The sequence below is a fragment of the Ictidomys tridecemlineatus genome, chromosome X, assembly GCF_052094955.1.
Source record: "Ictidomys tridecemlineatus isolate mIctTri1 chromosome X, mIctTri1.hap1, whole genome shotgun sequence".
Lineage (NCBI taxonomy): Eukaryota > Metazoa > Chordata > Mammalia > Rodentia > Sciuridae > Ictidomys > Ictidomys tridecemlineatus.
In genome coordinates, this window is record NC_135493.1 from 27,572,682 (window position 1) to 27,644,770 (window position 72,089).

Here is a 72,089-nt window from a genome sequence, read left to right on the forward strand (position 1 = left end):
CAGAGCAATTAGACAGACAAAAGAAATTAAAGGCATAAAAATAGGAAAAGAAGAAATTAAATTATCGCTATTTGCAGATGACATGATAATTTACTTAACAGACCCAAAAGGATCTACAAAGAAGCTGCTAGAGTTAATAAATGAATTCAGCAAAGTGGCAGGATATAAAATCAACACGCACAAATCAAAGGCATTCCTGTATATCAGCAACAAAACCTCTGAAATGGAAATAAGGAAAACCACTCCATTCACAATATCCTCAAAGAAAATAAGATACTTGGGAATCAACCTAACAAAAGAGGTGAAAGATTTATACAATGAAAACTACAGAACCTTAAAGAGAGAGATAGAAGAAGATCTCAGAAGATGGAAAAATGTACCCTGTTCATGGATAGGCAGAACTAACATCATCAAAATGGCGATACTACCCAAAGTTCTCTACAGGTTTAATGCGATGCCAATCAGAATCCCAAAGACATTTCTTGTAGAAATAGATAAAGCAATCATGAAATTCATATGGAAAAACAAAAGACCCAGAATAGCAAAAGCAATTCTAAGCAGGAAGTGTGAATCTGGAGGTATAGCGATACCAGAGCTCAAACTGTACTATAAAGCAATAGTAACAAAAACAGCATGGTACTGGTACCAAAACAGGCAGGTGGACCAATGGTACAGAATAGAGGACACAGAGACTAATCCACAAAGTTACAACTATCTTATATTTGATAAAGGGGCTAAAAACATGCAATGGAGGAAGGATAGCATCTTCAATAAATGGTGTTGGGAAAATTGGAAATCCATATGCAACAAAATGAAATTGAATCCCTTTCTCTCGCCAGCCACAAAAGTTAACTCAAAATGGATCAAGGAGCTAGATATAAAAACAGAGACACTGCGTCTGATAGAAGGAAAAGTTGGCTATGATCTACATATTGTGGGGTCGGGCTCCAAATTCCTTAATAGAACGCCCGTAGCCCAAGAGTTAATAACAAGAATAAACAAATGGGACCTACTTAAACTAAAAAGTTTTTTCTCAGCAAGAGAAACAGTAAAAGAGGTAAATAGAGAGCCTACATCCTGGGAACAAATTTTTACCCCTCACACCTCAGATAGAGCCCTAATATCCAGAATGTACAAAGAACTCAAAAAATTAAACAATAAGATAACAAATAATCCAATCAACAAATGGGCCAAGGACCTGAACAGACACTTCTCAGAGGAGGACATACAATCAATCCACAAGCACATGAGAAAATGCTCACCTTCTCTAGCAATCAGAGAAATGCAAATCAAAACCACCCTAAGATACCATTTCACTCCTGTAAGATTGGCAGCCATTATGAAGTCAAACAACAATAAGTGTTGGCGAGGATGTGGGGAAAAGGGCACACTTGTTCACTGCTGGTGGGACTGCAAAATGGTGAGGCCAATTTGGAAAGCAGTATGGAGATTCCTGGGAAAGCTGGGAATGGATCCACCATTTGACCCAGCTATTGCCCTTCTTGGACTATTCCCTGAGGACCTTAAAAGAGCACACTATACGGATACGGCCACATCAATGATTATAGCAGCACAATTCACAATAGCTAGACTGTGGAACCAACCTAGATGCCCTTCAATAGACGAGTGGATAAAAAAATTGTGGCAGCTATACACAATGGAGTATTATGCAGCACTAAGAAACGACAAAATCATAGAATTTGCAGGGAAATGGATGGCATTAGAGCAGATTATGCTAAGTGAAGCTAGCCAAGCCCTAAAAAACAAATGTCAAATGTCTTCTTTGATATAAAGAGAGCCACTAAGAATAGAACAGGAAGGAAGAGCATGAGGAAAAGACTACCAGTAAACTAAGACGAATGGGGGGAGAGAAAGGAAGAGAGAAGGGAAAACATATGGAAATGGTAGGAGACCTTCAGTGATACACAAAATTATAAGAGGTTATGAGGGGAAAGGGGGTGGGGGGAAAAAAGGGGAGAGAACTGAACAACAGCAGAGGAGGTAGAGAGGGAAGATGGGAGGGGAGGGGAGGGGAGGGGGGATAGTAGGGGATAGGAAAGGTAGCAGAATACAACAGTCACTAATATGCCATTATGTAAAAACGTGAGTATGTAACAGAAGTGAGTCTGTATTATGTATTTGGGGAGTTCAAATCTCAATTGAGTCGAATGTATGAAAGATGATATGTCTTGAGCTCTGTAATGTTTTGAACAATCAATAAAAAAAAAAAAATTAAAAAATAAAACATAAAAAAAAATAAAAAAAAAAAAAAAAATAAAAAAAAAAAAAAAAATATAAGCCCACAAGTTTTCAGGGCCCATGGAAGGTACATAATTAAGCTGGAAATAAGTCAATAATTATTTTTAAAAAACTTTATGCAGTACTTGCTGTGTATTGGGCATTATTCTAAATGCTTTGTAAGTTTTAAGTCATTTAATTCTCAACAGGACTCTCCTATTACTGTCTGTATTTTAAAGAAAAGAAAACCAAGACTCAGGGAGAGTAATTCATTTTTCCAAGGTCACATGCCTAGAAAGTGCTAGATTTTCAATTTCAATTCAAGTGCTCAGAATTCTAGAATATCTATTCTTTATTATTGTATAATAACTGTACTTCCAAAAGGGAATAGTGTGTGCAGTAACAAACTGGAAAGCATAGTATATGGGTAAGTTTATTTAAAAGAAAATTATAAACCAAAAAAGCATGCCTGTCAGAGTTCTAACAGTTTCAATTCCTGGTTTGAGTTCAACAATGACAGAATATTTTTTACTTCTCTGTCCTTAGTTATACCATATATATTCCAGGACAGCAAGGATCCCATTACATCCCTTTTACTTTGACTTCTATCACGTGTCCATTATGGAAATTTCCAAACAAAAGGAAATACCATTGTTCACTGTCATCATTTTATATGTTTAGGATTGCAGATTCAACTTGCAAAAGATTGATGGACCTTTGAAAGGAGCTAATGGCTCCCCTGCATTTGCTCCCATAGCACTTTGTTTAAACCTTTACCAAGGTATTTATCAAATGTCAATTTTATATTTATAATGAAGTTTTTACTATTATTAGGGCAAAAATTTTCTCTCCAGACAATTACATATAGATCTTAGCAGCTTCTAAGTTGTTCACTTTACTTTCTGAAGCAGAACTTCCTAATCTATAATGACTCTAGATATAAGATATTACTAGTCTCAAACTTTAAAAAATAACACATTAATCTGCATCTTTGAAAATGTTGATAGTTTTATTTTAATATTTGTTTTGTTGAGGTTCAAAGAAATAAATGCAAATATGCAATGAACTTGGAAAATTCTAGAAACTTTAAAGAAAGAGAGTAAGTAGACAATTTTACAGTTACAAATTCAGATGAACAAGAGCACCATGTTATTTATTTTCCTATAACTGAACTTCATCTAGCTTATTAACCTGTGTCTCAACTATCTTCAGTAAATTTAGTCTTAAATATCATACATCTTTAGTACTTATAGTTTTAAAATTAGTTCCTTATGATTCTCTTCATTCAGTTCTTCCTCCTCCCTTCTTCTGGGTGTACTAATTTTCTTCTATACCTTTTGACTTCCACTGAGGTGTATGCTCACATACACCTATATTTATATTTATGTATTTATCTAGCCTAGTGTTGGGTATCATCTTGTCTGCATTCAGTGCTGATGCTCCTACTTGCATAACATTCTTGGTATGGGCAATCCATAGTCATGATTTGGAGGTAGGGTAAATGGATAAGTGAAAGGATGGGAAGCCTGGTAGTAAACTTACACTGATAGAATCTCCCCCTTGTTTAGCTCATATAGATAAATGAGTTGCTGTAAACCTCAATCAAGTTTAACAGTATTAGGCTTTAGTGGTCTGATTTGCATCTTCTATTTAGTTCCCATTCCTGTGCTATGTTGACATCTTGGCAGTCATGCAATTTCTCTCTTTTCTTTTTTTTCATTTTTGGTACCAGGGATTGGACTCAGGGGGTGCTTACCCACTGAGCAATATCCTCGGCCCTGTTGTATTTTTTAAGACAGGATCTCACTAAGTTGCTCAGGGCCTTGCTAAATCCTGAGGCTGGCTTTGAACTTGTGATCCTCCTGCCTCAGCCTTCCAAGCCACTGAAATTACACGTGTGCACCACCACACCCAGTACAATTTCTTAATTCTCATTTTCCTTACTCCATTCATATCCCTGGAAAGTTTTAAGACTTCCTGAGATTTAGGGAAAATTGATGATATATTAATCCCTCTCTGCCTAAATATGCTACATTGCTGTTTAGTGGTAATCCAAGACAATCTTAGAGTCTCCTTTCTCCAAACAATACAACTGGAAAGTGGGGCACTTTTAGAATTCTCAATCTATTTGAATTTTTTTCTATCTTCCCTTTCATTTCATTTGTTTTTGACCTGGAGAGAGAATCAGGAATCATAGTTTCCCACTAACATCTGAAGTTTTCCTTTCTCTCTAAAGCCTCTCCAGACTTCTTCCCCAGTACAGAAAAGATCTTTCTGTCCTCTTTTTTTTTATAGCTGAAAACTGTCCCTGTATTATAAATTCTTCCCTACTAGATAGTTCAGGATGTAAACCTTGGGACTATCAGTCTTTGATCTTGATATGAAAAAGCAGGTTTTTAGAATTCTGAAGTACTCTTCTTCTCTTAAGTGCCTCACTCTAGCAAACCAAAGTTTCTTTGGCTTTTATACTCTCCTAACCAAGGACTTCACAATATTATTGTTAAACTCAAATGTAATAAAATTTGATTCTTTGTTATTGCTGGGTTATTGTTTTTCCTACCTTCCCAGGGGCAATAAGCTTCAGTGTCAGAGTCTAATTTTTAAATATATTTTTATTTTTAATCAACACATAGTAATTGAGCATATTTAGAGGGAAAAATGTGATGTTTCAATAAATGTATACAAAATAGAGTGATTAGATCAGAGTAATTAGTGTATCTATCACCTTATACATTTATCATTTCTTTCTCAACTAACCCTTCTCTACTAGATTATTTTCTCCCCAATTCTATCTACTATTTACTTTGAAACAATCAAGTATTTGTTGTTAATTATAATTATCCTACTGTGATACAGAGCATTAGAAATTATGCCTTCGATCCAAATGTACCTTTGTACTCATTAACCATTTTCTCTCTATACTATCCTCTGCTGTTTCCTTGTCAGGTTCTGGTAATAACTATTCTATTCTACCTGATTGAGAAAAAACCTTTAGTTTCTACAGATAAATGAAAACATGAGGCACTTGTGTTTTGTGCCTGACTTATTTTACTTAAAATAATAAATACCAGTTCCATCAATGTTACTGAAAATGACAGAATTTCATTTGTTTTATGGTTGAATAATATTGTATTGTATACACACACACACACACACACACATCACATTTTCTTTATCTGTCCATGGGCACTTGGGTTGATTTAATGTCTTGGCTATTGTGAATAGTGGTATAATAATTATGTGAGTGCAGGTGTCTTTTGACACATTGATTTCAATTCATTTGGGTATATACCCAGTAATTAGATTGCTGGGTCATATGTACTTCTATTTCTAGTTTGTCAAGGACCTCAATACTGTTTACTATAATGGCTATAATAATTTACATTCCCATGAACTATGTATGAGAGTTCCTCTTTCTCCACAAATTTACAAGCATTTGTTATTTTCTATCTTCTATAATAATAGCCATACTGACTAGGGTGAGATGTTATCTCATTGTGGGTTTGATTTTCATTTCCTAGGTTCTAATTTTGATTGTGTAATGTATTATAGGACAAAAAGAATTACCAAGAAGGAAAAAAAACATCAATAAATATTTTAAAAGATTATCATGTTGCATAAGGGAATAAATATCAACTATAATTCCAAATCCCAAGAAAACATTGATAATATTTCAGGGCATCTCCTTTATTTTTTGATGCATACATATATGCGTAAAAATTTTGGTAAACATATTTATGTACATGTGTACTCTAGGATAGATTACTTATTATTTGTTACCTATATGATAAATCTTTACATATTCTCTTAGAGGAGGAGATGAAGGGCAAATTTTCTGGATGAGTTATTACCTCTTTAGCATATCTCCTCTAACATTCATAGACATTACTTGTTATTCTGTGGAAATAGAATGCTTATTCCCCTCCTTCTGCAAGTTATCTTATGACCTTCACAAATAGACATCACAGAAAGGAGTTCAAGCTGCTTTATACTCAAGTTCCTAGGTGATAAATCTAAACTGTAGAGTCATGGTGGAAGACAGTACATTTAAAGTTGTTTGGTGAGCCCTTAATTTTTCTCTCTTTTTCTGTCTCCTTATTGAAAGTACATTAGTTTTTCTAGTTCTATGAGTAATATCCTTGGGTTTTTAATAGGAATTGCATTAAATCTGCATAATGCTTTTAGTAGTATGGCTATTTTGACAATAGTAATTCGGCCTATCCAGGAGCATGGGAAGACTTTCCATCTTCTAAAGTCTACTTAAATTTATTTCTTTAGTGTTCTGCAAGGTAGGTGGAACTGCGACCACCAACAGAACAGGCCAGACCTGCAACCGACAGACAGAACAGGCCCAGCGACCCACGGAGGGGCAGAGCCGCGCGCCTGCAAAGTAGGCAGAAATGCGACCACCGACAGTACAGGCCCAGTGGCCTGCAGAGGGCCATAGCCGCCGCCCGCACCTGCAAGGTAGGCTGACCTGCTACTGACCGTCAGAACAGGCCCAGCGGCCAGCTGGTGTGGTAGGCACATTGCCCCAGTTGGAGGAGGAACAGAGCCGCCACCCATGCCTGTGCGGGAGACTTTGCAACTATACAAGAGCAATACAGATATATAGGGGGAAAATTCAATAACACAACAGTTTCACCAAGCAGAAAGAAACACGAACAGTATGAAGAGACAAGGAAAGAAAGGACCACAAGCAATGCAGGTCAACTCAACGTTAGAAGAGGTAATATCTGCAGCAGATAGAATGTCAGATAAAGAATTCAGGATATACATGCTTCAGATGATCTGGAGTCTCAAGGAAGACATTAGACAGCAAAATCAGACAATGAAAGATCACTTCAACAATGAATTACATAAACAAATCCAGGAAGCAAAAGATCAACTATACAGGGAGATAGAGGTTATAAAAAAAAAAAAAACATAAATCCTAGAAATGCAGGAAGCAATAAACCAACTTTAAAACTCAATTGAGAATACTACCAGCAGAGTAGAACACTTAGAAGACAGAACATCAGACAATGAAGACAAAGTATTTCAACTTGAAAAGAACATAGACAGCTCAGCAAGACTGTTAAGAAACCATGAGCAGAACATCCAAGAAATATGGGATAACATAAAGAGACCAAACTTAAGAGTCATTGGGATACAGGAAGATATAGAGGTCCAAACCAAAGGAGAGCAATCTATTCAATGAAATAATATGAGAAAACTTCCCAGACTTGAAGAATGAGACAGAATCCCAAATCCTAGAAGCCTACAGGACGCCAAATGTGCAAAATCATAAGAGATCCACACCTAAACACATTATAATGAAGATGCCCAACATACAGAATAAGGAGAGAATTTTAAAAGCTACAAGAGAAAGGAAGCAGATTACATTTAGGGGTAAACCAATCAGAATAACAGCTGATCTCTCAACACAGACTCTGAAAGCTAGAAGATCCTGGAATAACATATTTCAAACACTGAAAGAAAATGGGTTCCAACCAAGAATTGTGTATCCAGCAAAACTTCAGGATGGAAGATGAAATTAAAACCTTCCAGGATAAACAAAAGTTAAAAGAATTTGCAACTAGAAAACCATCTCTCCAAAAAATCCTCGGCAAAACATTACAGGAAGAGGAAATGGAAAATAACAATGAAAACCAACAGTGAGAGGTAGGACAGTAAAGGGGGGAAATAATCAAAGAGGAAAACAAACCATGTTTAGTAACATAAATAAGCAAATATGGCTGGAAGAACAACCCATATCTCAATAATAACCCTAAATGTTAATGGCTTAAACTCACCAATTAAGAGACACAGGCTAATATAATGGATCACAAAACAAGACCCAACAATATGCTGCCTACAAGAGATGCATTTGATAGGAAAAGACATACATAGACTGAAGGTGAAACGTTGGGAAAAATCATATCACTCATATGGACTGCGGAAACAACCAGGAGTGTCCATACTCATATCTAATAAAATAGATTTCAAGCCAAAGTTAATCAAAAGGGATAAAGAGGGACACTGCATACTGCTCAAGGGAACCATACACCAACAAGACATAACAATCATAAATATATATGCCCCCAAACAATGGTGAAGCTATGTTCATCAAGCAAACTCTTCTCAAGTTCAAGAGTCTAATAGACCACCATACAATAATCATGGGAGACTTCAACACACCTCTCTCACCACTGGACAGATCTTCCAAACAAAAGTTGAATAAGGAAACTATAGAACTCAATAACACAATTAACAACCTAGACTTAATTGACATATATAGAATATACCACCCAACATCAAGCAGCTACACTTTTTTCTCAGCAGCACATGGATCCTTCTCAAAAATAGATCATATATTATGTCACAGGGCAACTCTTAGACAATATAAAGGAGCGGAGATAATACCATGCATCTTATCTGATCATAATGGAATGAAACTAAAAATCAATGATAAAAGAAGCAAGGAAAAATCATGCATCACTTGGAGAATGAACAATAGGTTACTGAATGATCAATGGGTTATAGAAGACATCAAGGAGGAAATTAAAAAATTCTTAGAGATAAATGAAAACACAGACACAACATATCGGAATCTATGGGACACATTGAAAGCAGTTCTAAGAGGAAAATTCATTGCTTGGAGTTCATTCCTTAAAAAAAGAAAAAACCAACAAATAAATGATCTCATACTTCATCTCAAAATCCTAGAAAAAGAAGAGCAAAACAACAGCAAAAGAAGTAGAAGGCAAGAAATAGTTAAAATCAGAGCTGAAATTAATGAAATCAAAACAAAAGAAACAATTGAAAAAAATTGATAAAACTAAAAGTTGGTTCTTTGAAAAAATAAATAAGATCAATAGACCCTTAGCCATGCTAATGAAGAGAAGAAGAGAGAGAACTCAAATTACTAGCATACAGGATGAAAAATACAATATCACAACAGACACTTCAGAAATACAGAAGATAATCAGAAATTATTTTGAATCCTTATACTCCAATAAAATAGAAGATAGTGAAGGCATCGATAAATTTCTTAAGTTATATGATCTGCCCAGATTGAGTCAGGAGGATATAGACAACCTAAACAGACCAATATCAATGGAGGAAATAGAAGAAACCATCAAAAGACTACCAACTAAGAAAAGCCCAGGACCGGATGGGTATACAACAGAGTTTTACAAAACCTTTAAAGAGGAACTAATACCAATACATTTCTATTTCAGGAAATAGAAAAAGAGGGAGAACTTCCAAATTCATTCTACGAGGCCAACATCACCCTGATTCCTAAACCAGACAAAGACACTTCAAAGAAGGAAAACTACAGACCAATATCTCTAATGAACCTAGATGCAAAAATCCTCAATAAAATTCTGGTGAATCGGATACAAAAACATATCAAAAAAATTGTGCACCATGATCAAGTAGGATTCATCCCTGGGATGCAAGGCTGGTTCAATATACAGAAATCAATAAATGTTATTCACCACATCAATAGACTTAAAAATAAGAACCATGTGATCATCTCAATAGATGAAGAAAAAGCATTCGACAAAGTATAGCATCCCTTTATGTTCAAAACTGTAGAAAAACTAAGGATAACAGGAACATACCTCAATATTATAAAAGCAATCTATGCTAAGCCTCAGGCTAGCATCATTCTGAATGGAGAAAAATTGGAGGCATTCCCTCTAAAATCTGGAACAAGACAGGGATGCCCTCTCTCACCACTTCTGTTCAACATAGTTCTCAAAATATTGGCCAGAGCAATTAGACAGACGAAAGAAATCAAAGGCATAAAAATAGGAAAAGAAGAACTTATCACTATTTGCAGTTGACATGATTCTATACCTAGAAGACCCAAAAGGGTCTACAAAGAAACTATTAGAGCTAATAAATGAATTCTGCAAAGTGGTAGGATATAAAATCAACACGCATAAATCAAAGGCATTCTTGTATATCAGCGACAAATCCTCTGAAATGGAAATGAGGACAACCATTCCATTCACAATATACTCAAAAAAAATAAAATACTTGGGAATCAACCTAACAAAAGAGGTGAAAGACTTATACAATGAAAACTACAGAACCCTAAATAGAGAAATAGAATAAGATCTTAGAAGATGGAAAAATATACCCTGTTCATGGATAGGCAGAACTAACATCATCAAAATGGCGATATTACCAAAAGTTCTCTATAGGTTTAATGCAATGCCAATCAAAATCCCAATGGCATTTCTTGTAGAAATAGATAAAGCAATTATGAAATTCATATGGAAAAATAAAAGACCCAGAATAGCGAAAACAACTCTAAGCAGAAAGTGTGAATCAGGCAGTATAGCGATACCAGACTTCAAACTATACTACAGAGCAATAGTAACAAAAACATCATGGTACTGTTACCAAATCAGGCAGGTGGACCAATGGTACAGAATAGAGGACACAGAAACCAACCCACAAAACTACAACTTTCTTATATTTGATAAAGTGACCAAAAGCATGCAATGGAGGAATGATAGCATCTTCAACAAATGGTGCTGAGAAAACTGGAAATCCATATGCAACAAAATGAAACTGAATCCCTTTATCTCGCCATGCACAAAAGTCAACTCAAAATGAATCAAGGAGCTTGATATCAAATCAGAGACACGGCATCTGATACAAGAAAAAGTTGGCTAAGATCTACATACTGTGGGGTCGGGCTCCAAATTTCTCAATAGGACACCCATAGCGCAAGAGTTAATAACTAGAATCAACAAAATGGGACTTACTCAAACTAAAAAGTTTTTTCTCAGCAAAAGAAACAATAAGAGAGGTAAATAGGGAGCCTATATCCTGGGAACAAATCTTACTCCTCACACTTCAGATAGAGCCCTAATATCCAGAGTATACAAAGAACTCAAAATTAAACTATAAGAAAACGAATAACCCAATCAACAAATGGGCCAAGGACCTGAACAGACACTTCACAGAGGAGGACATACAATCAATCAATAAGTACATGAAAAAATGCTCATCATCTCTAGCAGTCAGAGAAATGCAAATCAAAACCACCCTAAGATACCATCTCACTCCAGTAAGATTGGCAGCCATTATGAAGTCAAACAACAACAAGTGCTGGCAAGATGTGCGGAAAAGGGTACACTTGCACATTGCTGGTGGGACTGCAAATTGGTGCAGCCAATTTGGAAAAAAGTATGGAGATTTCTTGGAAAGCTGGGAATGGAACCACCATTTGACCCAGCTATCCCCCTTCTTGGTCTATTCCCTAAAGACCTAAAAAGAGCATGCTACAGGGACACTGCTACATCGATGTTCATAGCAGCACAATTCACAATAGCAAGACTGTGGAACCAACCTAGATGCCCTTCAATAGACAAATGGATAAAAAAAATGTGGCAGTTATACACAATGGAGTATTACTCTGCATTAAAAAATGACAAAATCATAGAACTTGCAGGGAAATGGATGGCATTAGAACAGATTATGCTAAGTGAAGCTAGCCAATCCCAAATAAACAAATGCCAAATGTTTTCTTTGATATAAGGAGAGTAACTAAGAACAGAGTTGGAAGGAAGAGCATGAGAAGATTAACATTAAACAGGGGTGAGAGGTGGGAGGGAAAAGGAAAGAGAAGGGAAGTTGCATGGAAATGGAAGGAGACCCTCATGGTTATACAAAATTACATACAAGAGGAAGTGAGGGGAAAGGGGGGGAAAAACAAGGGAGAGAAATGAATTACAGTAGATGAGGTATAGAGAGACGATTGGAGGGGAGGGGATGGGGGATAGTAGAGGATAGGAAAGGCAGCAGAATACAACAGACACTAGTACAGCAATATGTAAAACAGTGGATGTGTAACAGATGTGATGCTGCAATTTGTATACGGGGTAAAAATGGGAGTTCATAACCCACTTGAATCAAAGTGTGATATATGATATATCAAGAACTATGTTATGTTTTGAAAAACCAACAATAAAAATTTAAAAATAAAGAAAAAAAAAAGATTATCAAAAAAAGATTTATAGTAACCAAGAGAAACAGAAAGCATGTGTAAAATAATAGCTTTTTTTGTTCCACCTTATAGCTTATGGAATGTACAATGAATTGTTCACATAATAAAAAGTACTGTTTCTCTTTGAAAAAAATTAAAAAAACATTTTTAAATATCAAAATGTTATTTCATCATGTCTATTACCACAAAGTATTTATTTAGCTATTTATAGTTTAATATTTAGGTTGTGTCTCTATTTGGGTATTATAAATACATAAAGATCATCTGATATATCAAATTTGTGCCCATTTCTAATTAATTCCCTAAGATTGTGCCCTTAGAAGTAGAATTTAAGGCCAAATAATAAAAATTGTATTTATTGAAATATTTTAAATTACAAATTAATTGTTACTCAAATTATAAAATTAATACAAATCTGATACAAAAAATAAAAATGAATAAAATAGAATTTATGTCACTTTTGTCATGTCATTCCTTAGACATTATCATTTTTATCAGGTTAATGTCTATTTTTAGTATGAACAATATTAATGTTCTTTTTAATATTATCAATTCCTATTCACAAAGGTCATCCACTTTAAAATCCCACTAGTGGTTGATAAAAATGGTGCTCTCACTGAATAAGCATTAACCTTATGGAGTATTGTTCATTAATATTGTTCAACATTGATTAATAGATTTTGAGGGTGAATTTTTAATTTAACAATGCTGATTATATGTGTAATCATCATTTATATATATGTATTACAAATTTTATATTTTTACGTGGTGACATTTATCAGCTTTTATCTTTGTGATTTGTGATTTGTTTTCACTTTATAAATATGTTTTGTAGTTCAATGAGAAATTTTGTAAAAATACAAATTTCATTTTCTTTAATGTATAAAAATATGAGTAGAACCAAAAATATGTAAAAGTTATCACATTTGTTTACATTGCTAATTTCTTTTTATTCCTTATTTATCCACTTACTTTTGAGTCAGGGTCTTCTATATTGCCCATTTGGTCTCAAGTTCCTGGAGCAGCTAGAACTAGAGATGTGTGTCATCATGGCTGGCTAAATTTATTATTCAAAAAATAAAAAGTAGGTGGCAGTTTAGGGATCAGGAAAGAGAGACACCCCCCCCAAATTGTACATTTTTACTTCTACACTGTGTATAGCTTTGTTCACAGATGGTTTCTTTTACTTCTACATTGTGCAGGAATTAAGTTTTAGATAGAATTGAACCTGCTCAACAGCTGAGGGAGACTAGAAATAATGGGTCCATATCCTATTACACTGTCATATAGCTCAAAAAATGGTGTAGCTGCCACTTTGTAAATTGTAGAAAGTATAAACCAATCTTCCTCTGGAAGCTGAACCAGAAAAAACTTCTCATGATCCTTCGCTTTGTAATATGTGTGGAAATATAAGGAGTCTAAGGAGGTTCAAAATTTGATCTCTATCAATTACCAATACAGTCACTGATGGCCCAGGACTCCATCTTGATGACATAGCACGTCTGTCATTAAGTGTTTTAGTCCTTCAACTTCATCTTCTCCTAAGTTGAGCTGATTACCAGGTAATTTGAAGAAATTTATGTTCCCAGCTATAGCACTAGCACATGGGGTAGCTGATGCTTCTCTACAATCAGAACTTCTTCTGTGATCCTCTTTATTCCAATTTTATCAAAATTTCCCCTCATATTCTGAAACCTGGCTACAATGAAACTAATCCCCAAGAGGAGCTCTTTTGTTTCAAAGGTATGACTGGTAAAAGGGTAAAGGTTGGTAGTGTGCTCCAAGGTAAGGAGTCTGATTGGTTGGATGGATATATTTGTTGTTGAATTGGTAGATCTCCTGGGGCCAGTCAGTCAGCCAGAGAGTATTTAGGCCAGATTGCTGGTGAGCTCCTCTGGCATTGGCAGTGAGCTAAAAGTGGGAAGCAAGGGAGACTTTCCCTGTGTGGGCAGTGGTTACCTGAATCCTGTTCAGCAGCTGGAGGCATCTATTAACATAAGAACACAAGAGGAGGCATCTGGCCCACACTAAGTAGCAATGTACATATCAAGTTGCTATATGCTTTAATTTGAATCTTAAATGTTCCAGAAAGGCCCATGTGTGAAGAGCTTAAACTCCATGCCAGGCATTGTGGCATACACCTATAATCCCAACAACTCAGGGGGCTGAAGCAGGAAGATGACAAGTTCAAAGCCAGCCTCAGCAATTTAATGAATCTGTAAGCAACTTAGTGAGCCCCTAAGCAACTTAGCAAGACCCTGTCTCAAAATAAAACATAAAAAAGGGGCTGGGGTTGTAGCTCAGTGGTTAAGCATACCTGGATTCATTTCCTAGTACCAAAAAACAAAACAAAAAAAACCAAAATGTGTTTAATCTTCAGCCCATGTTGATTTTGGGATGCAGTAGAATCTTTGAATGGTGGCCTAGTAGGAAGTATTCAGGTCATTGAGGATATGTCCTGAAAATGATTATGAGACCCCAGCATCTTCCTCCTTGCTTCCTCAACAAGAAGTAAATGGTTTTGATTCACCATGTGCTCCCTACTTTTGCCATATAGCAACTACACTGGGGTCTAAAAGAAATGACTCCACCTGATCTTGGAGTAGAAACTCTAAAACCATGAGTCAAACTATAACTATTCTCTTTATAAACTGATTGTCTCAAGTATTTGTATAGTATGTTAACTTTCATCATTGTGACAAAATATCTGAGAATAACAAATTAAAGGAGGAAAGATTTGATTTGGCTCATGGTTTCAGAGGGTTACATCAATGCTATGGGTCTGTGATGAGGTACAGCATCATGACAGAGAATGCATGGTAGAATAAACTGTTAACACAAGGGCCTTGAGGAACATTTGAGATCCAAATTATAGTATATGTAACTTGATTTATAACAAAAGTAGCATTACTACTCAGTGTGGGCCAGATGCCTCCTCTTGTGCTCTCATGTTAATGGATGACTGCAGCTGCATAGTGGAACAGAGCTGCTACCTCATGGTGAGAGAGAGAGGGAGGGAAGGAGGGAGGGAGGAGAGAGAGAGAGAGAGAGAGAGAGAGAGAGAGAGAGAGAGAGAGAGAGAGAGAGAGAGAACACAAGAGAAGAGAGGGGTGCATGTGTGAGTGAGCATGAGGAAGAACAAGATATATCCAATGGCATGCTCCCAAACACCCATTCCCTTCAACTATGTTTTTCAATCTAAAGTTTCTACCTCTTCCCAGTAGTCCCTTCAGCCATGAATCCATCAATTGATTAATCAATTGATGGGATTAGAGATCTCATGATTCAATTACTTACCAAAAGCTCCATGTGGGGAAGGCCCAAGACGTCTATATTTAGATTCCCACATCAAGACTTCTAGGTAGTTATGTTTTAATATATAGTCAAGGTCATAAACACCCTGATTCAGAATATGTAGTCAAGGTCATAAATATCTGCTTGTGAGCATGTGCTCACTATGTAACCTATTGGCACCGTGCCTTCTTTGTTTGGCCTGCACATAGAAAAGTCCTATGGAACATTCAGGGAACTACTGCTGCCTTCAAATAAAGCATGTCTACTATCTCAACTAGGTTTGTAACTTTTTCCAACTGCCAGAATCCCAAATCTTCTTCCTAGGGTCTGAGCCCCTCCAGGACACTCTCACTTCCTCTGAATATTGATACACTGGGGACTAAGCCTTCAACCCATGAGCTTTTGAGGGACATTCCAGATTCAAACCATAACACACATCATAAAAATATCTTTTTCTAGTCTTTCTGTTCTCTCCCAATGTTTTGGTTTTCCCTGACCCAGCTAGCACTGTGTTAATTACTGTTTTATGATGAATCTTTATCTCTGGTAAGGCAAATTTTATTTCATTATTATTCCTTGATGTTTTCTTGATTTTATGCATTTGTTGTTTCCAAGTGAGTTTTAGGATCAAGTTGTCCTCTATTAATATCCATTTGGAACTTATATTGGAATTCCCTTGAATTTGTTGGTCAACTTGGGAACAATTGTGAACTTTAAAATATTTTCTGCATATTAACAAGCATGGTACAAGTTTATATAGGTTTCTTTGATAGCATAATCAACTGTTAATGATAGCAATTCTGATTCTTCATATTTAATCCATAGACCTTTATCTTTTCCTTTTTTATATCAACTAGTATCTACACTATGTGCTTAACAGAAACAGCAACAGAAGTAATTCTTGTTATTTTCCTAACTTTATAAGGAATATTGTATTTCAAATATTTTATTATTAACGTGTCCACTATTGGTTTGGAGTTGATAGCTTTATATTAAGGAGGATTCAATGCATTCATGGTTTTCTAAAAATGGTTGTTTCATTCATAAGTGGGCATTGGATTTTCTTTTTTTTAATGTTTTTTAGATGTTGATGGACCTTTATTTCATTCATTTATTTAGATGTGGTGCTGAGAATTGAACCCATAGCCTCACACATGCTAGGCAAGTACTCTACCACTAAGCCACAACTCCAGCCCCATGGGCATTGGATTTTCAAAAACAATTTTCTGTATCCACATTATCATTTCATACTTCCCTTTTAATCTTAAAATTATTATTTATAGAAACAGATTTTCTAATATTGAAAGATCTTTGCATTCCTGGATTAAGCTACATGTGGTCATCATGTGTTTTAAAATACATGTTTGATTTGGTTTGCTAATATTTTACTTATAAACAGTATATCTGTATTATAAATAAGATTGATTTGGTTTTTTAATATTAGTAGTTATGATTTTGAATATTTTGTTTCCAGTATATCACAAGTTATATCTTCATTCCATGTATTATTAACTTGCCTTCTCTTTTCTCTTTCATGATCACAATTAATATGTGGTTTCCATATGTTACTAATCTTTTCAAAGACTGGATCCAATACTAGTTTGTTGATCCTTTGTATTATTAATCCTCTGCATTGCTTCATTTTTAATTTAACTAATTTTCTTTATATAACATATATATTATTTTGGTCTTTATAATTTCCTTGTGTTTTCTCATTGTCTTAACTACTTGAGATTTTGAAACTTAGACTTTTTAAATGCCAGCATATCAAGTAAGCACTTATTGATATATTGCTATTTTAGCTGAATTCCCTGAGTTATGATTCATAGCTCTTTCATTATTTTCACTCTTTTTTTTCAAATTTCTATTACAATGTTTTGTTTGGCCCATGTATTGGACATTTTATATTTTCAGATGCATAAAATGATCCATTCACATTTAATATTTACAAAAAATTTATAAATATATTTATATATGTAATTTCATATATTATTTTCAAATCATGAATGACAATTGGGCCTTTTTCTTTAAAGTTAATTTTTCTGATATACAAATAATTGATCCAGCTTTGATTTTATAGGTCTTATGTTTTTATTACTTTTTATTAATTTTTAAAGAAATAAATGACAGCAGAATATATTACAATTCTTATTACACATATATAGCACAACTTTTCCTATCTCTGGCTGTATATAAAGTATGTTGACACCAATTTGAGTCTACATACATGTGCTTTGGATAATGATGTCCATCACATTCCACCATCCTTGCTAATCCTCTGCCCCCTTATTTTCCCTCCCACCCCTCTGTTCCATCTAGAATTCATGTTCATCATCGCTAGCAATAGAGAAATGCAAATCAAAACTACTCTAAGATATCATCTCACTCCAGTCAGAATGGCAGCTATTAAGAATATAAACAACAATAAGTGTTGGCGAGGATGTGGGGGAAAAGGTACACTCATACACTGCTGGTGGGACTGCAAATTGGTGCAGCCAATATGGAAAGCAGTGTTGGGGATTCCTTGGAAAATTGGGACTGGAACCATCATTTGACCCAGCTATCCCTCTCCTTGGTCTAGATTCCAAAAGACTTAAAAAAAGCATACTACAGGGACACAGCCACATCAATGTTTAATGCAGCACAATTCACAAAAGCTAAACTGTGAAGCCAACCTAGATGCTCTTCATTGTATGAATGGATAAAAAAATGTGGCATAAATACACAAAGGAATTTTACTCAGCAATAAAAGAGAATAAAAATCATGGCATTTGCAAATAAATGGATGGCATTGGAAAAGATAATGCTAAGTGAAGTTAGCCAATCCCCCCTGAAAAAAATTGCTGAATGTTTTCTCTGATATAAGAAGGCTGCCTTATAGTGGGGTAAGGATGGGGAGCATGAGAGGAATAGATGAACTATGGGTCTTATGTTTTTATTCATCATTTTGCTTTAAGCCATTTTATTGCCAATGGATTCTTTGAAAAGAGTATTGATTTTTTAATTCCTTTTTGTGAATATCTGGCTTTCAACCTGATAGCTTAATCAATATATATTTATTGTATTTACTAAACACTCAAATTTACTTTGTCATCTTATTTTATCCTTTCCACCTACCATTCTTTTTTTTATTTGCTCTTTACTTTCTTGTACTCTATTAGATTATTTAAATTTTCTTTATTTGTAGGGGCTTTTGGAGAATTAGCTTATAAGTCTACTACCTACTGTTCTTTTTTTCTGTTACATGTTCTGTTCTCTTTCATGAGAGGTAAGCCAGGCATCTAAAAACTATTATTTTATTTTGTTCATGAAATTAGTGCATCATTTACTAGAAGTCTGTAATTCATGTTTTTAATCCAACTAGAATTTATCTTGGAGGATGGCATAAAGCAAAATACTTATTCTTGCTAAATTTCCAAATTGCCAATGAACTATTGCAGCATCATAATTGAAGAATTCTTTCTTTTTGCATTGATTTACAATGGTACCTAATAATGTACTCATTCTTGTACAGATTAGGATCTATTTTTCAAGACATTTAGAATTTCACATAGATATGTATGTTTATTATTATTCTAATGATTGTAACTTTATAATTAATTTTTGTACCAAATAACATCCTACCCTCCTCATTCTCCTTTGTTGTGTAACATTTTACTAATTCATATAGTTATTGTTCTGGATAAAAAAAAAAAAACTTTTGTCAAGTTCAATGTCAAGATCATTGTATTGTCTTGAGCAACTATTAAAAAAAAAGAAAGAGGAAAAAAAATGGTTCAAGGGGCCAGGGTTGTAGCTCAGTCATAAAGTGCTTGCCTAGCATGCGTGAGGAACTGGGTTTGATTTCCAGCACCACATAAAAATAAAAACAAATAAAGTAAAGGTATTGTGTTCACCTACAACTAAAAAATAAATAAAAATAAAATATACTTCAAGTTTTCCTTTTTAACTCATCAGATGTGAGTGTTATTTTAGGTACATCAGTAAAGTCATATATGTTATTCATATATATTCTCTACTCTTATTTATTGATAAATATCTTGGGCTACTATTTTCTAGATTAAAAATATATAATGTGAGAGATCCACTCACACCGGCCTCTATAGGGCCTGGGCATACAGCAGGCCGGGTGCACCCCTTTCCTGGTAGGGCAGACACTCACCAGAGCCTAGCCTCTGGTGCATGACCATCCCTTCTGGCCAATGCAGTACTGCCGGAGCTAAGATCAAGCCCAGATGGCTCACAACAGCCCATGAGGGATCCAGGATTTCAGTAGGCCAAGTTCACCCCTCCCCTGGTGGGTAGATACTGCCAGAGCCTAGCCTTTGGAGCAGGACTTCCCCTTCCTACTAGCAGACTACCGCAGGAGGGACCCACCCACTCCAACTTGCTCAGGTCCCAGACACAGATTGCAGTAGCATCCATTGAGGGACACCAGCAGGGTCGGAAAGCCCAACATCAAGGTGCTGTACAGACAATCTGCACAGGTACTACAAGAATATAGGGTAGAAACTGTAATATCTCAGATCCACACTGCAATAAAGGAAAACACATAGACAACATGAAGAAAACAAGGGAGGAAAGTGCCCCAAACAAATCAGGACACCATAACAACAGAACTATGGACAGTGAAGTTGATGAAATGTCAGAGAAGGAGTTCAGAAGGTTCATAATTAAAATGACCTGTGAATTAAAGAATAACCTAAATGAGCAAATACAGGCAAAAATTGATCACTCCAACAATGAGATAAAAGAGCAAATACAGGTAGCAAAATATTACTTCAAGAGAGAGGTAGAGACCCTGAAAAACAAAACAGTCAGAAATCCTTGAAATGAAGGATACAATAAATCAAATAAAAAATTCAGTAGAAAGAATAACCAACAGACTAGATCACTTGGAAGAAAGAACATCAGATAATGAAGACAAAGTATAAAATCTGGAAAATAAAGTTGATCACACAGGGACGAAAGATAGAAACCATGAACAGAACATCTAAGAATTATGGGACAGCATCAAAAGACCAAATCTAAAAGTATTTGGGATGGAGGAAGGCACAGAGTTTCAAACCAAAGAAATGCACAATCTCTTCAATGAGATAATATCAGAAAATTTCCCAAGCATAAAGAACTAATTGGAAACCAAATACAAGAGGCTTACAGGACACCAAATGTACAAAATTACAACAGATCTACACCAAGGCACATTTTAATGAAAATGCCTAGCATACAGAATAAAGACAGAATCTTAAAAGCTGCAAGAGAGAGGAATCTGATTGCATATAGGGGGAGACCAATTTGTATCTCAGCAGATTTTTCAACCCAGAGCCTCAAAGTCAAGAGATTGTGGAACAACATATAGCAAGCTCTGAAAGAAAATGGATGCCAACCAACAATCTTATATCCAGCAAAACTAAGTTTTAGATTTGATGATGAAATAAAAACCTTCCATTATAAACAAAAGTTAAAAGAATTTCCAATGAGTAAACCTGCACTAGAGAACATCCTCAGCAAAATATTCTAAGAAGAAGAAATGAAAAACAATGATGAAAATCAACAGAGGGAGGGATTACACTAAAGAAAAATCTAATCAGAGGAGAAACCAATTCATGTTAAATACCAAAAATAAACAAAAATGGCTGGGAATACAAATCATGTCCAATAATAGCTCTGAATGTTAATGGCCTAAACTCACCAATCAAAAGACATAGACTAGCAGATTAGATCAAAAAAAAAAAAAGACCCAACAATATGCTGCCTTCAATAGACACATCTCATAGAAAAAGACATTCACAGACTGAAGGTTAAGGGTTTGAAAAAAATCACAGTCCCTTGGACTGCAGAAGCAAGCAGGGGTTTCCATCCTCATATCAGATAAAGTAGACTTCAAACTAAAGTCAATCAAAAAGGATAAAGAAGGACACTACATACTGCTCAAGGGAACCATACACCAACAAGACTTAACAATTATAAATATATATGCCCCAAACAATGGAGCAGCTGTGTTCATCAAACAAACTCTTCTCAAGTTCAAGAATCAAATAGACCACAACACAATAATTTTGGGTGACTTTAACACATCTCTTTCATCAGAAGATAGATCTTCCAAACAAAAACTGAAAAAAGAAACTCTAGAACTCAATAGTACAATCAATAACAGGCATAACTGACATATAGAGAATATTCAAACATTTAATGAGAGAACATACTTTCTTCTCAGCAGCACATAGATCCTTCTCTAAAATAGACAATATCCTATGCCACAAAGCAACTCTTAGCAAATATAAAAAATTTAGAGATACTACCCTGCATTCTATCAGAGCATAATGGAATGAAATTATAAATCAATGATAAAATAAGAAATAAAATCCACTCTAACACCTGGAGACTAAATAGTATGCTACTGAATGAACAATGTGTTACAGAGGACATCAAGGAGGAGACTAAAAAGTTTTTAGAGGTGAATGAGAACACAGACACAACATATCAAAATATCTGGGACACTATGAAAGGAGTTCTAAAAGAAAGTTCATGCATGGAGTATATTCCTTAAAAGAAGAAAAAGTCAACAAATAAAAGACTTAACACTACATCTCAAAGCCCCAGAAAAAGAAGAACAAATCTACATCAAAAGCAGCAGAAGACAGAAAATAATGAAAATCAGAGCTGTAATCAATGAAATTGAAACAAAAGAAACAATTGAAAAAATTGACAGAACAAAAAGTTGGTCCTTTGAAAAATATAAATAAAATTGACAGACACTTAGCCATGCTAATGAAGAGGAGACAGAAAAATCACTATCATATATGATGAAAAAGGAAATATCACAACAGACACTACAGAAATAAAGAAGATAATTAGAAATTATTTTGAATACCTGTACTCCAATAAAATAGAAAATATTAAAGGCATTGACAAATTTCTAGTCATATAATTTGCTCAAATTAAGTCAGGATGAGATACACAATTTAAACAGATCAATTTCAAGTGACGAGATAGCAGACACCATCAAAAGTCTACCAACCAAGAAAAGTCCAGGACAGGATGGATACACAGAAAAGTTCTACAAGACCTTTAAAGAAGAACTAATACCAATACTCTTCAATTTATTTTAGGAAATAGAAAAAGAGGCAGCACTTTCAAACTCATTCTATGAGGCCAACATCACTCTGATTCCAAAACCAGACAAAGACATATCAAAAAAAAAAAAGAAAATATCAGACCAATATCTCTAATGAACATAGATGCAAAAATTCTCAATAAAATTCTGGCAAATCAAATACAAAACATATCAAAAAGATCTTGCACCATGATCTAGTGGGATTCATCCCAGGGATACAAGTTTGTTTTAACATATGGAAATCAATAAATGTAATTCATCACATCAATAGATTTAAAGATAAGAATCATATGATCATCTCAATAGATGCAGGAAAAGCATTTGACAAATCATAGCACCACTTAATGTTCAAAACACTAGAAAAATTAGGGATAACAGTAACCTATCTCAACATCATAAAGGCTATCTATGCTAATCCCCAGGCCAACATCATTCTAAATGGAGAAAAATTGAATGCATTCCCTCTAAAAACTGGAACAAGACAGGTATGCTCTTTTTCACCACTTCTATTTAACATAGTTCTTGAAACGCTGGCCAGAGCAATTAGACAGATAAAAGAAATTAAAGGGATACACATAGGAAAAGAATACCTCAAATTGGCATTATTTGCTGATGATATGATTCTATACCTGGAATACCATAAAAGTTCCACCAGAAAACTCCTAGAACAAGTAAATGAATTCAACAAAGTACAAGATATAAAATCAACACCCATAAATCAAAGGCATTTCTGTATATCAGTGACAAATCCTCTGAGAGGGAAATGAGGAAAACTACCCCATTTACAATAGCCTCAAAAAAAAAATAACTTGGGAATCAACTTAACAAAAGAGGTGAAATACCTGTACAATGAAAACTACAGAACACTAAAGAAAGAAATCAAAGACCTTAGAAGATGGAAAGATATACCTTGATCTTGGATAGACAGAATTAATATTATCAAAATGACCATACTTCCAAAAGCACTCTAGAGATTTGATGCAATTCTAATCAAAATCCCAATGGCATTCCTCATAGAAATAGAAAAAGTAATCATGAAATTCATCTGGAAAAATAAGAGACCCAGAATAGCTAAAGCAATCCTTAGCAGGAAGAGTGAAGCAGGTGGCATCACTATACCAGACCTTAAACTATACTACAGAGCAATAGTAACAAAACCAGCATGGTATTGGCACCAAAACAGACTGGTAGACCAGTGGTACAGAATAGAGGACTCAGAGATTAACCCACAAAACTACAACTACCTTATATTAGACAAAATTGCCAAGAACATGCATTGGAGAAAAGATAGCATCTTCAACAAATGTTTCTGGGAAAACTGGAAATCCATATGCAACAAAATGAAATCAAACTCCTATATCTCACCATGCACAAAACTCAAAGTAGATCAAGGACTTAGGTATTATACCAGAGACCCTGCATCTAATAGAAGAAAAATTAGTACCCAGTCTTCATCATGTGGAATTAGGCCCCAACTTCCTTAATAAGACTCCTGTGGCACAAGAATTAAAACCAATAATCAATAAATGGAATGGGCTTAAACTACAAAGTTTCTTCTCTGCAAAATAAACAATCTTTGAGGTGAATAGAGAGCCTACATCTTGGGAGCAAATCTTTACCCCTCACACATCAGATAGATCAATAATCTATAGGGTATATAAAGAACTCAAAAAAGCTAAACAACAAACAAACAAACAAATAACCCAATCAATAAATGGCCCAATGACCTGAAGGGACATTTCTAAGAAGATGATGTACAATCAATCACTCAACAAATATATGAAAAAATGTTCATCATCACTAGCAATTAGAGAAATGCAATTTAAAACCTCTCTAAGATTTCATCTCCCTCCAGTCAGAATGGCATGATCATGAAGATAAACAACAATAAGTGATGGTGAGGATGTGGGGGAAAAGGTGTACTCATACACTGCTGGCGGGACTTCAAGTTGGTGTAGCCAATATGGAAAAAAGTATGGAGATTTCTTGTAAAATTGGGAATGGAACCACCATTTGACCCAGCTATCCCTCTCCTCACTCTATACCCAAAGGACTTAAAAACAGCATCCTACAGGGACACAGCCACATCAATGTTTATAGCAACACAATTCACAATAGCTAAACTGTGGAACCAACCTCGATGCCTTTCAATAAATCAATGGATAAAAAAATGTGGCATATATACACAATGGAATATTACTCAACAACAAAAGGGAGTAAAATCTCGAATGCCATTCATTTACCGCAGGTAAATGAATGGCATTCGAGAAGATAATGCTAAGTGAAGTTAGCCAATCCCCCGCCAAAAAACCCCCAAATTCCCAATGTCTTCTCTGATATAAGGAAGCTGATTCATAGTGAGGTTGGGAGGGGGAGCATGGAGGAACAGAGGAACTCTAGATAGGGCAGAGGGTTGGGAGGGGAAGGGACGTTACATGGGGTAATTAATGGGATTACAGGCATGCACGCCTACATGCAGGTCTCTTATTTTAAAATCCACTTTCTTCTCTTGCTTGTTTTGATTTTGAGCTGAATTATTGTTTTTCTTAGAATTACTTATATCTACTCTATATCCTAAGTTCTTGCATGTTGAAAGTAATTCTCAGATACCTTTATGTTTTGAGGATAGCTTGAATGGGCATAACATTTTTGGTCATAATTTCTTTCCCTGAGAATTTTAAAATATTGTTATATTATATTTTAGCAAGAGAATTGAGACCATTCTGAGTTCTTATTTCCATTCATAAGTGATTATTTTGCACGGATGCCTTTAGAAGCCTTTGTTTAATTTTGAAGTTAGCTACTTTCGCAGATTTGTTGATAATATTTGTGCATTATGTTTTCCAGCATAATATGAGTTCTTTTTATAATTAAATTATCAAGTGTGTTGGACATTATGAATTCAATAATCAAATTTTTTTCACCACTGTCTTTATACATATTTTATTGGATGTTTCTTTCTTGTCCTTAAGTTACATATTAGGTATACCTCATAGATTTTTGGTCAATTTTAGGCATTAATTTTTTAAAAATCTAACCTTAGGTGTCAAAATATCCAATATATAATGCTGGGAATTGAATCTAGGTCCTCATATATGCTAGGTAATCTCTGTATCATTGAGCTACATCATTAGCCCCAAATCAAATATAATCTAAATAAAATCTTCTTCCTTGCATCTAAACTAAAATTTATTATCTTTCTCTAGCCAGGCTTGGAAATTTTCATTCAATTCTGCTTCTACATGGGTCATAGGGAATAAATGAAGATTTATATGAAATAACTAAATTCCAGCAACAACTCCTCATCATTGTGACAATCAAAAACACCCCCTATACTTTTACAGATGTCCTCTGGTAGTGGTTGTCCACCTGGATGATTTTGTCCACTAACGGACAGTGATGACTAATTTTGAATTCAACTTGACTGGATTAACAGATAGCCAGTAAAGCTTAATTTTCATGTGTATCTGAAAAGGTGTTTCCTGAGGAGATTGTCATGTGAGTTGGTGGACTGAGTGGCAAAGATTCACCTTCAATATGAGTGGGCATCAAACATGGCTCAAGGCCCAGATAGAATAAAAAGGTGAGGAAAGATTAATTCCCTCTCTTTCACTTTCCTTCTAGGATATGCTTCTCCTTCCCTTGTACATCAGAGTTCCAGATTCTCTGTCCTTTAGATTTCTGAAGTTATGCTACCAACCCCCAATCCCTCCTTGGTTCTTAGTTTTCAGTCTCAGACTGAGAGTTATACTGTTAGGGTCCCTGGTTCTAAGGCTTTTGGACTTGTACTGAACCATGATACTGGCATCTCAGTATCTCCAGCTTGCAGATAGCCTATAATAATACTTCTAAGCTTCCACAATTGTGTAAGCTAATTCCTAATAAATCCATCCCCTCTTGGTTTTACCTTAAAACTTTTTATAAGAGATAGAGATGAGAGAGAGAGAGAGAGAGAGAGAGAGAGAGAGAGAGAGAGAGAGAGAGAGAGAGAGAGAATTTTAATATTTATTTTTAAATTTTCAGCGGACACAACATCTTTGTTGGTATGTGGTGCTGAGGATCGAACCTGGGCCACACGCATGCCAGGTGAGCATGCTACTACTTGAGCCACATCCCCAGCCTGGTTTTATCTTTATAGAGAACACATGGATATTTGAAAACATCTAGAGGCAATATTGATGGTCACAACTACGAGGCCAGGAATGCTTATTGATATCCTATAGTTTATAAGACAGTCCCCACAATAAGGAATTATGTAATTCAAAATACCCTTAGTGATTAGGCTTGGAAATCCCTGTTCTAGGGGTGGAGGGTTGTACCAACCTTGGTGAGAACCACTGGAATACTGACCAGCAATGAAGCCTATGTTTTTTTATTGATTTAAAAAAGTACATGACAGTGCAATGCATTACAATTCTTATTACATGTATACAGCACAATTTTTCATATCTCTGGTTGTATATAAAGTAGGTTGACACCAATTCGTATCTTCCTACATGTGCTTTGGATAATGATGTCTATCACATTCCATCATCCTTGCTAATCCCCTGCCTCCTCCCTTTCCCTCCCTCCCCTCTGCCCTATCTAGAATTCACCAATTACTCCCATGACAAGCCTGTATATTACAGGTGTTTATATAATTATATCATAGAACTGCATGCTGATGATCTTTTGCCCACATGCCCCCATTGATGGAAGAATAATCTATTATTCCCTCATTTTGTCTTTTTATTTTGCTATTTTACAGTTATAAGAGAAAGCAAAGATCATTATGGTTTAGATGTGAGGGGTCTCCCAAAAAACTCATGTGTGAGAAAATCTAAGAACATTCAGAGGTTAAATGAATGGGTTAAGAGCCTTAACCCAATCAGTGAACTAATGCCCTGATGGGGATTACCTGAGTAGTAACTGAAGGAAGGTAGGGTATGGCTGCAGGAGGTGGGCATTAGGGGCATGACGTTGGGGTATATTTAGTATTTGTCAAATGGAGTCTCTCTCTGTTTCTGATCTTGATGTGAGCCGTTTCCCTCTGCCATATTCTTTTGCCATGATGCTCAGACTCACCTCTAGCCCTGAGGAATGGAGCTGGCTGTCTATGGACCAAGAACTCTGAAACTATGAACCCCCAAATAAACTTTTCCTCCTCTAAATTTGTTCTTGTCAGGTCTTTTAGTCATAGCAGCAAATAAGCTGACTAAACCAGAGAGACTATATTTTATAAACCATAAGGATGTACACCTCCTTTATATTACCTTTAATATTACCAAGGATCTACTATTGAGGCTTGTATTCTACTCTTAGGATCTTCATTCATCTAGGTCCAATTTTCTCCTCACTGAACAACCTAATTCATTGATTGGAACTTGAGTCTCTACTGAGATTTTTGTTGTTGTTATTTCATTGAGGATGTAATTTTTTCTCCATTTCTCTTTCTCAATATTGTTTTCAGCTGGTTTCAGAGAAGAACACCAGTGTCACATTTGCTTTGACACTTGTAACTTGAAGTTATTTATACTCAGTTGTTACATTTTTCCTTGTTACTTGAAATGAATCTTTTATATGTCCTACTTTCTAACAGGTTATTTCTGGTAGAAGAAATATTTACTTTATATATTTAGTTTGAAACTGGTTACCATATTAAATCATCTTAAGAATTCTATTAATTTTTCAGTGGAATCTCACTTTTAGGTAGACAGTTAACAAATACTGAGAATTTTGGCACCTATTTTCAAATGATTAAAGCTCTTGTATCTTTTATTATGTCTTATTTAATTGGTTAAAACTTTTACAGGTATATTTAATAATTGAGGTGATAAAGGCAAAACTTCTATTAACATTGGGAATTCAACTAATACTTTATCATTATTCAGTCATGCATTTATTTCTTCATTATTTCTTTTGAATTATGCACTAGTATTGTGTTAGGTACTGTGTACAGTGATGAACAAAAGTAATCCCCATTTTCATGAAGTTAACGATTTCATGGTAATACAGATATTTATCAAGAAATCATGAAAATACACTTATAATCACAAATTATAAAGAAATCTAACTTAAACTACAGGTCAGGAAAATCTAATGTGAATAAGAAGCATCTAAGTCAAGTACTGAAGAAAAAGTAGGAGGGAGCAAGAGACAAAGAGCATTCCGGACAGAAGGAACAGTATGCACCAAGCCCTTGAGATACATTTGAGGAAATGAGAAAGCTGGAAGGGCTAGGTCTTATTGGGAAGAGAAGAGTACTGGCAGGATATAAGGGTCACAGTGGTTGGTAATTCAGGGACTTGTTAAAATTTTTTATTTTATTTATTTTCTTTTAAGTTTATAAGGATAGGTAGTAGTATGATTTGGAGAGATGAGGATCACTGGAAAGGGAACATAATTTCTTTTGATGTTGTGAGAAAATTGATTCCAGTCCTGGACATAAGCTTGAAACACCTGTGAGAAATAGAAACGACAAACAGAAATATATACATATCTGAAAGTCAGAAGAGAGGTTGTAATAACATTAAAAAGAAACTTTAGAAAGAGCAGCCAGGAACTTTGAAAGAAATATAAGGAGTTTCAAATATACGGTAGTTAACTCAGTCAAACATTAGTATCAAAATGGTCAAGATGAGAACTGAAACATGGTCCACTATTTTAGCAACATACAATTCCACTAGATTTGGCCTTTGATAGTATGAAGACTACTTTCCTATTATAATTAAAGGAAAGTGGGAAAATATGAACATGGATGCAAGTGGTTTTGAAGATTTGGTATAACAAAATGGATTCCTATCTGAGGGTTATATTCTATATATGAGTCAAAATCTTCCTCAAGAGTGTGATTAGCAGGAAGAAGGTAAGTTTGGTGGGTTGGAAGAAAGGGACTACTAAAATCTAGTTCTTGAATAAAGAGAAAGAAAATTCACTAGGGAAAACATAAGTTTTTTTAAGTGTTTAGTGACAAATTGATAATTTGTCATAAATTTAAAATTTTCCTGTCCCCAGAATTGTCTACATTAAATCTAAACCTTTAGTTAAAAGTCACAAATCACATGACTGGTAGTATTTATGTAGTGTTGATACTTTACTGGCAGTGCAAGAGAAGAAAGAAAGAAAAACAGCACTTAAATTTGTAAAAAGCCAATAAGATGTTGAACTATAATTTGTGGAGAAATTGAAGCAGGAGGGGACAGATAAATAGAACAAATTGAGAAGAGGTCTTGATGAAATAGACCTTTTTCCACAAAGCTATGTAAGCAAGTGAACTTAAAGAACATTATATTGTGCTGTGGAGTGGAATGTCTGATTTTGTGATTTCAAAGTAGATGCCACTTCTTGTGAAGAATGAGAGAATGAAAAAGTTTGTTTCTGGTTCTTTTGCAAAGGGAAAGTAAGAGCTCAACAAACATTCCTATGTGGGTAGTAAAAGATGTCCTGCAAGTTTCATTTTGCCTGTTACTCATCTTACATTTCCTTTAAGTGAGTTGAAGCAAGTGTCTTTGATATTAGTTGCCTGGCTCAGGTACCTTCTGAAGGTACTTCAGATTATATAGAAGATTGCCCCAGTTTATCATTTTTTATGAAAACCTTAAAATGATGATTCATTTTCTTGACTTTCTACTTGGGGTCCTTTGAAACCCATGCTCCAAATCTTTTTGGTTCTTTCCCGGCTGTTTTCCCATGCTCTTTCATTTCCTGAATTGTACAGTTTTACAAAAACTGAAAAAAAATGGAGACCAAAATCCCTATTTAAAAAGATCTATAACAACATGAAGAGTTTCAGTATTAAAAATGGTTTCTGCAGAATTCCCAGGAGTTCATTTTCTTCTTTTGCTTAGCATAAACTAAGCCTACTGCAGACTGGTGGGTGTCTTGGCAGCAAACATAGGATTAGACATTCAGAGAAATTTCTGTGAGACTACAAAGCAAGTAACAGAGCTTAAACTCTTTCTGAAATCTTTTTGTTTCACAAGCCCACAAGTGATGGTGCCTGGGCCTATAGTTTCATTAATTTTACTAATTTTCTATTGAGACTAAACCTTGTTAGCTCTTCCCCACTTCTTGAAAGTAAATAAAATATGGTAATAGATTTCAGGATGAATGGTTCTGCTTGTCTTAACCTAGGTGAGCTCCAAGTCTTGTTTTATGCCCAAGGTACTTTCTTTCTTTGTGGTTCTGTGCACATGAAGGGGTTTCCACTAGTCTCTTCTTTGATCTTTCTGTTGGTGACTCTCTCCTAGTACATTTACATATATAGTTACCACTTTTATGCAGTCACACTGATGTTATCCTTAAATGGCTAATTTTGTGTATATCCCAGATATAATTGCCTCAAGGGCACAGTCCATGTTGTCTATATTTTTAATCCCCTATGTAAAAACTTAATAATAAAATATAAAAAGCCATAGTCACATTGATGAGATCCTTCCTTATCTCTCTTGTAAATGTTCCCTGTGCTTTGAGGAGAAAAGTAATTCATTACAAAACTAGTTCACGTAAACATTTAGTCAAATCCAAAAATATTGGACCCTCCAGGGTCTGTTTTAAGCTCAACACACAATATTCCCAATCTGACTCCATATTCCCCACCCCTTCTCTATTCTTTCAGCAAAAGTAGCTGATAGTGAATGAAGTCAAGTTACCACTTTGGAAGTCAATAATTACCTTTGCCTTCATAACTGCTGCTTTGTTGATTTTTAAAATATTTTAAACTTTAAATTTATTATAGTAAAGTGGTTAACATGTGATTTATACTCAACATATCTTTAGGTGTGAAATTCAATATTGCTAACTATAGGTACAATATTGTGCAGAAAATCTCTAGAAGTGACCCATAACTGAAACTTTGTTCGTGTTGATTAATAACTCCCCATTTCCCTCTTCTCCAATCTCTGGAAATTAGTTTTCCATTATTTGATTCTGTGAATTTGACTATTTTATGTACTTCACGTAAGTGGAATCATTCAGTATTTGTCTTCTGAATGACAGTTCAGTAACTGTATGTTCACAAGTTTGATCCCCACTGAGGCACGTGTCAGAATTTCCTTCATTTTTAAGGCAGAGTAATATTTCATTGTATGGATGTAACACATTTTCTTTTTCATTCTGTAGTGAAACATTTGGATTTCTTTTACCTTATGGCTATTGAGAATTTTGTTTCTATGAACATGGGAATGCAGATATCTCTTTTAGAGCCTGATTTTAATCTTTTTGGATAAATATGCAGAAGTGGGATTGAAAAATTATGATAGCTTTAAAATTAGGTTATTTGTTTTTCTGCTATTGCATTGTAGGTGTTCCTTTTATATTTAACAAATTATATAAGATATATGGTTTTCAAATATTTTCTCCCATTCTGTAGATTGCCTTTTTACTCTGTTGATTGTTTCAAGGCACAGAAACCTTATAGTTTGATGTAGTTCCACTAAGCTATTTTTTCTTTTATTGTCCATGCTTTCACTATTGTATTCATGAAACAATTGACAAATCCAACATTAAGAAACTTTTCCTCTGTGCTTTCTTGTAGGAGTTTTTTATAGTTCTGCTTTTATATTTAAGTCCTTAATGCATTTCAAATTGATTTTTGTGTATCATATAAGAATAGGATTTAATTTCATTCTTTTGCATGTAGATGATATCCAGTTTCCCCAGTACCATCTGTTGAAGAAACTATCCTTTCTCCCAATGAAATAGACACTACTGTCAATGATCAGTTGACCCTATGTATGTGTATATTTATTTATTTATTTGTTTGTTTGTTTATTTATTTATTTCTGGGCTGTATTCCAGTCTTCTATATATCTGTCTTTAAGTCATACTTTATACCACACTGTTTTAATTATGACAGTTTTGTAATATATTTTGAAATTGGAAGTAATGATATCTTTAGCTTCATTCTTCTTTCTCAAGATGGCTTTGGAGGGGCTGGGGTTGTGGCTCAGAAGTAGAGTGCTTGCCTGGCATGTGTGAAGCCCTGGGTTTGAATCTCAGCACCACATAAAAATAAATAAAATAAAAGTCCATCAACAGCTTAAAAGAAAGGAAGGTACTTAGTTTTGTGAGAAGACTCTAGAAAATTATGTGGCTATGCACTAGATGTCCATCCTTATCTCTTGCATATTTTGATGATTATTATAACACATAAGCTAGTTAATAACCAGATATAAGCTTGTGTACAGGGCAAGGACTATAGGCCTCATGTCTATTTTCTACTCATAATCTAGGGAATGTTCAATAAATTCAATTCAATCCAATCACTTTTTACTGTGTGCCTACTAGATGTTAGGTTTAACTCAAAGGTTTGGTACATAAGAGCAAATAAGAGAGGCAAGATTCTTGTTCTCACTGAGGTAATAGTCTAAGGAAGGACATAGTTACCAATCCAATTATCATGTTGTATGGTAGGTGCTCATGAGAAAAATCTTAGAGTACCATGCCATGGGAACACAGAAGACAGGCATCTGATCCAGTCAGCATGAAATGGTGGGTCATGGACATCTTTCAGGAAGAAAGTTTGTAAAATCTACAAATCTTTTTGCTACCCTAATTCAAGATCCATCAATAAAATTATGTGATCTTAAAGAAGTCACATATACTTTCTGTGTGTCAGTTTTCTCATTTGTAAAATAGTATCTATCCTCTCTAAATGGATCAAATGAAGGAGGGATATGAAATTTGTTTGGAGAATTAATGCCATCTTATTTTCTGTTACTACCAGGTCACAGTAACATTTCTATTACTACCTGAACCAATAGAAACATATAAAGAGTGCATTTTTTAGGCTCTATAGTCAGTTCTATATTAAACTATAGTTTTACTAATGGAAAAATGACTTCAGCTGTCTAAACCTCATTTTCATTATTTATAAAATAGAGACACCATAGGATTGTTGTGAAGATTAAATGAAATAATGTGTGTAAATTTCCCAAAACATTTCCTGTGCACTGACTGATACATAGTGACTATTCAGTGACTGTTGGTTACCATTGCTGCTGCTGCTAATAGTGTTGTTGCTGTTTATGATGATGATGATAATGATGCTAAGTACCACATGTGTGGTATCTTGACACATAGAAATTATAGATATTATTCATGATATGGGGTGCTAGATATTTCTTTCATAATTTTATTCTGTCTGTGGCCAGGGGTGACATCTTTAACTCCATTGTCTACCATCGATTCCCTTTTTATAGCCAACAACTGGAAAAGAGTCCACCAAGACTCTGCCGATTATCATTATCTTTTTTTTTTTAATTGGGGATTGAACCTAGGGCACTTAACAACTGAGCCACATCTGCAACCTTTTTTTTAATAGTTTATTTTGATACAAAGTCTCATTAGGTTGATTAGGACTTTTCTAACATTGGCTTTGAACTTGTGATCCTCCTGTCTCAGCCTCCCAAGCACTGAGATTATAGATGTGTGCCACCATGCTTGGTTCTCTATCATTATCTTATACCTGCTAAGTAATCACCAACACTCTTATAGCCTTAATCACTTCTCTTTATATCAATCATAAGTTTCCATCTTTAACTTCTATTTTACTGCATATGTCAGTGATTCCCATTACACATTAGAATTATTCAGAGATATTATAAAACTCCCAATGACAAAAATGTACACAATAATAATAAAATAAAAATGTCTGTCATAGGAACCAGGAGTTATCATTTTTAAAAGTTCCCCAGGTGAATCCAATGTGTAGTAAAGTTTGAAAATCAGTGACCTAGGTCCATGTCAATACTTCTAACTTTTTGTTTGAGATCTGGACGATCCATTAGCTTTTCAAACTTAATTGTTGAGAGCCACAGCCGAAGGGGCCCCAGCAAACTTCCAGCTGCCAGCAAACTTCCACTGCAAGCTGATGATTGGCTCACAGCAGCCCCAGCAAACTTCTAGCTGCCAACTGATTGGCTCCTCTGCGGTGATGCTCATTGGGTTGTTTCCCCGCCCTTTCAGACCACAGAGCTGCTCATTGGGGGACTTGTTTTTGGCTCTGCCCACGTGACCCAGCCAATCAGCCTCAAGAGCAGGAGGAGTGGGGGAGGTGGAGAGGCTTGTGGGAAGCCAGTGGTGGCAGTTGGGCTCTGAGGGTTTTCCTGAGGAGCTGTGTGGTGGTGTGTGTGTTCTAAAAATAAAGTTCATTTCTTTTAACAATTGGCTCCTGAATTGTGCCCAGCTAGACTGCGGCACTTAATTTGTCCAATACTCATCTCATTAGGTTTGCCCTCACCCTTGACTCTGTCTGCTAATTCTACCAAATATCATCTTTTTATATTAAACCTGTTGGCTGAGCCTCAAATTTAGGAGTTACCAATCAGCCAAAACAAAAACAAAACACTACTGTAGATTAAACTTCTGATATAGATCATCTTGGTCTCTTTCTAATACCAGACTTATTTAAAACTCTATTTCATTCTTGCTTGTGTTATCACAACACACAAGAATAACACCCTTTATAGAGTTTAGATTATAAAAGTCAATGAAAAACTCTTAAGAATCCCTTTAGAAGCTGACATCATGCTGAAAATGGTCCTATCTAGCCTGCAGTTGCTGTAGAATTGAAATAGATCACTCTTCTTTTAAGAAGTAGATAATGCAGTTAGCTGGAGTTTAGGAGCAATGTTATAATAAGACAAAATACATTTATTTTAATTATAGAATCACACACACAGACAGCATGGTGAGATGCTCACAATTTGTATGTTAGTCAGATTTTCATCATTATGACCAAAATACCCACTAAGAATAATTTATAAGAAAAAAAAGTTTATTTGGAGTCATAGTTTTAGAAGTCTCAGTCCATGGCTGACTAACTCCATTGCTCTGGGATGGAGATGAGGCAGAGTATCATTGAATAAAGGCATGAAAAAAGTAAATTGCTCACCTAATGGCACCCATGAAGCAGAGAGAAGAGACTGGGGTATAAAATATAATCCCCAAGGGCAAGGTCCCAGTAACCCACTTTATTTAGCCATGTTCCACCTGCCTACAGTTGTCACCCAGTACAGGAGTCCTTTAAAATTATTATTCCACTAAATGGATTAATGCAGTGATTAGGTTATACCTATCATAATCTAATAATTCCATGTCTGAACATTCCTGAATTTTCTATAATGTGAGTTTATTAGAGCACACCTCATATTCAAACCATAACATTATGAGAGTCCCACATGGACATGAGAGATCAGTCAAAGAAATGATGCAATTATGCTTCCATCAAAGGCTCACTTAGGGTATAAATTTCTCAAGTGGAATGGTAAACAAAATATATCAAAATGCTTTCAAAGAAAGTTATGGAATATATGTAGTAAAATATATGTAGGTTAAAGGTATGTTTGTGTACTATGCCTTTGCATTTATAGTGATTTTCCCCAACCACACACACATACACACACATTCCTGCTCTAATACACATACACACTTCTAATTCATTGTACACACAGTTGACAAGGTTAATATTTGTGAACCACAGTCTTGTTCAAAATTTATCATCAGTACTGCATTATCAACTAAATTAAGTATAAGTCCCTCAGTCTGTCATTCAAGACCCTTTGTGATCTGGCTCTGAATATGCCTCTTCAGGTTTACCAAGCACTACTCCCCTTCATGAATCATATACCTCAGCCAATGTGAAGTATCTGCTCTAATTTTGCTACCCTGATACATTTGCTAATGTAATCTATTCCCTTTGCCTGAAATACTTCACCATCATACTATCTACATGTGATTAATACTATTTATACTCCAAAACCACACATCAAATGGAAATTGGAAATTTCTCAAAGAACTCTTTCCTCTTGCATATCTATCTATCTATCTATCTATCTATCTATCTATCTATCTATCTATGCATCTATTGATCTATCTATATATTATCTATACACATTACATCTGTATCTACTTATATATCTTAACACATATTGGATTGTCTTCCTGTAAAATTTGAACATATCTTCATATGGATACATATCACCGACACTCCCTGGAAATATATGTCACAAATCAGACATTTACTGACTAAACAAACAAAGCATTATCGTGAAAAATGATTTCAGAATTCTTGCTCCTACCTCTCCCTGACCCTTGCTTCACTATTATACAATGTCTTTCAGTGTTATTTTAACTTACATATTAATATTTCCTTTTTGAGATTACCCAGATTTTAGAAGATAAAAAGAAATTACAAGCACTGCAATTGTAGGAAGCACTGTGATGAGGGTGAGGTGAGAGAGAAACTAATTTAAGTTAATTTAATTACAGCATAAGAAACATGACTTAAATGCCACCATTAGGCTCAAATATAATCATTTGGAGGAAGTATAAGAATTGAACATTATTCTTCTACCTTACCCAATGGAAATAGTCATACTCATGTAGCTAAAGGACTGCATTGTATCAATTTATTTGTGAAAGCAAATGCAAGAAAAATAAATGCATCTTAACACATTCATCTTTAGGTATGGGATTCTAGAATGCTTTTGCATGACATTGGAAATGTCCATTAGAATTTCTTCACCAAAATTGCTAGGACAGACCATAATATCCAGGTACCTGGGAAGGCTCCTGATGCCTTAGAGAAAGCAAAATCTCAATAAGTATCCTGTTTCTTTCTCTCTTATTTCCAGAGTACATTTGCTGCATTGTTGTCAGTACTAAATAAAAAGTATAAAAATCAAAAACAGGTCAGAGAAAATAGGGACAGGTAAACAAAGCCTAATCAGTGAAGAAAAAAGTAGTTTCAGATTCAAGTATTTGTCAAGTCCTACTTTATGATAAGAACAGAAACTATGTGAGTTGGCATCATCCTGGGTAAATTCAAGAGGTGTTACACAGTGATGAATCCAGACCAGAAGTTTGAAGGTTGGGCCTGTCTGCTATTTATATGTTTCTGGAAGGCACTTAAAGACATGGTTCTCAGTCCAAAATAGAATAAAGTAATGAAAATTCATTGTAGTAATATTTATATCATTTATATACCCTGATTAAAAGTGTCTTTGAACATCTGGAATCTTTGCTAACAAGGATGTGCTAAATGTTCTCATCAGGGATGTGGCTTCAAAATGGCATAGCCTATTGTAATGCTAAGTGACAGGGGTTTTAAAATTTAAATTTTATTTCTTATTGCTTCTAATTAGTTATACATAATAGTAGAATGTATTTTGACATATTATACACATAAGGAGTATAACTTCCCATTCTTCTGGTTTATGTGATGTAGAATTACATTGATTATATAATCATATATGCACATAGAATGGTAAAGTCTGATTTATTCTACTATCTTTCCTAATCCCAGCCCTTCTCCCTTCCCTTCATTCCCCTTTGTCTAATCCAAAGTACTTCTGTTCTTCCCTAGCCCCTCCTCTTATTGTGAATTAGCATCTGCATATCAGAAAAAAAAATCCTGCCTTTTGTTTTTAGGGATTGGCTTATTTCACTTAGCATGATATTCTCCAGCTCCATTCATTTTCTGGAAAATACCAGAATTTAATTCTTCTTTATGTCTGAGTAATATTCTGTTTTTATATATATAACACATTGTGTTTATTCATTCATCTGGTTTTTATTTCTTCTAATTGGTTATAGATGACAGAAGAATGCTCTTAGATTCATTGTACACTAATGAAGCACAATTTTTTTCCTTCTCTGGTTGTACATGAAGTAGGGTCACACCATTTGTGCAATTGTATGTGTATCTAGGGTAATGATGTCCATCTCATTCTACCATCTTTCCTACCTCCGTGCCCCCTCCACTCCCCTCTCTCCCGTTTGCCCAACCCAAAGTTCTTCCACTCATCCTGTCCCATGCCACCCCCCTGCATTATGGATTAGTATACATTTATCAGAGAAAACATTTGGCCTTTGGTTTGGGGGGATTGGCTTACTTTGCTTAGCATGGTATTCTCCAACTCCATCCATTTATCTGCAAATGAATGGCAGTTATCAAGAATACAAGCAACAATGTAGCAAGGATGTGGGGGAAAAGGTACACTCATACATTGCTTGTGGGACTGAAAATTGGTGTAACCAATCTGTAAGGTAGTATGGAGATTCCTTAAACAACTTGGAATGAAACTACCACTTAACCCAGCTATCCCACTCCTTGGTCTATATACAAAGGACTTAAAGACAGCATATTACAGTGATCAATGTTTATAGCAGCACAATTTACATTAGACAAACTGTGGAACCAACCTAGTTGCTCTTCTGTAGATGAATGATAAAGAAATTGTGGTTTTATATACACAATGGAATATTACTCAGCATTAAAAGAGAATAAAATCATGGAATTTGCAGGTAAATGGATGGAGTTGGAGAATATCATGCTAAGCAAAGTAATCCATTCATTGTTAAAAGGTATTTAGGTTGGTTCTACAGTGTAGCTATTGTAAATTGAGCTGCTATATACATCTATGTGGCCGTGTCACTGAAGTATGCTGATGCTAAGTCCTTTAGGTATATGCCAAGGAGTGGGATAACTGGGTCAAATGGTGGTTTTATTCCAAGTTTTCTGATAAACTGCCATACTGCTTTCCCCAATGGTTGCACCAATTTGAAGTCCCACAGTAATGTATCAGTATACTTTTCCCCCGTATCCTTGCCAACATTTATTGTTACTTTTATTCTTGAAAATTGCCATTCTAACTGGAATGAGATGAAATCTCAATGTAGGTTTAATTTGCATTTCTCTAATTACTACTGATGTTAAATATCTTTCATATATGTGTTGACTGATCATATTTCTTCTTCTGTGAAGTGTCTGTTCAGTTCCTTAGCCCATTAATTGGTTATTTGTGCATTTTTTTTGATGTTAAGTTTTTTGAGTTCTTTATATATCCCGGATTTTAATGCTCTGAGATGCAGGTGGCAAAACTTTTCTCCCATTCAGTAGGCTCTCTGCTCATATTCTTAATTGTTTCCTTAATACAAGATTTTTTTGATGGATGAGGAAATGAATCAGTGTTAGAATAATTTTCTTTACTACTATATTGAAGTGCTGTCATGGGTACAAGTATTGAAACCACAGCATGGTAGTTTTATAAGTTAATCTATAGTTTGACTGATTATCTTAATGATAAGAGTATTATAATAATGAGGTCTTTTTATTCTGTTCACAGATTGTAGCCCAAATCTTGATCAACCTCTGTACAAATATAGTGATGCTTATAAAGAACAGTTAAGATAGCATAGAATTTTTCACTATGGTATATCTTTACAGATTCAGAAATATATTAAAATATTGGACTTGAACATGGCACAACTCTATTATGTAGAAAATAAGCATACTGTATTAATAAGAATGATCCAAAACATCAGTGGCTTAACACCACAAAAGTATATTTATTACTTAGAGAGAGTCCACTATGATTCCCAATGAAACCAATATTTTGAGATGAAACTTGAGTCTCTGCTTCTGGTGGTGGATGGGGTCTTCATAAACATGCAGGCCAGTGCAGCCAAGAAGTGTTGCAGCTCTTAATGGTGGGTTATGCCCTCCAGTGTGGCGGCAGACCCCAGCAGCTCCCTGTCAATTTCTTTTTTTTCCTCAGTTCTTATCTTGTGATTTCAAACAATGAAATACGCAGAACAGGATGAGTGAGTGTAAGAGTAAGATTTATTGAAGAATGCCAAAGGAATAGAACTCTTACAGTGTAAAAGGGAATCCAATAGCAGGTTTTATCTGTCTGAGTGTGCTAGTCTAGGGGTTTTTATAGCACTTGGGTCCTGCTATGGGTCCAAACTTGTGCTAATTAGCATTTGGAAAAGTACTAAGTCTGATCAACTCTTGAGTCCCAACTTCCATATAGGTCTTCTCCACTTCCATTTTCTCCACCCAGGTCAGGAAGTGAGAGGTTGAGGTTGTTGGATGGTCTATGCTTACAGGTTCTGGGCTGCAGCACTGCATGTGGTGGTCTTCTGCAACAATTATCCATATCATGCCCAGATCTGGCTGCCAAAGGGTGACAGGTTGGCACTCCTTGGCTTGCAGTGCCTCAGGCCCACCACACCTGCATGGCAGGCTCCATGCAGCAACAAACCATGCTCACTGCCTGTGCTCCAACCACCTGGGTCACCACTCCACTGTTCCCTGTTCTGCTGCCACTTCTCATCAGGGACCAGTAGGCTGGCTGAATGTTTTGGCAGCTTGGGAACCATGTCCACAATATGACTCCAAAAGATAGCTGTCCCTCATATAATGACCACAGTCTATGTGCCTTGGTCTTTTGCCTCTCAAGGCCTCCTCCCATGAGTGCTATGGCAGGGAAGGAGAAGTATTGGAGAATTGCACATGAGGTTTCAATTACCTAAGATTAGAATTGGCAGGACATCACTGTGCATTTTAATTTCATATGGTTCCACCCTATTATAGAATAATTAATAATGTTCAGAAGGGGCAAATAATTGCATACTAGTAAACAGTAGTGTAACAGATACTTGTATTGTCTCTTACAACATCCCCTTCAGCCCATCTGATTTTAGTATAGTTGTAGAGGGCAGTTCATCTCATATCAAGCACTCTATAATATCTATGCTTTTGTATGTAGCTCTATCTTCAAAGCATTGGAGGCTGCTGGCCCCCACAAAGGTGCAGCCTGGGAAGGTGATGGTGTTAAAGTGCTTGAGGCTAATTCTCAACAACTTGGGGATAGGAGATCAGTGAATAAATTCCCTAACCATCCAATCCTTAAGGAAAGTTCTCAGATGCTTTCTAAATGTTTTTTTTTCACCTGATCTCCAGCAGGATTGAGATTCAGTTCTTCACAGGGTAATTTACTCAGTAACACACACTTTACTATCTTCTCTCTCTTCCCTTCCTCCCATTTATTGACTAAGAGTTTCTTAGGATCACTTCCCATGTGAGCTATCTGTATCCAAGTTCTTGTCCCATGCTCCTCTAGCAGGAGAATTCAAACTAAGATAAGTAGCAATATTGGTCTATCACAGAGTCAGTGCTTCATGGAATGATTTCATGGAATAGACAATGGATTGGGAGGTGGGAAACTTGGATTTCAGGCTATATGAATTATCTTCATGGATTTGGGCATGTCAATTTTCATGACAGTCTTTTGTTTTCATCTTTAAATGGAGTTCTTCAGATTAGCAAATCTCCAACATCATTTTCAAATCTGATGCCCAAAATTCTGTGATTAAATTCTTGCTCATTTAAGGGTTATTAAAACAAGCATGAAGATCAGTATTTCTTTGTCATTGAAGAGGAAAGAAGTTGTTTTAAATATTAGCCAGAGAGTTTCCAAATAGATCCAAGAAAAATATGATGGAATATAGAATATTTCATTGGTGACTTTTAATAACAACATTACTGTGTACATCTCAAGTAGTTTCTAACTAGGTGACTTCAATGCTCTCTTAATTTGATTCTATGAAGCTATTGTGAATGTGGCAAAAATCATTCACTGGTAGATTTGCTAATTTTCTTGGCCTATAACAGATCCTTTACCCCTTTTTTGATGAAATCAAAAGCAAATACAAATAAATAAGTAAACTTCAAATACTTGGCTAAAGAAGAACTTTCTAGGGGTGTTGACATGTTTACTTAGTACTTGCTTCCAAATTAATAAACAAAACTAGTATTCAGGGCACTATTACTGTATGCCAAATATTGGGCTAAGCATATAACATGAATAATCCCACTGTTATCGGTTAAAATTTTGCTAGTGAGAAAATTAAAGCGTAGAGAGTTTACCTTTTCATGATCACATGCCTAACGAGTAGCATAGCAAGAACTTAGAGTGTGTCTGATTTTTACTACTTGAGTATCTAATTATATTGCCACACTGCCTTGCCACTGTAAAGGCATCACTGATGTTCCCGGCATAAATTTTGAGTTTCTACAGGAGCCTTAACAACAACAATAACAATAACAAAAGATGGAGAAAAAGGGGTATTGTGTTTTTGATTCCACTAATGGCAGAAAAAAGTGCCATTAGTTCAGAGAAATTTTTATCTAGGAATAAATAGAATTAGGAGAAATGAGGGAGACTTCAGTTCCCTGACTATAGGCTTCTAATTGCAAGATTACTCTATTGATATGAAAGTACTTATAAATTCTAATTATTAGGAGTTGGAGTTGGCATTAAAACATTTTTTTTCCAAAGCCTTCAGGAAAGCATTTTTCCAATTCAAACAATTAGTTCCTTCATGTCCAGATCAAAATCTCAGTCCTATCCATTTGATCCCCAAAATATTGAAAATTAAAATGACTGTTCTTTACTTTGAAATATCTAAAAATGGAAATGAACAAGAAAGAGGAGTTCACTTATATATTTGCTTCTGTGGTTTCATACTATACAAATGTTAAATGGGTTGAAGTTTTCAACCTTCTTGTATCCCCTATTCATGGGGGAAAAAACTGTGCTGAACAAGTTGTCTGAGGAAAGAGAGGCTAGATGAGGTTGTGGGAAGCAGTACTTCTGTGTGGTCTCACAGAGTCATATCCCTGTAGAAACCCTCATTTTATGAAGAACTCCTGAAGAAAGTGTGAATATCTTATTTTAAAACAGGAAGCACAATGATCTTGTATGCTTTTGTTTTGAACATTGTATAGAAGGCATTGCATTTTAAGCCTGTCTAGAGTCCAGAAGAGACAGCTGGTTGAGATGTTTGTGCAAATTCTTTGAAAGTGTAAATTTCTCTGTATAAATGTTAGCCAGGGTTATTCCCTCTGTTGGTAAGAGCAATTTTCCCTCTCCTTTTGTATAATGTGTGCATAAGAAAGGTCCCAGATTTTGGTGGAATGGCAAATGTCCATTCAACTTTTAAAGATCATCTCCTTTATGGAGTTTTTGAATCAGAAGCACTGAAGAAAGAAAAAAAAAATGGCAAAGACAGGAACCTTTCATGACCAGTAAAAGTAGAGTCTTTTATCTTTTTATGGTCAATTTACATTTAAATGGAGAGACCCCTTAGTGCTGATGGAGGTGTTGGGGGAAATGGTGTCTGCATCATGAATAATAAACATCAGGGGGAAATGTCAGTTTTTCTGCCTACTAGCACATTTTGTTGCTATGACAACCAAATGCAAAGCATTCTCTTAAAGGGAAACATGACAATTTGTTGGAGATAAAAGCAAAGCTCACCAAACATAATATATTTAAATACAATCTTAGATTCATTACAACCAAGAATATACTGAATAGGACATAGATTTCTCTGATTTTTAAGAGGTATAATTATGAGAAGAGCCATGTTGTGGGTAGTGAGGAGAAGCATTAAGATTGAACTTTTCCATGCCTTCAGTTTCTCTTAAAACTCAGGACCACAGCCATTAGTAGGCCCATCTGGTGTAGAGCCAGAAATTGGCACCAAATAGAAATAGATCCTTTTAGTTCTCAGACATTTAAGCAGGCTGTGTTTTAACATTCTCACTGCATACATAATTTTTCAAACCAAGCCCATGTTAATTATTTTTTAAACCATTAAATATGGTTTGAACTCAACTAAACCAAAAATATAAATTTTCCATGTTACAGGGTGTCTCCTGCCTATCTGTTAATGCTGAGATATGGTTATAGAAATTTTTCATTTCAAGTTCTGTAGTGTAGGGAACAGAATTTCCCAGTGGTAAAAAGAATTTATTCTATTGATTTCTTTCATCCCAGGTGGGTTTCAGATGTTTGATCTTATCAATATCAGATCAAAATTCCTTTGGAGAGCTCTTGCTTCCATACCTAGAATGTTTGTAGCCTATGGCATATATCACTAGATTGATCATTGTACTGTTTTATGCTGAGCCTGGTAACAGTTTCAGCATTCTTCTCAACATGGTGCTCTAGGCAGCCAGCAGCCTCTATATATTGTTTGGAACTGGAACAAGAGATGAAACCAATTTGCTAACTCTGCTTGATCCCACAGAAACAACTACCACTCTTTCATCTCATTCTGGGTTTTTGAACTCGAAAGTAAGCTCAAGTTCTCCTTCTTCCAGAAAGCTTCCCTGATTATTCCTGTTCAAACTTATTTCTTCTTCAATGGAAATCTTATTTTCTTTATAGCTACTACTACATATTTTAGTTCTTAGTTGTTCCATGAATCTTAATTATCTCTCCAAATATATGTTTGAGAGTCATTTCCAAATAACAAGTTAGGGCAGGGCTCTCATCAACACTATAATTTATACCTATTTCTACATTGGCCCTGACAGAAGTGTCAAGTCTCCTGGTCTGGTTATCTATCCCTAGCTATAGAGGCTTCTGGCTATTAGACAAGGGGAGAAAGAAAGAGTGCAGGGAGCCATTTTTAATTTGCTTTGTTTTGTAGAATTTTGTTGGCTTAGTACCCAAAGTCAAATTGGAAAGAAAAGTTTCGATATGCTACAGAAACTCATTATCCCACCCTCATGTGTGGCACCCCATTCTTCTTACAACAAAAGAAAATTTCTGATAAATTAGTTATGGTAAAGGATTTCATATTTCATTCTTCTGGAGGTATTTTTACATTTGTAAATGGAAGTCAAAGAAGGTAATACTTAAACCAAAGAATCTATCTTCAGTGGAAGAAATCTAGGCACTATAATTTCCTTGGGAGGGGAAGAAGAAGGTATTTAAGGGCAGGGAGGCATAAATCATGACATTTGAACAACTATATACTGTAATTACACATATGGCTGACACTAGTGAGAACTGTAGCTATATTCATTCATTTTAGTCCATCTTTGCATAATGCCACTAGCTCTTCTCTGTGGTCTGGTCCACGTATATTTGGTGATTGAGTGCTGTCATCTTATCCCAAACCAATGGGAAAAATTGTCATTTACATGTCACTGGTCACAGTGAAAGAGCAATGGAAACAAATTTTTTACTCCAATTCATAGCTATTTATCAGTGGTTTTATAAAGAAATTGTATATTGGTGACCAGGCATCAAAAGTCTTGTTTTTCTTAGTAATTCTTTAAGTATAGTCAACCATGAGCAAAATTATAGATTGTAAGAAGAAACTCTATACTCCTTGTTTGCAGTTTTGTAGACATCTCTCTGATTCTCAGGGTCTCAAGCCCTTGCCCCTCTTTCCTTAGCAAACCTGCTTGTCTTCCTTCACACTATGGTGTCAGTCACTGAAAGAGCACAGAAGAGGATTTCTCAAGCTGGCATTCTGTGAAACAAATTTGGTAAAGTGGGTTCTTGTGAAAAGATACATTTAGGAAACCTTGCATTTCCATAGTGCTTCTTGGAACTTTGCCATGCATATTAACATGTAAAAAGCTTAGAAAAATTCAACAGCAAAGAAATCTGTTTAACTTTGTTTAACCAAGCATCTTGCTAAACTAATTTAACCCTTTTGTCAGATAATGAACCTTAAATTTACCCAGTATTCACGTTCTATGGAAAGAATTTGCAGAATTCTGGCCCACAGATTATACTTTTCCATTTTTTTAACTGATGTAAAGCATGAGAGAAAAAGATATATTCGTAAAGATAGATTTTCAGCACTAAAGCAGGGATTCAAGGTATAATTTTATTTTTCCTTTATTCCTTTTTCAACCATTAAAAATTTCTCACTGAACTTAGCCTTGAATTACATAAGCCTACAAGTTTGTGGGACTAGCATGATATAATTAAAGGTATACAGCTTTTAAAGTCACAAACATCTGCCTTTAAATCTAATTAATTTGCATATTAGTTGTATGGTCTTTTGCCACTTAGTGTTTTTATAACCTCACTTTCTTTATTTGTGAAATTGGGGGAAATACCAATATCACAGGTCTGTTTTAAGAATTAAGTTAGATAGAATACATAAAATCTCTGGATACAATGAATGTTATTTTCACTCTCTCTTCCCACCTTCATCACATAAGTAAGGTTAACCTTTTTTATAATATGCTCTACTAGGAAAGGAATATTCCATTAACTGTAGTTGTTAGTAATTACAAATCATTTATTTTTCTAAGCTAAGTTTGCCATTTTGCAGATCTTAAAGAATAAAATTCCATGAGTTGTTATGTGCATATAAGGAGCCATCTTTTTTTGAACTATTAAACTCCAAGCCTCAAAAACCAGTAAGGTGTTATGACCTTGCTAGCTATAGCTCAAGATCTTGCTATTAAATGTGGTATGCCTCACAAACCATTCCAAAATATTGACTTTAGCAATGAATGAATTATTAAATGTCAAATTGTTATTTCCCATGACAGTTTCCAAATGGACTGGGTCTGCACTAACAAGTAGTGAAATGTGCCTCCAGCCGCCTCACAGCTGAGGTAGAAATGGATAGCAAATCCAGTGGACTCATTTTACCTGGCAGCAGAGCACTGGAAGGCTCGCCCATCTGTCAACACACATTTTTCTTCCAATCTCCTTGAGCTACTTCTTGAACTGTTTTTTTGTTTTAAGAGAAAATCAAGAGATATTCAAAATATCAGCTTTTTATAGGTAAATATAAAGCACAGTCAAATCTTGATAGTTTTCTTGCAGGTTATCCATATCATCAATTAGAACCAATTGACTCCATTTTCTTAACTTATCACCATTTTTGTTTCATTCATTGTTTCTTGTTTCATTCCCTAAAATTAAGTAGACTGAAAAACAATAGGTTGAATAGTTAATTGTAAACATCCTCTAATATTTCCCAGCAGCAAAAATATCAATTAGATAATACTTTAATCTAGATGGTTTGGACTTCATATGAGAGTATAGTAATTCCTTTTAGATTTGGCTAAATTCTTTATAATATGTGTTGATGAGGACATTTTTCTGGGGTTTATGGCATTTCCTCTGAAATATGTGACATTATCACTTACTCGTGACTTTTAAATGGTATAAATAAAGACTGACATGTCATTTAATACAAAAAAAAATGATTGCCCCAGATTTTCTTGTAATTTGAGACTACCAATGATGAAGTTGTCAATTGTTTGCTGTTATAAGAATTAACCCTGTATAATTCCCTGTCTCTATAGGAAGAAATATTTAATAGATGATATCTGAAATATAACCTCATTAATGCACTCTTCACACTGTTTCTGAGTAAGCTAGAAGATTTAGTTAAAGAACTATTTGGTGTCATTGAAAGTGTTGCGAGATTAATTCATCTGGTAGGTTGCAGGTGTTCAGGTTAGGCATTTAACTGACACCCATCCCCAGCCATTTTTATATTTTATTTAGAAACAGGGTCTTACTAAATTGCTTAGGGCCTCAATAAGTTGCTTAGGCTGGTTTTAAACTTGTGATCCCTGGCCTTAGCCTCCTAAGCCACTGACATTACAAGCATGCATTACCAAGCCCAGCACATTGTGGGTTTATAGCTATCTAAAGCACAATTACATAAATCAATAATTACAAATATGTATTAATGGAGGAGCATTATATAAATATATAATTTATATGATAAAAGCTGCACAAAGGATAGAAATAAATATTTTTATAAGTAATTTATATTAAGTTGATATTAATTTGAACTAAATTATTGCTATAAAATGCTAATTACAATACCCTGTGCAAACACTTAAGAAAGTAACTAAATTTAATATAATTAAAGAAACAACAAGGGAATTAAAATGGTATACTAAGAAATATATATTCAACACAAAAGAAGACAATAATGAGATAAAAGAGAAAAAAATTACACAAGATAAATAAAAACAAAAGCAAAATGTTAGCCATAAATTCTACCTCATCAATTAGTATGTTACATGTATTTGGATTAAGTACTCCAAAAGATAGGCAGAATGGATTAAAAAAACATAATCCAACTACATAATAGATATAACTCAGATTAAAAATAAAAATAAGTTGAAGGTCAAAGGATGGAAAATATATACTCTGAAAACAGTAATAGAAGAGAGATAATGGCTATAGATAGATGGAGACAAAATGAACTTTGAAGAAGTTGTTAATGTAAACAAAAGATGATAGTTTAGAATGACAAAAGTTTCAATCTATCAGGATAAAATAACAATTATCAACATATTGTTCATGTAACAACACATCCCTTAAATATGTGAAGCAGAAACAGAATTGAAGGAAGTAATAATTGAACAATAATAGTTTCGGACTTTGTTACCCCACCTTCAATAATGGATATAACAACTAGATACGAATTCAAAAAGTAAATGGAAGGCTTAATCAACACTAACAACCAATTAGACCTAAGAAACATTTATATAACACTTCATTTAACAGGAATACAATATCCATTTTTCTTTAAGTACACATTGAACATCTTGAATAAGTATCACACATGAGGCCATAAATAAGTCTGAATAAACTTAAAAGGATAGCAACCATATGAAATATGTTCCTTCCCCAAAATGGGATGAGATTAGAAATTAATAACAAAATTTGACAAATTTGAAAATATGTGAAAATTAAAAATAAAAAACACTTCTATATAACCAGAGGGGTAAAGAAGAAATCACAAGAGTATTTGGACAATACTTTTTGAAATGTGTAAAGGTGAAAACATTGAGACTTTTGGAATTCGGTGAAGTAATGCTTAAGAAAAATTTGTAGCTACAAATTCCTGTATTAAAAATATAGTAAAATCTGACATTGATAACTTAAATGTAAAATTAAAAAACAAAAAGTAAACTTAAAACAAATAAAAGGAAGGAAATAAAGAATATAGCAGAAATAACTGAAATGGAGACTAGAAAAAATAATATAGAAAAACAAAAAATTGATTTTTTGAAGGGAGTAACAAAATTGACAATCATTTAATAAAATTGATTTTGTGTAAAGAGAGATTTAAATTACTAAAATCATAAATAAAAGAGAGGCATTACTACATGCCTTACATAAGAAAGTAAAAAATATTATAAGGACCTACTAGAAACAATTATATAACAATTAATTCAATAGCATAAATTAAGTGACAAATTTCTAGAAGATAGAAACTACTGAACCTGATGTAAGAAGATTTGAAAATCTGAATAGACAGATAAAAAAACAAAGATACTGAGTTAGTAATTAGAGAATTATCACAAAAATCCCAGAAACAGATAGATTCCCTGGTGATTTCTATCAAACACATAGAAATTAATACCAATCCTTCTTGAACTCTTTGAAAAAATGAAAGAGAACAAAACACTTCCCAACTTATTCTATGAAGCCAGTATTACCATGATATAAAAGTGAGATAAAGATATAATAAGAAAACTAAAGAACAACGTTATTCCTGACTACAAATGCAAAAAACCTTAACAACTACTGAGAGCCATAGCTAAGTAAGAATGACGCATGGCATGACCCAGGTCATTTGCAGTGACATTGCATGAAAGATGACCTTGCTCAAGGAGCAGGGCGGATCTGGGTTTAGGACAGATCAGGGTTTAGGGACTCCTTGGGTTTAGGGCGGTTCCAGGTTTAAGGTGTATCCTGCTGGGAATAGGGCGTATCCTGATGCCTCCAGGCACCCCTCCTTGAGTTCCCCTTGAGTTCTCTCGGGATTCAGAGAGTATTTTGGGATGCAGAGCCAAGTGGAAGTGTGGATTTCCTCAGAACGTGCTGTAGAGTGCGGGCGAGAGTTCAGGAATAAAGAGTTGGTGTTTGAATCTACAAGGCTGTGAGTGGCTCGTGATTTTGTGCCCAGCCAGAGTGCGGCAAACAACATTTTAGCAAAATAAGTGCAGTAACATATGAAACATATTGTAAATCACGGAAAAGTGTGATTTATTTTAGGGATGCAACTTTGGTTCAACAATTTAAATCAATTTATGTAATACACCACATTAATAAAATCAAAGAAAAATCCCACATGATCATCTCAGTAGATGTGAAAATTTGTTTAAATGATTTGACAAAACCCTACACAATTTCATGATAAAATCATTTAATAAGTTAGGAGTAAAATCGAATTACCTGAATTTAACAAAAAAAAATCTAAGAAAAACCTATAGATACTGTCATACTTAGTGTGAAAGGCAGAAAGAAGTTTCTGTGGGATCAGGAAAAAAGCAAAAATATCTTCTCTTGCATCTTCAGCAGTGTAATGGAATTTCTCAATTTAACAATAGGAAGTAAAAAGGAAAATAAATCATACCATTGGAAAAAGAGAAGGAGATTTTTTTCTACGTTCATGACAAAATCTTGTATATAGAAAACCCTATAGAATCCTCAACAAAACTATTATAACTGAGCAGGTAATAAGTGGTTGTATGGAAGATGATCTCTTCCAGCTATACCCCACCTTCCTACAGTTACCACCCAGCTAGTCCATTCAACCAGGATGGACTTATGAAGTTGTATCTCTCATAATGCAATTATTTCACCTCTGAATATTTCTGCATTAACTCAGGACCTTTGGGGAGCTCATATCCATACTATAACAAATGAAAAATAAATCCTTCCTTATCATTAATTGCTTTAAATACAAATGGAATAACTCCCCATTCAAAAGACACAGATTTAAAGAATGACTTCAAAAAAGAAAAAAATAGAACTCAACATCTAAGGACACATATATTGAAAGAAAAAAGACAAAAAAAGAATAAAAATAAATATTTAGTTTAAAATAACCAAAATCAGAATTGAAATTGAGGATTTTAAAGAAATAAAAAGTTTTATATTTTATGTAATGTATATTTACCACAATCTAGACATTTTTTATAAAAATAAGAAAATAAGGAGATTAATACATAAGCAAGATGGCAGAATAAATCCTCCAGTGTGCATAAAACACTATTATAACTAATAAAGGAGTTCAACAGATTTGAAGATACAAGATCTCTATACACAAATCAATTGTTTTTCTTGACATTAACAATTATTAATCCAAGAATGGAATTAATACAATAATTTCACTTACAATAAAGTGAAAAATACTTAGGAATAACTTTAACATAATATTTGCAAAGTTTGTACATTGCAAAGTTAAAAAATATTTTTGAAAGAAATTAAATACTATTTGAAGAGATGGAAAGAGACCCCATGTCCAAGCATTTGAAAACTACTCCCAAGCTGATATATAGGTTTACACAATATCTATAAATATCTCAGCTTGCTATTCTTCAGAAATTGATAAAATGACCCTAAAATTCATGTGAAGATTTGAGGGACTCAAAATAGAGCAATCTTGAAAAAGAACAAAGTTGGAGGATTCATATTTCCAGATGTCAACTCTTAGCACAAAACTACTATAATCAAGACATTGTCATTCTGACATGAGCATAAACAAATAAACCAATGGAATAGAGAGTACAGAAATAAACCCATACATCTGTGGTCAACTGACATTAAACATGAATGGGATGAACATTCAGTGGAAAATGAACAGTTTCTTCAATAAGTAGTGTTGACACAATTGTATATTCACATGCAAAGAATGTACTTGGACCCTTATTTCACACTATATGTGAAAATTAATTCAAAATGGATCATAGGTCTAAATATAATAACTGAAACTGCAAAATTTTTATAAGAAAATGTATAAGTAAATTTTAATGACCTTGGATTACATAACAGTTTCTTAACTATGACACCAATAGAAAAAATAAGAAATAGATAAATTAGATTTTATCTTAATTTAGAATGATCATGCTTCAAAGAATGCTGTAAAGTAGTAGAAAGAAATTCCACATGATGGGAGGAAATTTTTTCCAAATCCCATAACTGAGAAGGAATTTTATCCAGAATATATAAATAACTACTACAACTTAGTGGTGAAAAGACAAATAACACAATTAGTAATTAAACAAAGGATTTAAATATACATTTCTCCAAAGAATATATATAAATGGCCAAGCAGCACATGAAAAGTTGTTTACCTTAATTAGCAATCAAGAAAATGCAAATCATAATCACCTGCAGATACTCACTAGTATGGATATAATGATAATTTTTAAAATGGAAAATAAGAAATATTGGCGAGAATGTGGAGAAATTGGAATCACCTAATTGGTGCATCCACTTGAAAAAAATAGATTATCATTTTTCCCTGAAGATTATATAATCTAGTAATTCTACTTCTAATTATATTTTCAAGAGAATTAAAAGCATATGATCACTCAAAATTTCTATATTATCGCTCATAGCAACACTTCTTAGTATATACCAGTGTAAATAACATAAATGTCCATCAATGCAAATGTAGATAAACAAAATGTAATATATCAAACAATGGTATATTATGTAGGTATAAAAGAAATGAATTACTGATACATCCTGCAAAGTACATAAACTTTAAAAACATTACATTACAGGCACAAAATATTACATGTTTTATTATTCCATTTATATCAAATTTTCAAAGCAGGTAAATTCATAGGGAAAAATAATGGATTAATGATTACCAGGGTGGGAGGGAATGGCAAGTGACAACTAATGCATACATGTTTTTGTTTTGGGTAATGAAACTATTCTAAACTTCAACTGTTTGATGATGGTTACACATCTCTGGGAATATATTACATATCACTGAATTGTATATTTTAAAATGTTGCATTTTATGTTTTGTGAGTTATATCTCAACTAAAAAATTTACTTTTTCTTTTCTGGCTTGTTTTACTTAGCATAATATCTTCCAAGTCCATCTATGTTATGGCAAATGACAGAATTTCCTTTTTTTTTAAAAAAAAAAAAGCTGACTAATATCCCATTGCATTTATATGTAACACATTCTCTTTATCTATCCATCAATGTACATCTAGTTTGTTTCCATATATTCACAATTATGAAAAATGCTACAGTGAACATGTGGATGCAGATATACAAGGTACTGATTTTATTTCTCCTTTATGAATAGTATTATACTCAGATGAGGAATTGCTGGGTGATGTGGTATTTCTATTTTTACTTTTTAAGGAGCTTCCATAATGTTGATTTCCATAATGAATAACTATAATGATCTATGTTCCCATAAACATTGTATTTTCTTCATACCATTTCCTATATTTATTATTGATAATAAGTATCCTTAGAGGTGTGAAGGGATATGTCAGTGTTTTTAATTTGCATTTGCTTGATGATTATTGGTGTTGAGCACTTATACCTGTTGAAAATTTGTATGTCTTCTTTGAAGAAATGTCTGTTCAGTTTCTTTGCCCATTTTTAAATTGGATTGCTTGTTTTCTTGCTATTCAGTTTATACCAATATAGAGAATGAAAGCATTTACCATGGGCAGGAGGGAGGAGATGGGGAATCTAGGACAAAGGATAAAAATCATTGATATGTATAATAAACTCATTTAGAGATCTAATGCAAAACATGAGGGCTAAAGTTAATAAAAGTATATTATATTAGTAGTATTTGTTAAATAAGTAGATTTTAGCTCTTCATGTTACACAAAAATGCAATTACATGAGATGATAGGTATGATAATCTACTTCACTATAGTAATGATTTTACTATCTGTATCCCATAACATTATGCTGTAAACCTTAAATTTATGTAAAATAAAATGAATCTACCTATCACATATTACTAACTTGTTTTCTGAACATAAAAACAATATATATTCATATAGCCAATGCAAAATATCCATATAAAAAGATGAGGAAAAATCAAAATACCCGTAATCTGACAATATCAGAGATAATTAATTGATAGTTTACTATATTGAAGTCTTTTCCCTACTCATAAATATAAATAGACCTATAAATATAATCAAAGGTAATCTGGCATGTTAACCTGCCTCAAAAGAATAGTAGGATTTATTTTCTCCATTTCAAACTTCATTCCCTTGTAGCATATTTCAGAGGGTACAAGGCAAGAACAGGATTTTTTGTTCATATTAGTATACATACAGATTGAAACATTATTCCAGTTCTTTCCTCTTTGCTAATGGCCAATTCATCCCTGAGATAATGGTTATCTCCCATATTCTGAAAACTACTTTTCTCCCCTGAATTGATATCGCTCTCACCTTTCTTGTCTTAGAGGAAGTTGTAGTGGTATGTGTAGGGAGAATGCTTCTATCAGTTCTGTTCGAGTCCATGAATAAAAACAAGTCTATTCTGTAATTTAATATACTCAGCTAAACTTAGGCTATGTTGTTTATAAAAGCATGAGATGCAGTCATCAAAATGTGGTGGTTAAGGACATGGACTCTGGAATATTACACCCTGACTCTGCCACTTAATAGGTAGATGCTTGGGTTAGTCTCATAATCTCTTGGTGCCTTCATTTCTTCCTCTGAAAAATGAGTAAAATAGTACCTATCACATAAGATTACAGTAAGAATTAAATAAGTGAATTAAGTGAAGCACAGGTTGATTGAAAGGATGTACAAATAAATGTTATTAAAATTTAATAAATCCTTGTTGATGGCTTGTGCATCATAGAAGATCTTATATAACCAAAATGTTAGGAAAATACATTAATATAATATTTCTGAAAATTGGGATTAAGCACTTTGTTAAGTAGTCTTCTACAGGTTGCTACCTAGTAAAACTCTTATTAGTCTCCTTTTTCTGTGAAGAATCTGTTTTCCTCTTTCCCATAAATCAAGAGATAAGATATATCTATTACCACTTTCTACCATGAAATCTTGGGTTCCCATCTCTTTTTACTCCATTTCCCAAAATAAGCAGTTGGAATTCCCTGACATTTCAAGATATATCCCATTGGTTACTATTGAAGTTTGGCTTTTGAGGTATTTCTCCAAGAAGATCCATTAACAAAAATAATCATAAAACAATACAAATTTTCCCAAACATAATGTTATTTCATATGTGAAATAACTTCGTTAATAAGTTTTTCCTTTTCATTAAAATAACTAGGTGTTTGGTGGGCACAGAAACTTCCAAATAAAGAAAATGTTGCAAGCAAGAAAATCACTTCATCTCTTTTGAAACACAAGTAGTTTCTGCCTAGAAATAGATGTTCAGACAGAATTGTTCAGACATGTAAAATAATTTTTGGCAAAAAGTGAGGACGAGAAGATGAAAAGAGCCTTTGGGTCATTTTTCATGACAGAAAACTATGGAACAAAAGAGAAAATGATGGAGAAATAGACTCAGACTTAACCACATTTCCAAGAATGGTTTAGTCAGGCTGAAGGAAGATGTTGAACCAAAGTCACTTGTCAGAAAAGTTCCACTTTTAGTCAGAAGGAACATGCTTTAATATTCTTACTGTGCTTAGTTTTTAGAAACAGTTCAAGGGATGTGTGGTGTTACATAAATATGGTGGTAGGTTCATGGGGCAATAGCTGAGGCCATCACTTATGCCTCAAACAGAAGGAGCTCTAAGCAATTCATTTTCTTGCATACCACTCACTCTACTGTAGCCTGTTCTAAAATCTACATTTAATAGAAATATCTTTTAAAATAATTTATAGGAATTGTCTTTGAAATAATTTGTCTGATTAAAAGAGCATACACACACAGATATACATATATATATATATATATATATATATATATATATATATATATATATATATTGGCCAGTGGCCAGGATAATGGAAGTATTTTATAAATAGCAACACATTTGTACAAAATAATCAGGCTTAATATGGTAACTTAGTATCTAAAAATGAATAAAGAGTAATAGTGTTCCTAAGGAAAAACATTATAATCATTGTATATACTAAAATTCTATATGAAATAAGAGTATAATGAAAGAATAGAAAACTATGTGGAAATAATTCTCCATCATATTCTCCAAAAGAAAAAAAAGAGGCTATTAAGCTTGGATTCTGAGCCCCTTCCTTTCCTAGAAGTACATGAAAGGGTATCCTGGCTCTGAATGGTGCCAATGGGACAAAGGTCAGCCAACTAAGATTAAGAACTGATGTTTCAACTTTCTGAGCTTCTCTAGATTTGTGTTTATACATGATTAATATTTGAGCTTTTAGTTTTATTCTTGATTCAGTTTTTATCTTGATCAAGTGTTTCCTTAACTAAAGGCAAAAGAATCTATAAGCATATCTTCATAATCTTAGGAGATCATGGGAACAATTATTTTAATAAAGAATTTAATTGAATATAACATATTAGAAAAACCTATATTATATTAACAAATATTAAGGATATAATTATACCACTAAATCCTAATGACTTAATAAAACAAAATTTCTCTTTTACACTACCTATCCAATGTAGGTCAGTGTGAGGCTTTGATCCCGGTAACTCAGGGATCAAAGCTGATGGTGGTGGATCTACCAATATAGAAACTTTGGTCTTTTCAATAAGACAGCAATAGAGTTTCTCAACAGAAGTTACTTCAGGTTGGAAGTAAATATCCATTGGCCAGGATAAGTTACGTGAGAGAGCTGAGAAGTGTGGTGGATTAGGTATGATATTTTGGAGAACTTTAAATATATGTGATAAACATCCCTTGATTCTTTCTTCCTACTCATACAACATGATCATTCCCTCCTCAAAGAGGCTGATCCAAAGTACCTAAGATTTCAGTGGTGTCAGAGCTATTAAATTGAATTCTTAATAAAAATTTTATTTTAAAACATTTTGGACTATTTTGGGCAGCTCTGTTTTCAGCTCCCACCTTTTTCCTTGTTTCTTCTAATTCCCCTATTCTTTCCACACTGTTCCTCTTTTTCTATGAAGAGTGATTATAGAAAATAATATATTTCATTTTTTTCTTTCTGTGCAATTTAGTACTCCCTTTATACTGTCACAAGTTACAGACCCTATCTCAGGCTTATGCTTTTACTCCCAAATGACTACTCAAGGGTTTTGCCTCTGGATTGCAATAACATAAAAAAATTGGTTACTCTTAGTGCTGCAGTGATTAGTAAATGGTATATTTACTATGAAAATTTTCTGTTTATTCTAGTAAAAGGATTAGCTGGTAGAAAATTATATGATGTACTATACATTTGTTTTTAGCCAAGCCATAGGACATATTACCTTTAGGCCTATGAACTTCTAGTACTGGTCTCTGCCTGGAAGCACCTTCCCAAATGCACAATAAGTAGCTACAAATAAATTGCCACAAAAATCTAGATATATAAATTGAAACTTAGCAAAGGATAACAAAAAATCAAAATTCTGTGAGGTTTTTTGAAATGCTAAAAGCTACATGTCTGCTATGTTTTCTGAGTGTATGTACTTTAGTTTATGGGAATGAACACACACACACACACACACACACACACACACACACACACATACCAGTTTATACTCTGGTAACTGCCCAATGTCCAAATGCAATCAGAAAAGTAATCACTTATACCTACCTTCATCATTCTGTTCCAAAATAAAATGATTTGTTTGAATTAGTTACTGTTGGCTCATCACAGAACAATAGATCAGACTCATAGAATATTAGAGCTGAAAAGTACATTAGGGATTATTTACTACAATGCCCTCAATTTATACCTGAGAAAATGGAGGCCCAGAGAATTTTTGGTGAGTCTTCAGTTGTTCTATTCATACTGAATTGGATATAAAATCCAGATCTCCTCACCATTAGTCTATTGCTTTTTCAATATCCTAGGTCAGGATACTGCATTCCCTAAAGCTTTGCCCAGAACCTTTGACTCAAATACTTTAGACATCTTAGAACATTTTTCTTCACTGTGGCAACCAACACATTTTCAAGGGCAATAAAGTATTCTTTTTACATCAGTACAACCAAAATACACTGTGAAAAGGTTAAAAGTATTACAGTTTGTCATTCTGCTATTTTGTCTTTAAGTAAGTAGGAGAGCCTGTGGGAGCAACTTGGGGTAATAAAGGTTAATCACTGGGAGCTTAAGGGTGCTTATGCTTAATTGGTGGGAGATTAAAGATGCTCAAGGTTAATAACTGCATTTTCAAAGCCAGCAATTCCTTTCATAGAAAGCTTCCCCTGTGGGATTTGCCAAACCTATCAATCAGTTCTAGTCACTAGCCAAAGGGATTGTAAATTCAGGAGCCTAACACTAAGGGGATGTGGATGTAGCTAGACTATTTAAATCATGGGTATAATTTTAATTTTCTTTAAACAGAGTTTGGTTACCTTCAAAGGACTTCATTCTTTTCTTGCTTTATATCCAAATTATTTTGATTTTGCCTTATGGAATAAAACCCGAATGTTACTTTTTGAAGGACCATAAAGCTGATAAAATATGTTTGCTACTTTGTTTAACCTTAATGGCTGAATTTTAGTTTAGATCTTCAATGTTCCCCAAAGGTCCATGTGTTAAAAGATTAGTCCCCAGCTTGGCATTATTTGCAGGTAGTAGAAATTTTAAGATGTAGGACCTAGTGGGAAGTCTTTCAGTCATTGGAGATGTTCACTCAATGGAGATTATGAAAGCCTTGTGTCTCTCACTTTTCACTTCCCAACCAGGATGAGGTGAAATTTTACTTCAACCCATGCTTCCTGCCAAGCTGTCATGCTTCACCACAGGCCCAAAATCAATGGAGTCAATAAATCATGACTTGAACCTTCAAAACAGTGAGTCAACATAAACCATTTATCTTTGTAAGTTGCTTTATCTCATGCATTTGTTACAGTAATAGAAAACTGGTTAATGTAGAAAATTGGTACTGACAGGTAGAGCAGTTGTTGCTGTAACCTAGATGATGCAAAGAAGCCTTTAGAATTTATTATCAGGAGTTGGAAAAGTTGAGAGGAATTAAAAAAATCTGATTGCTCCAAGCACAGTTAACAGGTGATTCTCTTATGGTCTCAGAAGACCGATTGCTGATAGGAATGTGGACAGTAATGGTCATGCTGATAAAGTCTCAAATTGAAAGGAAGACTCTGATGGAAATTTGAATAGAGGCCACCTGTTTTACATCATGGTAAAAGAGTTTGGAAAAAAATGTTCATTGTCTGAGACTTTGTTAGGGGGCTTAGTTTAAAGCTGATGAACTACTTTAACTGTACAGGAAATTTCAAGGCAGCATGGCATTCAGGAAGTAACAGTAATATTACTGGCTGCTTTGGGCCAAATTTACAATGTAAATCAGGAGCAAAAAAACAACAGAGTAGACAGATTTGGCAATTTTTCAGTTTGGCCAGAAAAAGAGTGCATTTAAAGGTGCAGTGAAGGAGACTGAAGTTGCTAAAGAGATTAGCATCATTAGAAATAAGCTAAATGCTTTACACTGGGGCAATAGAAAAGAGGCCTTGAGGATATCTCAGGATATGGTAAAACCCCACTCATTCATCACAGGCTTGATGATATAAAAGAACAAATGTTTTCAAGAACTTGCCAGGGTAGCATCTTTTGAGATAAAAACCCTGGTTTGTCTTGTTCACCTAGTGCTGCTAAGGAAACTGTTGCTGCCAAGGCACTTGGTTTAAATGGGTACAGGTATAATATGCCATTGGCAGACCTTAGCGTCATCCATATGATGCTAGTTTTGCAGGCTTGCAGAATGCAATAGTTTGGGGTTCATGAAAGTTTTCAGTGAGATTTTAGAGGAAAATCTGGGAGACTTGTGTGTTTTGGGGTCAGAATCCCTGCAAGCAGCCCTTGGCAGGACAGTGTATAGAGCTCTGAGAGTGAGGAGTTGCAGTAAAGACTCCAGGTATTTAGAGATGCCAACACTATGGAACACTTTGGCAGCAAAGAGAAAGGCCCTGTAGGGCACAGACAGTAAATAAACAGGGATGGAGTTGCCCAAGCCCTTGGGAACCCATATTTGACCACTATGTGCCCTGGATGACAGAAATAAAGATTTAGGATCTGATGTGTCCCCTGCTATGTTTTGATTTTGCTGATCCCTCCTTATTATTTCCCTGTTGTTTTGGAATAGGAGTGTTTACCCTTTTTTATTGTCTCAGAATTATGTAACTTTCCTTCTGGTTTTTAGAGAGTCTCATAGATAAGTTTGCCTTGAGTCTCAAGGAGATTTTGAACTTGGATTTTTGGGCAAAGCTGGAACCATTAAGACTGGGGATTCTTATGGATGGACTAAATTCATTTTTCATTGTGAAATGGACATGAGCTTTTGGTGGCCTGGGGCAGAATATTATAATTTCAATCTAAAATGTACCCCCCAAACCCATGTGTTAAAGTCTTAATCCCTATCTTGACACTATTGGGAGGTGGTGGGAACATTAAGGAGGGTACTCAATGGGAGGTCTTCTAGTCATTGGGGATTCAATGCCCTCCAAATGTATTATGGGAGCCAGTCTCTTTCTCTTTTCACTTTCTGACCATGAGATAAGCAGCTTTGCCTCACCATGTACTTCCCATCGTGATATATGCAGCCTCACCACAGTCCCAGAAGTTATACAGTGGATCCATCATGGACTGGAACCTTGAAAACTGTGAACAAAATAAAACTTTTCTCTTAATAAGTTGATTTATCTCAAGCATTTATTATAGTAACAAAAAGCTGACTAATATACAAGATTAGTCAGTACAATCAAAATCAATTTGTTAATCATTATAGGATACTACATAGCCACTGGCTAAGGACCAACAATGTTAAATATATAGGGTAAAAAGTTCAAATAAATTTTCAAATTGGAAGGGACCTTAAAAACTCTGCATTCATTTTACAGGTGGTAAACTGACCTCTCTGGAGGCTCTGAAGGACATGCTCAAGGTCATGGACCTCAGCTGAGAACCTCATCTTCTGATGCCTAGGAATTATTTAGTTACAGTTATCCCATAGCTTTGTGCCAAATATTACAGTTTCAATGTAATATGAATAAAGATATCATGTAAGGAAAGGCTAGTAAGACAGGCTTGTATTTATTTGGCAAGCTTGTGTTTGTAAAATATACAAAGAAGACTTATAACCCAAACCAAATGCAATTAATAGGAGAAGTGGAAGAAATTTAGCCATGCTTTCTCCTAAGTGACAAAACCTTTTAAATCTCATGTTGGACTAGAATCAGTTATCCTTCTCATTAAATCCCAATTGCATTGCTATTCCTTACTAAGGAATCAATCTTGATCAATTCTTCTGGAGAAATCAGATATTAATGACTTCATTATTATATAGGTGGGTTTAGAAATTATTTATATTACTCATTGACAGATTTTGAAAATTTCATCATTGAATGAAGGTTGAAGGTATGTGTGAAATTGTCATTTATCTCCTTTTGTCAATAATAACTTGTTCCTGCAGTAAATGAAAATGGATTCCAGATTGATTTATTTCAAATCATTCAGTGGGGAAATTCATTCCCATATGCCAAACCTTTCAATTTTTTTTTACCTTGTTCTATATTGTAAAAAGAGAGAAAATCTATTGCATTCCTAATGTAACATTTAATTAATATGTTTAATTAATGGAAACAGATTTGCTATTTATTCTGATTATCTGGGAGGTTTAAGCAACATGATATTTATGCAAAGCATGAAATCAGTGGCATGACCCCAAGAGAACTATTGGAAAAGGCTGTTAGTGGCTCTTGGCAGGATGCTTCATGGCAAGCTCAGGACTCTCAGTAGATGAATGTGGATAAGCATTTCCAGTAGGACAAAGCCATAACTTACAGGTATGCTTTCATAGTAATCCTTATAAGTAAGTAGGAAATTACAACTTAAAAACCAAACCCATTAGTTTTGGGTTAATCATGATGAAATAATGATTGCTGTGAGCAATTTCCCATTTCCTAATCTCAGCGGTGTTACTTGATCTTCAGATTTGTTCATGAAGGAATAATTATTGCCACTTGTAACCCAGTCAAGAATCAGAAACTGCTAATAGCCTAGGATTTCAAACTACTGGATTTTTCTTCTTTTGATCACTTGATTATTTGACTTGCACTTGACTCGTTCTATTCTCTAGGAACCTCATTGAGAAAAGATATTTTTCTATACTGTGAAGATTAATCACAGGGAAAACAAGATTAGAGAGGAGTATTCTCCTTTGCTGAAAATGTGACTTTGGCTGCTATTCTCTGTCAGTTCAGTGTCATGTTTATTTAAGAGAATGTAGAAATTAGGAGTAAATTCTTGTATAATTTTTAATGAGGTTTTTTTGTCATTCTAAATTTTTGAAATAGAATAAGAAAAGGGATGCAGAGAAAGCTGTATTTTGAATCAATAGAGAGTTAAAATAGCCAATGGTTAGAATTGAGAGAATGGAATGGGCTAATTTTTAAAGCAGTAGGCTTTCTGGAAGCTGGATGGTCCCATTTCAGGTATAGTACAGAGAACAAAATCCCTACATTTGAACAGAAGCTGGACCTAGTTATCTTTTATTGTTTTTTCTTAACTAGATTTCTAGATTTTAGAATCTAGGAATTTTAGAATCTTTTCTTGGCTTTGCCCACAATTCACATCAAAGTTTGCTATATAACAGATGGATTATAGACTGCTCTCATATCAACTTAGGATACATACCCTAAAAGGGTACCCATTTTACCTCAACCTTATCAAGTTTACATTTTTAGGTAACTTATATATCCTAATCTGAAGGAAAGACTGTGAAGCAGAATTCTGTGTATTTTGGTTAGCTTTTTGTCCTTGTGACCAAAATACCAAATAAGGACAACTTAAAGGAGGAAATTGTTATTTTGGTGCTCACAGTTTCAGAGGTTCAGTTCATAGTCAGCCAATTCCAAAGCTCTGAGCCCCAGGTGAGGCAGAACATTATAGCAGAAGGACATGGCAGAGGAAAACTTCTCAGCTCATGATAGCCAGGAAGCAGAGAGAGCTTCAGTGCAAGGAACAGAGACCATATAATCCCTAAGGGAACACCCCCAGAGACTTACTTCCTCTAGCCACATCCTACATCCTCAAAGTTACCACCAAGTTAATCCATATTAGTGGATTAACCCACTGATTAGGTTATACTTCTCATAATTTAATTATTTCACCTCTGAACAATCCTGCATTAACTCACATATGAGCTTTCAGGGGACACCTCATATCAAACCATAACACTATGCATCATAGCAGGCTGTTGGAAGTCATATTTCAGACAAGTCTTGCCCTGAGGCTTTACTGAACACCTGAAAAATATATCCCCCTGTACTTGAAACCCAAGAATCTTAAATGTACTGTGTTTATATGAAATGAAGCTTCCTTCAATACCAGATTTGATACAAAATGAAACACAGTGAAGTTCAGTAGTACATATTTGCTTGCAGTGAGAAATGGATTAAATAAAATTAACTCATGAATCAAAGTTCCAAATAACAACAAAAAGAATTTTCATTTTATTTTTCTAAAGTATCTCATAAGGGTTGATTTGTACAGTAATTAAACATTATTATAAGGGCCTCTTATTTCATTAGTTCCCTATTAAATCTTATTTTCTAAAGAATTTAACCTTAAAGTTTTAAATTTTTTTAATGTGGTGCTGAGGATTGAACCTATGCTAGGCAAGTGCTCTACCAATGAATTACAACCCCAGCCCTAAAGCTTATTTTTAAGACATTTATTAATGTATGGTTGACAAATAAAAAGATATACATAACTAATGTATATAAATTAATTAATTAGGAGATTCACCATCACAATCAAGACCATAAATATATTCATCCAAAGTTTTCTCACACCTCCATTATTTTTGTTATTTATTCATTCTTCTTTTGTGATAATATTATTAACATAACATCTGCCTTCTTAGCAAATTTTACATATACAATGTTGTTAACTATATGCACCATATTGTTCAAGAGATCTCAACAATTTAATCATATTAGGTAGAGTTATTATATAATAATAAGTTTTATGGTTGTATTGATTCTTAATAATTTTTATTTTTATATCAGGGTTAAATTTGATTTATGTTGTACCATTATAGTATTACCATAATATGTTTGTCTGTATATTTACCTTTATCAGATTGATTTATTCTTTGACATGCTTTTATGTTGCTTTTCAGCATCTTTTCGTTTTAACTTATAAAACTCCTTCTAGCACTTCTTCTAGGGCAGATCTAGTGATGATAGACTCTCTCAGATTTTGCTTATTTGGGAAAGTCTTACATGTCCTTTATTTTAAAGTACAATTTTTCCATATATACTATTCTTGGTTGGCAGTTCTCCCATTGAATCTTCTATTGGTATAAAATAATCCTTGTGATTGCTATGGGAGCCAGCAAGAGTACATCATTGAGTGTAATAGGCTGGGTTTAAATTCCTTTTTTTCTAGAAAAATATTGACCTTCTTTGTTATAGTTTGGATACCATTTGAGTACATCTCCAAAATATTCTTGTATTGGAATTTTGTTCCAATATAAGGTAGTGTCAAGGTGGTGGAAACTTTTAAGGACTGGGGCCTCATGACAGGTGGTTTGGTCACTGGGTATTTCATCCTTGGAGAGAATTAATGTAGTTTTCTGAGGCTCCAATTAGTTCCTATATAAGTGAGTTGTTATAAAAAGAGCAAGATTGGGGGCTGGGTTTCTGGCTCAGTGGTACAGTGCTCACCTTGTGTGGGTGAGGGAATGGATTTGATCCTCAGCACCACTTAAAAATAAATGGAGAAAAATGAAGGCATCATCTCCACCTACAACTAAAAAATATTTTTTAAAAAGAGCAAGATTGGCCTCTGAATCTCTCTGGTTTCCTATATTAACATATGATCTCATCTATATACGCTCTTACCATTGTGATGTCATCCATTATGTGGCCCTCACCAGAGGCTGATCAGATAAGGCCACTGATATTGGACTATCAGCCTCCAAAACTGTAAGTTACATAAACATCTCTTTTTATTAAGTATTGAGCCTCAGGTATTTTGCTATAGCTTCAGAAATTGATTATGATATAGTCTAGCTTTTAATTCCTATTTTTGTTATAAACTGGCATAGAAAAATAATTCTCAATTGTTAGAAATATTAACAGTGAACTAATAATGATAAAAAACATTTGATATAGGGCCTAGTGATGGAAATAATATGGAGTAATATGGAATTGTGAGCAGCTATTACTCAGTTAAGATGGTAGCTACTATTTAGTTAAGCAATGTGAGTACAATAATGCTAAATCTTCCAAAGTTTCAACAAAACTAATAACCCAGAATTTTATATGATATCTCATGATTTTAAACTATTAGCAACTAATGTGAAAATATTTTTAAAACACTCTGTGGGCTCAACAAAAACCATTTGTGGGTCAGTTTAGTTTCAAGTTTTCCTTGGGCATTCTCGGTGAATGGACCATAACCATTTTGAGAGCATATATTAGGAATTTATCAGAAGAATTGGAAGGAAGCCATAGCAATTCTTACCCCTACTAGATGGTCTTATTTCTGCTCACTATCAAAGCCTTAGAACCCACTGAATTGTTCAACTGTCACTGAAAGAGAGGAAAGGTTACATTTTTGAAAGGAGGAAAAAGGGTTTGGGGAAAATTCTATTCACCTATACTCTTTGTCATGGTAATTGCTACTTGTTAAGCACTTATTGTGGCCAGGAGATCTTTCTGATATTATTTATTCCTCATGGGAAATTTGTGAGGTGAATATTATAATTCCTATTTATTGTAGTACTCTAGAGACACATGCTTGGCCCTTATCAAAATTTTATTCAGATGTATAGGCTAACACACACACACATACACACGCGCGCGTGATCACACACACACACACACACACACACACACACACACACCAAGAGATTATGAAGAGATTTATCAGTTATATAATGAAGTTTTGTGGGAATTGCATATTAGGCTCCTGAAACTGGTGTAAAAACAATTTAAGAGAGTGGAGAAAAGAGACTGGATTAGGATTTTTTCTATGGTTAGGGATGGAACTAGTCTAAGGGCTAGTAGTCACAAACAGGAACTTGCATGATTTGAATCTTCTACCATTACTAAAGGAGAGAGCCCCCTGGCTTTCTTATCAGATTTTCAGATGTGTAGCAGAAGAGACAGAGATGCAGTTTTTTTTTCTTTTTTAAATTTAATTAATTAATTTATTTTTATGTGGTGCTAAGGATCAAACCCAGGGCTTTACATGTGCTAGGCAAACGTTCTACCTCTTAGCCACAATCCTAGCCTTTGAAATGAAGTTTTAAAATGGTCTGAAGTCAAACACCAAAAAATGGAATTAGTATTTTTACAAAATTTTGCATGTGAAGATCTGATACTTAGGTAATTATGGATTTGTCCAAAATTATATGGTAGAGTAAAAATTCAAACTGAGGCTCTTGAGTCACTATTTCTTGCTACACAACTATCTAGAAGCTTGACTTAACATGTACAGAATTACTTGCTTGCCTTAAAGAGCTAGGTTTCACACATAAATAAATCATGCCTGACTTTCCAACTAGCTGGAGCCAAATAGAACTAGAGAATATACTGTTAATTTGTTGGAGTTCCCACTACTCCATATTGTCTCTTGACACTAGAGCAGAATATTGTTTGATACTAATAATCATACTTGTCTGATTTGTCTTTAGAAGTTTAATTATGTTATGTCTTGGCATGAATTTGAGATGTTTTCAGATGTTTCTTCAAATACTCTTCCAGCTCTACCTTTAGTCTCCTTGCCAGGTCTCTTATAATGGAAACATTGAATCTTTTTGTCATTTTCCAGTGAGGAGCTGGTCTTGTTTTCTGATCTTATTCTCTGTTATCTAGTCTAGGTAAATTTGAACCTCAAGTTCAGTGATTTTGTGTTGGGTCATCTTCAGTTTACTACTGAGCCAATCCAGTGAATCTCTTATTTCAGTTATTGTATTTCTTTGCTTTTATATAATTTTAATTTTTAAAAAAATAAATTATATTTATTTGGTGAGATTTTCTATTTTACCATTTTAAGGGAATTTGTGATTGATCATTGAAGAATTTTTATGAATGAAAATTTTTGTCAAATTAAACCAGCACCGATTTTTTTCACATTTTAAAAATTTGGATAGTTTTGAATATAATTTATTTTTAAATTTGTTCTTTTTAGATATACATTGTTTGTTTTGATGTAGATATCATTTTAATGACTTTTCTCACTTAATTTTTGATTTTCTGGTTATTGGCATGATGAGTGATTTTTTTATTATATTTTGGACATTTTAGCTATTAGAAGACTCTGAGTACTATTTCAATCTTTCATTGTAGCAGACAATCATGCTATTTAGGTTTAGCATACCATTCCTAGCCTACTGTGAGCTACATTTAATAACAATTTCATTTACTGAGTCTTTGTAGTTATATTTTGTTTTGTTTAGTTTAGTGTCATTGGGCTCACATTAATCCTACTAGCACTGAATAAAGGACCAGAAAGAACCTCTGTAGTTTGGGATAAGGAATCTCTATCCTGGAGGAATAAAGAAAACTTCCCTGGCTGGTACTTGATATGGCTCATTTTCTAGTGTCATCTGGTATCTCAGATTTGGGACAATGGTCTCAGGCCCAATAGGGATAGGTGCTACTTCTTTGGATGGTCCATTTATTATACTATGATCTCCCCTATCACAGTGCCAACCAACTATCTAATGTTTCTCTGTTGGAAAAAGAGAGTGACCATGTCCTGGCAAAGTTCTTGTAGCAGGATTCCCCTTGTTGATGTTGCCTGACTACCTGATATGTTTGTGCAGTGGAGGGAATTATCAGGTCCAGCAGGGTTTGCAAGAGCTTCCCCTGTGTCAGTGGGGCTCCTGATCAATTCCCTTTGCTTAATCCATTGGATGTGCCTACTATTATCAACTGGGCTTCCATTAAATTCAAGGAAGGAATAAACTATTGGGTAATGTTTTAAGATATATTGCCACCATGTTTTTTCTTCATAGTCTCTCATCATCAGTACACCTGTACACCTTTCTCTTTTCACATTTCAGATTTATGCTTTTATTCCATCTTACATTGTTTCCAGGGAGAACAGGAGAGAGAGAGAGAGAGAGAGAGAGAGAGAGAGAGAGAGAGAGAGAGAGAGATAGATATGAATGTACAGTCCTTTTTTGACTATACATTGCTTTTCTTATATCTGATCTACTTCTATATGAATCTTCCTAGGACCCATAGCCATTCTAATTTTTATTGCCTATACTAAACTATCTGTCCTAAAGAAAAAGAACCTGCACATCAGAATGCTTTCTATGTTCAGTAACATATCCTCCCAGCTGTCCTTCCTTTCAGTTTATGCCAGATGTTGGTTCTGTGATTTCATTGAGAAGAGGACTTTGCCTTAAAGTGTGCCTTCTATCACTGGTAATATAGTATTGTGCTCTGTAGTAGAAAACTTCTGAGGATTTAGAATTTATGAATGAACAGTATTCAGGATTTTCTCTTACCCTCTTTTCCTAGTCTATTGTATTCATAAGAAATCCCAAGAAAATTTTCTCTTCTCCTCCTCCCCCCAAGCCTCCAGAATGAAAGCCTTCTAAAGTCACTATGCCAGAAAACCACAAATCAAAGCCAATAACTTTCCCTTACATCTCACACATTTAAAAAAAAACCCTCTGCTCAAATATTTATTCCCCAAAAGGCCCACTATGCTCTAGATCCAGATTCCATTTCCAGATTCATTGTTCACTACTGCCACCTTTGTGTATTTGGTCACAAGTAATCCCCTTTCAACCATGGTGGACATGTTTCAAGGTCCTTAGTAGATGCCTGAAATTATGGATAATACCCACCTCTGTATATAATATATTCTTTCTTTTACATATATTCCTCCTATATAGTTGAACTTACAAATAAGGTATAGTAAGAGATAACCAACAATAACTAATAATAAAAAGAACAATTATAGCAATATACTTTAATAAAAGTTATGTGAATGTGGTTTTATGCTGTCAAAATATATTTTATCTTCATGACCATGGATAGCTGAAACTTCAGAGAGTGAAGCTGCTGTATTAAATCCATCATTCTCCTTTTTCTTGCCTCTAGGCCTTCATGTATGCTGCTTTTATTGTATGGAATATCCCCACCACCACATCACTTTATCTAAGGAATAATTTATTCTTTGTATCACAACGTAGATGTTAGTTGCTCTGGCAAGTTTTCCCTGAGCTCTTCTTCTACCCAAGAATTCAGGAAAACCTGTTATGTATCCTTTGTCATAGCCTTGTACTGTTTTTTTATGTCCCTCATCACAAATTAATTTTATTTTAATTTTAAAATTTTCATAAATTCAACAGTTGAAATAACAATGATTCATACTTTACTTACATTGACCAAATAGCAATTATTTACATTTTGATTTTGACTTATTTACTCTCTCCTTCTCTCTAATGATGGGAAATTAATTCATAGACATTATTCCTCTTTGTTCCAAATATTTCATATATATATATATATATATATATATATATATATATATATATATCCTAAGAGCAACATATTATTTTGCCTAACTATGGTATAATTATAAAAATCAGGATATTTAATTTCAATAAAATTATAGTATTCAGAGTATTTGTCAGTAATTTCAATAATGTGTTTATAGCTATTTTTCCAGTTCAGGACCCATTCCAAGATCACATATTGCATTTAGCCATTATGACTCTAGAGTCCTTTATTCTACAACAATTATTTAGTCTTTGTTTTTCTGGATATGACCTTATTTTTAAGAATGCAGACTGGCTATGTTGTATAATATGCATCTATTTGGGTTTTCTCCTGAGTAGATTCCATTACATATGCATAATGGTTCCCAATTTCCTGTACCCTTAATATTGTTGAAAATGTACTTAACATATTTTGCAAAAATCACTGTCCAGTTCCCTGTCTCTATTGTTAAAAGTCCTCACCTCTGTGTTTATAACAATAGCTCATCAACAACATCCATGAAAATGTTTTATTGCTAAAATCCTGAAATTTCTTTCCTTCCAATTCTTTCACATGCTCTTGTCCCATATTAGAATGAGCATAAATATGATATGAAAGGATAAACATTAATTGAATATTTACCATGAATCTTCACTTCAGCCATGTGAAGAATGCATTATTCTCCCATTTTGCCAAAAAAAATGTGAAAATTTCAGAGCTAGAACAGGTATTTAAAGTGATGGGACATTTACTTCCCCTTAAGAGAGGTTGGATTTCTATATAATAATGAAGTTTACTCTTCAAGGTAATCTTGAGTCACATAGGTATAGCTGAACTTATTTCACCCCCCTCTCCTTATCTGCCTGCACACAAATTTGAGCAGCACCATTATAAATTTAACCCTTCATATGTGCACCTTAGAAATGCTACTTGTGCTTATGGCTACATTTGCATAATAAGTTTTATGATTGTACACCAAGATAATTCTGCTATTGCTAATTATTTAAAAAGGCGTTAGTTAGCCTGACAAGACATTAGTTAGGTGGCACATTTTATACATTCAGTGGATTCTGTCCATGAATAATCAACAGTTCCTGCATTTTAAAAAATATTTATTTTTTTTACTTGTAGTTGGACACAATACCTTTATTCCACTCATTTATTTTTTATGTGGTGCTGAGGATCGAACCCAGGGCCCCACATGTGCTAAGTGAGCGCTCTACTGCTGAGCCACAATCTCAGCCCCAGTTCTTGCATTTTTAAAGTTTCAACTTCACCAGGAATCTGAACATGAGATTTCATCATTGGCTTTCGTCAAAGAAATGATAGATACCTAAAGTTAGCAAACTCCCCTGCTTCAGTGAAATCAAAATAGACATCAGCTCACCTTTGGAGGAGGTCACCAGGCAATAATATTCCAATTAGGTCACTTGATGGAGACTTTTTAAAAAAGGTTACAGTCAAATGTAAAATGTGACTAAAGCCACTCTGCTTTGTTGGTAGTAGTTGTTGTTGTTGTTATTATTCCTATTTATGAAACCAGCTGAACAGTGGACTTTCTTTTTTAATAACGTTATTTACTTATTTTTACATGGTGCTGAGGGTTTAACCCAGTATTTTACACATGCTATGCAAGCATGCTACTGCTGAGGCACCACCACAGCCCTACAGTAGACTTTCTTAATAAATTAAAAGAGGTAGTCAGGTGTCGTGGTGCATGCCTTTAATCCCAGCAGCTCAGGAGGCTGAGGAAAGGGGATTCTGTTTGAGGTAAGGCCACCCATGGTAACTTAGTGAGGTTCTAAGCAACTTAAAAGACCCTGCCTCAAAATTTTAAAAAATAATAAAAAGGTTGGGAATGTAGCTCAGTGGTAGATTGCCCCTGGGTTCCATCCCTGCTACCAAAATAAATAAATAAGTGAGCAAATAAATAAATAACAATAAATTAACACAGATTTGAAACTTATGTAGACAAGGAAGCTGAGGTCCAGGGTAGTCAAATTATTTTCCAAAAGATACTTAAGAAACATAGGATTTGATTTCAGTTAATATATAGACTCAAGAACTCTCCATTTACAATCGTTTTTACTGTTCTGCATGTTAGACTATAAATATTTTGGAAATTCTTCCCTGGGATGTTCTTATATATAACTTAACATGTGTCTCCAAACTTGTTCAACGAAGTCAATGTAATAATAGTTCAATTTTAATGAATGCTTATTATGTGCCTGAAATTTTACTAAATGCTTCAAAAACATTGTCTTGTTTAATCTTCACAATTACTCTTTAAAATAAGCACTATCATTAATTCTATTTTTATGCATGAGAAAATGGGGTTAGCAGAATCAAGTAACTGCTTAAAAACCATACATTGGGAAGTGTCAAACATAAGGAGTATGAATTCTGAGTCTTCCTCTTAACAACTGTATTATCTTAACCATTGTATACTGTCTCCCATTT

At 34.4% G+C, this 72,089-nt stretch overlaps 1 pseudogene; it reads right to left on the reverse strand.

Annotated features, from left to right (window-relative positions):
* Positions 1-13,462: 13,462 nt before the first annotated feature.
* LOC101972828 (cleavage and polyadenylation specificity factor subunit 5 pseudogene) lies at positions 13,463-40,808 on the reverse strand (annotated as a pseudogene).
* Positions 40,809-72,089: the final 31,281 nt, after the last annotated feature.